Below are 72,089 nucleotides of genomic sequence, written 5' to 3' on the forward strand. Positions count from 1 at the left end.
GTAGCGGATGCAGGTGGAAAGAATGTTTGCCACGGCTGCACACCAGTGAGATATAGTTGTGATCTTCCATGCCCTGCAGATCCTCGTCATGGCATTGCCACCACAAGGCCTGGCGCGGATGGATGCTGGTGCTACTACTACATCCACATCTCCTCCCCCTGAAGAGTCAGTGCCACACAGTGCGGCAGAATTTCCACCTCCGTCCCCTGATGTGTCACTGCTACACAGTGATTGGTTGCCAATGACATAGCAATCACACTGCCTACTGTAGTCTTCCACTCCCTATGAACTTGTCCATTCCGAAAGGACTCTGGCTGGCCCTCGACGGGCAGCAATGTAAAGTGGGGTTTGCATGGCCCTGTACTGATCCAGCTTCAACACTCCACTGAATGTGAATAAAACATTCCAATTTACACAAATGTGTCATGGCCGTGATCAATCAAGAATGAAAGTATGGATGAATGTAGGGACGGTGATTCCACAAAAAGGTACTCCCCGGGTAATGCTATCAATGCGCATGTATGGCCGTGACCCAGATAGGCATTGAGACACACATTGTCATGCAAATTAACACTCATAACAGTTGAATACAAGTGAAGGTGCGTAGACTTTATTAGCATGTACGTGTCAGTACGGGCAAGATAAGTGCCACAACATGCAGACTAATGTAGCATTATGGCAGAATGAGGAACGCTGCCAAGCCCCGCTGTCCACTCTGGGGGAGTGCCTTACCTTTCACGTGTGTGTGAAGCCGCTTTGTTGTCCGCTCATGTATTCTGAGTCCAGGCAAATGCAGCCATGTCCACTGTTGGACATGTGACCAGATCTCCAAGATGCAACAAGGTGTTGGGACATGTGCAGCGAAGGGGTTAAAGCACTGAAAATAATACGTGAAATGCTGCTGTGCATTACTTTGCGTCAAGGGGCGTTACATGGGTGGTACATAGACGTTCCCAAGCAACCATCCATGCTTTTTGATGCAAAGCCCTATCTAATAGCATTAGTAGACAGTGTTTAGCACCAAAAATTAACGCTGCTGGAAAGCAGGCGTTAAAAGGAGAAATGTTTTTATTTCTCCTTTTTTTTCAAATTTTAATGCATACTGCACTGTACAGCACACATACAAAGTAGGAAAAGCCTTGAAGTGTGTCTAGCCATAGTATTTTGTAAATAAAGGGTAACCTTCTTGTTTAAAAACCTATATAGGTGCTAGATAGAGGAGAGAGGACATCTCTGTAGCTATGGGTGCTCCCAGTCACGTAAGACAACGCAGCCTCTTTGGGGGCTGTGCTGCGTTCCGTGACGGTTTTCAGAATCTGGGCCTTCATTGCCAGTAATTTGCACCCATGCACCCTCACGGCATCTCCAGCTCGTGTGACAGTCCAGTAAGTGGACCATATTTCTGCGGTGCCTTCTATGATTCACGTTGTTTAGGCCCACATCAGCGGGAGGCAAAGCCACAGGGGCAGGCACGAGACTAAGGACGAATCTGTGCCCTGAAACGTTGATGCTTTATTTAACCAAAACCCGCACCACATCCTTCACTGAGCTTTATAACTGAGGGCACCTGCCGCCCCGAGGCAGGGCAAAAGAGAGGTCTGGAAGAATGCGTCTTTCAGTCAGCCTTGCTGCTTCTGCGGCCCTTGTATTTCTGCTCCTTCCTGGAGGTGAGTATTTCTTGAATACACACAAGAATGCATTAACTCAGTCTGCCACACGCTCGTGCATGTGTACCCATGCACACTCACAATGGGCACTGATGCACAGAGTTTGATTGGGATAAAATATCGCCCCGGGCACGCATAAAACATTGGCCCACATTTGCGTATTGCCTTTCCGCAAAACACTGCTTTAGCGAAGTTTTATGAAAAGAAAGGGGGGAGGGGGATACGTTTTCTTAACTTCACTTAGATAAAAAAAAATGCACAGATTAGTTTACACTGGTGATCCACACATGAATGCAAGTGAAGGCACTTCTGCTCAGGCCCCCTGCCCTCGCTCAATCAGCATAAATTAATGGGCCGGCCCAGCGAGAGAAAGGGAGTGACACCTCTGCCCATCTGCCTCTAGAAAGGCACTCAGGTATCCACTGGGCCGCTGGCGGCATTCTAACAGCCCAGACAGCCCCCAGGCTGCCCAAAAAAGCAGCACACAGCTGGAACTCGGCAACCGGACCTTCGGCCATTTCTCGAGTGCAGAGACGTTTTAATGCATGGGCAAAGTGGGCTCTGGCCCAGGGCCCCAGCCTTTCAGGGGGCCCCCTGACAGTCAGCTCCGTTCTCCAGTGTTTTGCCTAATGACCTTGAATATTTCTTAAACAGATTGTTTTAAATACTGTTTTCCTTTCATTTATTTTTTATGTACCTGACGTGTGAGTCTAGTACAGCCATTTTGCAGAGAAATGTTGTGTTTATGTTTCATGCAATATACATAAAAAAAGTTTCTTTTAGATCAAAACATGGCCTAACATATAAGAAATGAGAGGGCGTTACAGAGATTATTTGCAGTAATATTGGTGAGCTCCTGCTGTGTTACAATATTGAAAACACACATACCTATCCCTGAATATTAGATGTAAACACATTTAGGGCCTTATTTATGAGAAGTGATGCATCGCTATTTGAAAACAGGGATGCGTCACTTCTTAGTGCGCCCTTCTTGCGACATGATGGATGCGTCATATTTACTGTATGACGCATCATGTCGCAAGGAGTTACAGATACGTCAGTATTTCTGACGTATCTGTAGGTGCAAAAGTGATGCATTGCTGGGGTGGGTCTGAAAACAGACGCAACTCCAGCAATGTGTCCTTTCACATGGGGCTGAGACAGGTGTAAGATATTGACGCAATGGCGTCCTAGAAGTGGTGCACTGAGTTCTCATAGATTTCAATGCACCAGTTCTATGAGGCTTTTTGAAGGGGAACACCCACCCTGCATACAATATACCTGGCGCTGGTATAATGTGGTGCAGGGGTTTATAAAGTGATGCATCGGCCTAGATGCGTCACTTTGTAAGTAGGGCTCAACATGGCACATTTTTTACGCTGCCAGTACGTCACAAAAAGTGACGCACCGGCGGCATAAAAGTAAAGCAAAGCCTCATAAATAAGGCACTTAGAATTTGGACGAGTGTTCCTTTGCACTGTCAGGGACCTAATGAAATGAAATAGTATATTTAATAAAGCATGCAGCTACTCAGACTAGAGTATCCTGGCGAGTGACAGCAGGAGGAAACCGTGCATAAAAGACCCATCAGTTATTAAAAAGCCAGGTTTTTAAGTTCTTCCTGAAAGAGAGTAGGTCTGTGGTTAGTCTCAGAAACTCAGGGAGTCTATTCCACAATTTCGCACCTAGAAAGCCGAGGGATCTGCCTCCAGTGCGGGCACGGCATATTTTAGGCATTTTGGCCAGGTTGGCATTGGAAGATCTTAGGGGTCTAGATGTTGTGTAGCGATTAACGCACTTATTTAGGTAGCCGGCTCCTAAGCCGTGGAAAGCTTTAAAGAAGATGGTCATCGCTTTGAATCGATCCATTCTTGTATGGAGGGCCAGTTTAGAGACTTAAGAATAGAGGTCATACTAGATCTGTGTTTAGGTCTCAGGATGGCTTTGGCTGCCGCATTTTGTACCACTTGTAGATGCTGTGTAAGGGATTTGGGAAGACCGAGGTACAAGCTGTTGAGATAGTCAAGCTTTGATGTCACCAGGGCTTGCACCACGATCGTTCTGCTCCCAAGCGGTAACAGTGGCAGGATTTTTTTTTAGCATCCGGAGTATGCCTAAGCAAGCGCCAGTAAGATTTTGGATTTGAAAGTGCATGGAGATGTCTTGTCTATGACAATTCCTACGTTTTTTACTTTCTCCTTTTCCGCGGGTGGGGGCGGCAGATCTTTTGGCCACCAAGAGCTCCAGTCAGGCGGTTCTGGATTACCAAAGAAAACAACTTCAGTTTTGTCAGGTTTGTACTTCAGCTGATTGATTTTAAGCCAGTTAAAAACCTTTGTGAGGAAAGACCTAATCATTGGCCCGTCGAAGTCGGTTCCTTTTTCTCATGTAAAAATCAGCTGAGTGTCATCAGCATAGGAAACTATTTTGGCGCCCTCTTCCTCTATCAGAAATGCAAGGGGGATAGATATATATTTAAAGGGTAGGACTGAGAATGGAGCCCTGAGGGACACCTACATTCATGTCCAGAAATGGGGACGAGAAAGGGGGAAGCCAGATGTCCTGAAATCTATTTGCCAAGAAGGATGACATCCACATTAAGGCGGTCCCCCCCGCCCCTCCCCCCGGCCGATGTTAGCAAGTCTTTCCAGCAGCCTCTCATGTGGGACCGTACCGAAAGCCGCCAACAGATCGAGCGGTATCAGAACAACCATGCCTCCCTGGTCCAGCTTACCCTTGAGAAATTCAGTCACTTCCAGCAGAGCGTACTCTGTACTGTAGTTAGCCCTAAAACCGGATTGGGACTCATGAATGAGCTTCCCAACTTCACTGTGTTTTTGGAGGACCTTGTTTACATGCTTCTCTGATACTTTGGAGAGGGTCGGAAGAAGGGAGATTGGCCTGTAGGTGACAGGGTCTGTCGGTTTGGCGTTAGCCTTTTCTATCAGTGGAAGAATCTTAGCATTCTTCCATAATTTCGGCATGTTGCCTGAGGAGAGGGAAACATTAATGAGCTGGTTTACCATGGGGTTTATGGTGGGAGCTAATAGGTTCAGGATATTTGCTGGATATGGGTCAGTAGGAGAGCCAGACTTAATGCTTTGGAGAAGGGTCAGTGACTCTTCAAGCTGAAACTCAGGGAAAGCTAGTAAAGATGGAGGATCCAAGAGGTGAAATTTGCTAGAAGAACTAAGGTAGAAGGTCAGTTCTTCCTCTGAGATGTTAGTGAAGGCTTGTTGGATCACAGAGATCTTTTTGTGGAAGAATTGGGCTATTTGATTATACCATTCTTCCGTGCATGGCCCTTCCTTTGCGCTGGCTTTCGGGGTGGTAATGGTAAAGGATTTAACTATGCTAAAGATTTCCTTACTCTTATTTTGGGCATTTTCTATCTTGGTTTAAAAGAAGTTTTTCCTGGCTGCCTTCACGAGAATGTAATGATCTTTTAAGGTGTCTTTATACACCTTCTTGTCCTCAGGTAGATAGGATTTACACAATTTCCATTCCATTTTTCTACAATTTGTTTTGCTAGATCTGAGGGAATCGTTTAATCATGTAGCTGGTGGGGCCGACCTCTTTGAGGAGCGGGAAACAACCAGTACCTCTGCACCAATGTTGGTTCAGAGCCAGGACTCTATTGATAGGGCGTCCGAGTCGGGGCAGCCAGACAGCTCCGTTGAGGAACAACCAAGGGCATCTGCTAACATCGGGATGGATATTTTATGGAACTTTCTGTAATTAGGGACCCTCTGCCCTGCGTTAGCCTGAGGGGCTGTGGCAGAGTTGGGAATGAAACATTTTAATATGAGGTCGTCAGACCAGGTAATGGTAAGAGGTAGGCTTCCAGATATGTCAAAGTTGTGAAAGATTTGGTCTCGGGTATGGCCCTTCTCATGGGTGGCTGAAGAAATAGATGGAAACATGTTGCAGGCTTGCAGCGGCTCCAACAAGGAAATTGTTTGAGCGTCTTTTCCATTGTCCATATGTATATTGAAATCTCCCAGAATAAGGCAGTTGTTGTATTTTAAGGCCAGGGAGGTGGTGGCTGTATTAAGCGTAGTAATACATTTTCCAATTGCACCTGGAGGTCTGTAAATCAGAAAAACAGCTATGCTATGATGGGGACTAAGGTACAGCGGACGCCTAAGGACTCTGCCCCCTCGATGTTTTCCATCGGGATGGGAGAGCAGTCTAGTTTTTTATTGTAAATTATGGCGACACCGCCCCCCTTACCACTCGGTCGGTCCCTCCTAAGGATTTCATAACCCGTAGGGATGGCCGAGGTGATAGTAGGGTTGGAGGCTTCAGACAGCCAGGTCTCAGTGAGAAGTAAAAGATCAGGCTGTTCGTCTAAAAGTAGGTGACATGTGTGGTTCATGCTTTTGCATAGAGCGACAAATCAAAAGGGTGGCCTTGAAGTCCTCTGTTTTCTTATCGTTTTTACACTTATTGTTGCGTGGAAAGATCTTGGGTGCGAGTTTCCTGGGCTGGAGGAGAGACCAGTTTCACTTATTGCATCGAAAGTCTACCTCCAGGCTCGGATCAGCCGCTGTACACTGACGTAATGGTAGCCGCCTAAGGCTAAGCAGTTTTTCCCTATTGTAATAAAGTGGAAGAAACTCACCGGAGGAGAACTGGGTAGCATAGCCGGTGCCAGACGCCTCCGGGATGCTGACGGGCACAGCCGGGCCTGACTTTGGGGCACCAGCAGCGTGCCCGCTGCACGTAATCGTTTGCATCTGGAATATATAGGCTAATGCCTATGATGCAAACTGGATCGCTAACGCACCTGAGGAAGCAGAAACTGCGTGGGTGGAAGTGAGGAGCCTGATAATAACCCCAGCCCTCCACACAATCGGCGTATCAGCCACGGCGGACCTGGACTGGAGGAAAAGCGAGATGCGAATCGGAGCAGCTAAGGAAGTATAGGCAAGCAGAATCAAGTAAAGTGCAAGTGCGCGTAGGTAGGAGAAATTGTTGAAAAGCACAGAGTAATTCAGCCACACATATACAATTTTAAAAGTATTAAAAACCTAGTAGCTGGGCAGAAAACACTAAATCCTACTGCTGCCAGCTGCATGCGCCCGTTTACATCGGGAATATATAGGGTAATGCCTATGATGCAAACTGGATCGCTAACGCAGCTGAGGAAGCTGAAACTGCGTGGGAAACAGGGGCTCAAATTGGATCATAAATTCAAAGCTGTTCTGAACAGGGGCCCCCAAAATATGTTTGGCCCAGGGCCCCCAGAATCCTTAAGATGTCCCTGCTCGAGTGCCTGCGGTACCAATCCGACGCTGGTCATGCGCACTCATGCACACTCACAAACTAGTACACAAACGCACAAACACAACCATGGTCACCCACACCCACTCTCTCTCACTCGTGTGTACTCATACATACTGATGCACATACATAAACACGAGTACACAGACCTACTCACGCACACTCTCCCACACTCTGCTATACTATAACACCACTGAGCAAAAACATATTTTTAAATTAAATTCTCGCAAAGTTTGTTTTAAGAGTGTGACACACTGATACATGCAGTACTATCACTCTACACGGAGTAAATCTTAAAGCGTTTACTCTGTGTACAGGGAAGACTTGCATATTTATTTATGAAACTATAAAAAATACCATAAAATCATTTTTCGTTGTGTACTGGTGAGCATTCTGAATTTGTTACTAATTTTATATAGGCACCTGTGTGCTTTTCTCAGTATGGTATACGCTTTCATCAAAAAAATATTTACTTCTATTTTAAAACCTATGAGTTATATATTTAAGTGTTGCGGTTTGTACCCATGTTATCCTCAATACCAGCTGACTGAGTTATGTAGTGCTCAGTGAACAGTCCAGAGAGGTACAGTCTGAATATGACTCTTTACACATTTTATTTAGTAGAGGGACTGTTCATACACTATTGAACTGTCTTGTATATAATTATTTAATAGGCTGTACAATTTGTACATGATCAGTTAACGCCTGTAAATGTAATACTGTGCTGTTAATGCTACAAGTGTGCATTTAGGGGCATATTATCAAGACAGGCGATAAAATTATCGCCGATTTAGCGGCAGAAAACTGCCGCTAAAACGGCGATAATGGGCTTGATAGTTTGCCCTATGGAATTCCAATTGAAGCTCAGGTTAGATGTCCTTCACATCCAACATGGGCTTCAGTTGGAATTCCATAGAGCATATTATCAAGCCCATTATCGCCGTTTTAGCAGCAGTTTTCTGCCGCTAAAGCGGCGATTATTTTATCGCCTGTCTTGATAATATGCCCCTTAGTTCTGTCAATGTACATTCATTGATATAAATTATTTTCTTTGCTGCAATTGTCATTTCCAAGTAATATTGGGACATATTATCAAGGACGGCGTTAAAAATTATCGCCGGTTTAGCGGCAGAAAACTGCTGCTAAACCGGCGATAATGGGCTTGATAATATGCCCTTGTGAATTCCCATAGAAGCCCATGTTCCGGTGTGAACATGGGCTTCTATGGGAATTCTCCAGGGCATATTATCAAGCCCATTATCGCCGGTTTAGCGGCAGTTTTCTGCCGCTAAACCGGCGATAATTTTGACTCCGTCCTTGACATTGTGCCCCAATGTACTTTGGGGCTTATTAGCAAGGGCTGGCGATATAATTATCGCCGCTTTAGCGTCCGTTTTTGGGCGAAAAGCGGCGATAATTATATCGCAATATCATCAAGGACACACTAGCGCGTGTTTCCTTGAAGCAGAGCTCGTTTTTTCACAGCCTCGCATCGCTAATGAGATGCAAAAGAGGCGTGGCTGTGAAAACAACACATCTTAATATCATGAAGGCAGCTTCGCTATAATAACAAGGAGGTGCAGCGATAAAAAAAATCGCGCTACCTCAGCCTTAACTCAGGAATTTAACACCTGTTAAATTCCTGACTAAGGCATACTTTTAATGGGATATGGATTATGCTGATAGGACCACAGGGTCCTATCAGCAATGTTATCGCTGTTTTCAATGGAACATCGCTGGAAAACCAGCGATGTTCCATTGAAAACACCGCTATCGCTGAAATATTATCGCCATAGCGCTATGCGTTGTAAATATAGCGTTATCATGGCGATAATATTCAGCGATAGCTGGCGATAATTTTTCTATCGCTATGAACGGCCAGCGATAATTATCGCTGGCCATTGATAATATGCCCCCAAGATGTTTAAAGTGTACATTGCTTAGACACCATCTACACTTATTTGTGCCCTAATCTTTAGAGCAAGGTCAATGTGTTCCAGAGAGTTAATTAAGTGGGCTTTGTACCAGCTTCTTTATTTAACGCCAAACCAAACCTGCAAAACATGAGCTGGCGAATTTAATGAAATTTGTGGCTATTAAATACCCGAGCAATGTGCAGCAAACTGAACCAGTAAGAAAATGAACACCCTATGAAGCTGTTCAAAATTGGTGAGAGATTCCAAATGTTAGAACCACAAGGCATTTTGAAAAACTTATGGAAAGTGTACCGTAACCTTAGCTACTGCACTGTAATAATAATTTCTAGGATTCTTGGTCGTTGGCATCCATTATTTATAGGGATAATATTTCTGCAAGTTATGGGGAATAAATAATTCATTAGTATTACATCTTTCGTTTGAAATTTGATTTGGGATTTGAAACCACTGGTGAAAAATATGAGTCAAAACCTGATTTTGGTGCTAGGCAGTCATGATTTTGTTTTATACCAAGGCACACTCTAAGGGGAATATTTAGGAAATGGCAGAGCGCAGCGCTATGGCTAAATTCGTAGCGCTGCATTCCGCCATTTCCAAAACACAGGGATGCGCCGTATTTACAACAATAAAGCGCACCCCTGTGTTTTCCCTAGTGCTGGTGCTAAAAATAGCTGCCTAGCGCTAACACAGACACCCTTGTGCCATAGTGCAACAGTGCCTGCGTTGCAGGGAATGATGGGTTATGTGCAGGAATGTGTCCCTTTCTGCTCATAAACAATCAATATTGGTGATGTGTTACTTCTATGTGTGCTGCATTCTGCAGGGACACCTTCCTGCACATAAACAATCATTAATGGCATTTTGCTCTTTCTATGTGTGCTGCAGAATGCAGCACACATAGAAAAAAGCAAATAACAAGGAGAATAGTTATTGCTCCTCGTTGCGCCATTCTAATACCTGTAATTGCATGGCATTAGTTTTTGGCGCTGCCTAAGATTTACAGATCTTTGTAAATCTGGGGCAGCCTCAAAAAGCAATGGGTGTTGGGGTGGAACGGCTACAGCAACAACCATTGCACGCCCCTTTGACACAGATACCTGTGTGAAAGGGTACCATATTTACAAAGCAGCCTTAAGCCACAAAAAGTGGCTTAATGCCACTTTGTAAATATGGTGCAGGGCATTGCGCCACCGGAACGTCTGTAAAAGTGATGTTCCGGTGGCACAATCCCCTTGTAAAAATGCCCCTAAGTTACTAATCATGCAGTTCAGAAATGGCTTGTGTGTGATACCCCTGCCAACAGTAATTGCTGAACATGACCATGCCGCTTTGGCACTGGCCACTGGGCAAAGGGCATTAGTTGCACCCTTGTCTAGTGCCCGGTGATCCTCTTCTCAGTACTTGCTGGGCATGGCCTGAAGACATGCCCAGTAGGTAGGGTCTGAATCCATGGACTTGCTTGGAACACTTTCTTAGAGCACCCTCTGGGCACAGGTATTTCAAGAGGACAAGCCATTTCTCAGAGCCCCTCTATGGCGCAGTTAGCATATAAAGATGTGTATCAACATAAACATGCCCACAGAGAATATGTATTCATCAAAACTAACTTCGCCAAAGGTACATAATTTGAATTTTTAGACATGCCAAATTTGGATCAAATTTCTTGATTTTTAAAACAGTAGACATTTTCTGTCCCCCAGGCCTCCTCATGGCCCACCCCGTGGTCCCTCAGAATCCAAGAGTCAGACCCACAAAATAAAGACCACCACCTGTTTATTGGCTGCATACAATGGTATCTGCTAATCAGGTGATCTCACTGCATAATGGTTTTCATGTTATGCTGGTTGTTGCCAACTAACTAACAGCACCTAAACACATGGGGTCAAGTCTATTAGGTGAGTCTCCTTGCATATGTGTTCAAGTGAGCACTAAGAACAATATCTATAGGGAGGTTGTACAAATATCAGAAAGTCTCCAAACTGAACGGAGGGCTGCATTCGGCCGTAGTCGAGGCCTTGTTCCCACCATTCACCCCGACTCTGCACACATGCCTTTCCCACGAGTTGACAATTCCATTGCAGCAGCTTGTAAAATACTGGGCTTGGTAGAGCATGTTTGTGAACATTGCTGCTGATGTTTAACCATGCTTTACTGGGTTGTGCTTTCTACAGATCAATGCATGGAAATCATTGGTGGGACTGAAGTGGTTCCACATTCCAGACCTTACATGGCTCTGATAAAGGACAGAGGGTTCCTCATTTGTGGAGGGACATTGATCAAAGATGAATGGGTCTTAACAGCTGCGCACTGCGATATGTAAGTACTTTAATTACAAAGCGGCAATATGTTTCAGCAGAGTGGGGAGATATGAAAGCAAAAAGTGTACTTCGGAGTTTGTCTGCAAAAGGTTGAGGGGGTCTGTCCAGGCTTATATCGTGTAGTGAGTGCCTTGCACCTCAGTGGAACCAGCATCTTCACATGAGAGGGTCATACACATACAGGCAGCAAGTAGGCTCTAAAAGTAGGTTCTAACCTAAGAAGGTGACCTCCTTACTCTGCCCAGGTGGATTGGGGGTAAAACTCAGCAGTATGTCAGTCACACCAGGGAACTGAATTGTTCTGGTAGTCCTGTCAGGTGCCTGTCAGTGAAGCATTAAACTTGCTCTAAACCCAGTGAGGCCACCCAAGGACAGGCACACAGACTCCTGGTTCATGAAAGCAGTCATTTTGCTTAGGCTCACATTACTAACTCACTTAAATAAATCACAGGATCTGTATTACTTATAAACATCAAAGTTCCTCACAAGGCACTTTAGGGTTGGGGTGGGAGAGAGTGTGTTCGGGATTAGCAAAAACAGTTGAAACCGAGGTACTGACAAACATGTTTTTGGTTTTTCACATTGTTGAACACACCTGAAGCTACTCCACCACCAGGCATTACCACATGTGCTTCCAGTGTGTCAAAGGGAAGAGAGAACCTACCAATTTCATGGGGTGCAGGGGAAGAAGTTCTCCACACTTAAGGATATTTTCCTTGTGAAGAAACATAGGGGCATATCTCCAAGGACGGCGATAAATAAACGCAAAGCGCGCCTAGCGCTTTGTTATTTATCGCCGTCTATCTCTGGAATTTCTCAGCCTGGTAATGCGTTATTAACAACGCGTTACTCCAGGGCAATAAAAATCCCAGATATAGCGGGGAAATCGCCGTTTTGCAGGGAACATCGCTGGTTTTCCAGCGATGTTCCCTGCAAAACGGCGATAACCTTGCTGATACGACCCACAGGGTCGTATCACCATAATCCACCCCAATGTCAGGGATAGGTAAGTCTGCATTTTAGCCGACGTTAGTTTATGGAGAAACAGCTGTTTTCTCCAAAAACCAACAAGTGCTAAAATCCTGTGGGCTGCCTTGTAAATATCGCGATGTGAACATTAGCGATATTTGCAAGGTAGTCCATCCGGGGTACGCCCAGTGACGCCCACTTTGCATCTCATTAGAGATGCAAAGGGAGGCGTTGGGAAAAAGGGTGCTAACATGCGATTAGGCATGTTAGCACCATCTTGTAAATAGGGTGATAGTTTTATCTCCGCTTTTTAGATAAAGCCCTTGTAAATATGCCCCATAGTTTGGGGGATACTCAAACCCTCTGCCCTCTGGTTTGTCCGCAGGAGCAGTACAAGCAGTAAATCATTAGTGGTCTCAAGACTAGAATATGGTTCTGCAACTCTTTCAGGTCTTCCCAGAACAAGAACGGCTGCACTCAAAGCGACCCTTGAGGCAGCAACTAGACTGTTAACTGGCACTAGACGCTTTGACCACATCGTCCCTTCACTCAGGTCTCTCAACTGGCTCCCTCTCGAGGCCAGAACTCAACTGAAAACTGCTTGCCACATGCATAATTGTAATGAACCAAGGTACCTGGCAGAAAAGATTCAAATCTCAGGAGACAACCGCTAACTCTGAAGTGCAAGCTCTCTCAGGCTAGAAACTTCCACCTCCCCCCACCCCAGATTCAGGAAACAAACAACATACACACGCTCCTTTTCTGGATCAGCTCCAAGGATTTGGAACTCCCTAGCACCCAACGATCGGTCAGACCCAGCGACCCATGTCTTCAAAATAGAGGTGAAAAAGATCCTAATGAATGGATTCCTCTCTTAAAAGTCCCAATGTGCCCTGGGTCCATTGGCTGCTACAATGACTGTAATACCAATACAGGGCTAAAGCACACCAATGCCCAGTAGAACCCACACAAACATTGTCCCCTGAGTTCCTGAAACGGAACCGACGCAGAGCAGAATCATGGAAATCTACCCTGGAGAACCTACTCCAACGACGCACAAGGAATGGAGATCGTCTGTTAATAACTCCGTTACTACATACCATATCTTACTGAAGTTCTTAAGAGTTGATATTTTTTATTAGAATTTCTTTTTATGTGTCAGATCTTTGTTTATGTTTATCTATCATATGTAAAGCGCTCTGATACCCTTGAGTCTTGTTTGCATGAGTGGGGGAGGAGCACAAAAGGAAATCTACAATTTGTATAGATTTCTGTGCATTCGAATGACTCTATAATAGCTTGGGGTAGCACGTCAACCCATTGTTCTTTTGCTAACCATGCCACTTTGTTTGGAATAGGCATGCGCAAATTAATCTTAACCATGTTGCTCATGGAAACAGTTCACGCCGAACTGCCAAACCAGGTCCTCCCTGAACCAGAACACAAGCACCCCAGGACCGGTTTTGCCCTAATTATAGGCTCATCATCCGGGTGCAGCTTGTTTCCCATTGAAATAGTGAGCACAGGACCCACTTCTGGTCTCACCATACCTCATACCCATGCCACTAAGGCGGGTACATGAAACATGGACACAGTGAACCTACAATAAGTCTATCCACTAGCAATAGGTTGTTGTAGCACGCCAACCCTTCATTCTTTTGCTCACAATGCCACCTCAGTTTGGACTCAGCCATGTGCAAAACTGCCTTGACTCTGCTCTTCATGGGAACTGTCCAGTCAGAACTGCTAAGCCAGGTCCTTCCTGAGATGGAACACAAGCAACCCAGGACCTCTTTTACCCTAGATATGGGCTCACAGGTCGGGTGCAGCTTGGTCCTGTGACATAGTGAGCACAGGATCCACGTCTGGGCATGCAACTTAGGGCAGTACAATGGATTGGGATGCGTCCCCAAATGATTACCAGTGGCTGGGATTAATTCAAGCATTGCCTGCATCTCTGTTTTGTATACTTGTTTTGTTTTGTATACTTGCTTTTAAGGCAGACCATGTTTCCAGAAATAGCTTTATCAAGTTTGCATGCAAAAATGTATATAATTCACGCTATGGACTGTGTACAAGGGAAACAACCTTTACAATGCAGTCATTACAATGCACTACCTTTACAACGCAGTCATTACAACACAACATCCTTTACATCGCATGCCATTAGAACACAGCCATTACAACACGTCACTGCAACGCATGTCATTACAACGCATGTCACTACAACGCATGCCATTCCAACGCATTATAAGGTAAGTAATGGGTGAATAGTAATTTTTATTCCAACACTTACCCTACTGTTGCACTCACTGGAGTGGGAATAGTAATTTTTACCCCTACACTATCCAACACTTACCCTACTGTTGCACTCACTGGAGTGGGAATAGTCATTTTTACCCCTACACTATCCAATACCTACCCTACTGTTGCTCTAAAATTAATATGCATTGTAATGGGATGCGTTGTAGTGGTATGCGTTGTAATGGAATGCTTTGTAAGTCTAGTTTCTAAAAATGCGTTGTGATCACATGCGTTGTAAAATCATGCGTTGTAATGGATGTTGCAATGTAAAAACTGTGTTGTAAAGGCATGTGTTGTAAATGTTCGCGTTGTAACATCATACAACCGTGTACAACGACAAGTAATAAAAAAAAGAAATGCAATCTTTGCACCTCACTTTATCTGAAAATAGATACTGAAGAGCGTTACGTATAAAATTGTGACATTCGATAAGAAATATTTTCTGGAAAATTGTGCTCTCCACTGGCATGCTCAACTCTGCAGGAGATGGGAGTGCACATCTCTTTCATCAAGGGAGATTCGTCAACCTCTTGAGTACTGGTTGGTGGAAACTATTCTAGTTATAGTGGTCAGAGTTTTACCTCTAACCCCTAGTGGGTAGAATGCCTACCAGCCCTGTGTGGAACAATTCACATCCAGCTCTGCCATGATTGGGATCAGTCATCCCACCACCCCTGTGGGTGATATGTATGTGGTCAGATAGCTATACTCACCACAGTCAAGAGACTGGCCTGCAATTAGGTTTGAGAATGGGCACTGGGAACTTCATTTCTTAGTATAGCATAACATTGATTTGATGTTTACCCAGAAACATTTCAAAAATCATTTCCACGTGCACAATATCGGGAACCTCCACCATTTCAATATATTCATTTTAAACATTTTTTCAATCTTTCGTTCGCATTAACAAAGTACCTTTTCCGAGAGGCCTTTTGGGTTCTAAGATCTGTTAGCATTTATGGCCGAAGTTGAAATATTTTTTGTGCCTGCCCCTGTCTGCTTCATTAATGCCACATATAGCACAGCAGCTATGGCACTATGTATGACCCACTGCTTCAGGTACCATATATACTCTATACTAGAAACCACAGCCTCCTATGTGTCTGGACTGGAAGACTTTAATCCATCCGGGGTAGTTGTTGATTCAGCTAGGGGTGGTGGAGGGGATCTTCTGCTAACATACTGATAAATACATTTTTATGTTTAATACAGCTTGATTGACACCTTGGGTCAGCTCTACTCTACGCACCGTTTTGTAGCCTTTATATCTAGGGGCATATGTACAAGGGGATATCGCCACCAGAACATCACTTTTAGCGGCTTTCTGGTGGCGAGATCGTCTACTCCGTATTTACAAAGCGGTGTTAAGCCACTTAACGTGTCTTAATGCCACCTTGTAAATAAGTCCCTTTTCACGCTTCACTGAGTGTGAAAGGGGCATGCAATGGGTGTTGCAGTGGACGTTCCGCCGCATCACCCATTGTTTTTTTTTACTCTGCCCCATATGTACAAGCCTGGGGGGGCGCCAAAAACAAAGACCAGGGAATACTTGGTCTTAGACTGGTAATACGAGGTGAAATTAATTTCTCCTTGTATTTTTCTCTTTCCATGTGTGCTGCATTCTGCAGCACACATGGAAAGAGCAAATCGCCTTTCAAGATTTTATATGTGCACCTTCCTGCACATAAACAATCACCCCTGCAGCTCAGGCACCCTTGCAACTTGGCACAAGTGGGCCTGCACTGGTGCTAGGCAGCTTTATTAGCACCAGCACTAGGGAAAACACAGGGGTGCCCCGTATTTATATTGAATCAACTATTTATTTATATGACGATTGCCACTTATTCATGCAATGGCAGCCAGATAAAGATAGTTTATCTTTATTAAAAGATAGTTTCTTATCTTTATTATTATTGCTATTATATTTATTATTTGAAGTAGGTTCGGTATAAAAAGTAGCAGTGGTAATTGGAGTGTTGGTAACAGAAGTACCAGTAGTAGGTGTATAAAACAAATATTATAAAAGACATAATTACATACAGCCATTCTTTTTATAATGGATGAAACAGGATCAGGTTGTACCTGGAGGAGTTTGTCCCAGGATAAAGGCTTGGAATGAGGTAATGCATGTAGAAATGGGTGGTATCCCACTGATGTCTACATATTTATCTCAGTAGAGGCCCATTGAGGGATTACTTGTAACATGCGGTAATAGCACAACTGGGAACTGCACTAGAAAGGAAGGGGACTTGGCATTTTTGTGGCTGGACACGCACACACATCACACTGTTGTTACTGTATAATCCCACTCTGTACCCGGTGTCCATGCGGAGAGAACCCAGTATAAAAGCTATTTTTTATTTCCAATTGTAAAAGCAATGGCTTGAGCACCTATCAGAGCAATATTAATACAAATCCATTTCTTTTCAGATCAATAAAAACAACGACGGTTGTTCTTGGAGTTCACTTCCAGTTTGAGAAAGAAGCAGAGCAGCAGACATTCAAAATCAAACAATCTATTCCACATCCACGTTATAAATCGGACGCCCGTGACAATGACATCATGCTTCTCCAGGTACACTTAATGTCCTTTTGTTTAATAAATGTTTAATCCCGGTACCCAGTTTCCTCTAGACCTGATCTTGTCGCCCTGATCCTTAACAGGCAAGGTGAACATTGTTGTCATCCTGGAACACCATAGTTTTGTGGCAAGGGGAATAACATGAGATGGACACAGGAGTATCCCCTGGGTGCTCCACTCAACCATAAATCACCCAATACAGGTGCAACACCGGCATTCACAGTCATTGAAAGGTGATTCTTACCATGTGTAGACATTCCAAAGTCTGCTCATCAAGGTCTGTCTTGTTATAAACCCTAACCTATTACCCTACATGTGCCCAACTTCAAGGCCTGCACATTCACCACTAGGCTACATGCAGCATGGCAGGGACACAGGCCTCTGATGACCTCAACCCCAGTTCCACGGCTGGAGGAGCCCAGCACATCTCAAGGCACATTCCAAAGGGTTATCCTGAGAATCTTAACATCTGCCAGTATATTTATCTAAATCCCTGCCAAAGGTAATAAGTGTGCACTGCATGTGGGCTGTTGCAACAGTGCCCTGTTGCTTGATGTGCCTGCCATTTCTAAACCAGTGAAAAGTTTAAATAAATATGTTTAGTTGCAATGTGGATTGGTGAGGGTGCAGAATCCAGAGCTGTGTAGCCCACTGACAGACACTTTCAGAAGTGTGTCACACCTACTGTTCGACCTGTCAGCCTTAGGTTGGTCTTCTCCCAAACCTTTTGCCTTACTCTCCTGTTTTTGCTGAGTTTGCTTTTGTGGGCCTTAGGATTCTGTGTACTTTACCACTGCGAAGCGGTGCTAACATCCTCTCTTTTAAACATGATAAAATCATATCCCTGCCGCGCAGTTTCCTCATCAATAATTTAATTGCAAATGTTGCAGTGAAATTATTAATGATGTCATGGCCTGAGTGAATTAATATACGAGGTAATTAGCAGTGCATGGTAACGGCACAAGCTAAAGTAACCTTAGGGTACTAGTTTGAGGGGCATATTTACTAGTAAAGCGGGGAAGCCTGTTGTTAAGCCAAGAAGGCTAACTACACTCTTGGTCTCTTTAGAAACGCAGGTTTGCACCATATTTACATAAAATGGGGCAGCCCTGTGTTTCCCCCTTCGCTGCCCCTAAATTTAGCTTCCTAGCGCCAATGCAGGCACCCTTGCACAATAGTGTATGGTACCTGCGTTCCAGGGGAAGATTGTTTATGTGCAGGAAGGTGTCCCTGCCTGTACATAAACAATCTATAAATGGTGTTGTATAACTTCTATATGAGCTGCTCAATGCAGCACACATAGAATTTGCAAAACGTAATTTTTCTTAAATGATTGTTTATGTGCAGGAAGGGACACCTTCCTGCACATAAATCATAAACAATCATTGGCGTTTGCCGTTCCATGTGTGCTGCACAACACAGCACACATGGAAACAGCAAAAACTAGGAGAAATTAAAAAGATTTCCTCATTTTGCCAGGGTAAGACGAGGTTTTGCCTGGTCTTAATTTTGGCGCTGCTCCATATTTACGCCACCCTTGTAAATATGGGGCAGCATCAAAAATCAATGGGTGTAGCGATGGAAAGCCCACAACAGCACTCATTGCCCTCCCCTTTCACACTAAGTATAGCATTAAAACACGCTAAGTGGGTTTACGCTGCTTTGTAAATAAGGGAAAGCCCCTATCGCCACCACAACATCCTGAAAAGTGACATTGTGATGGCGATAGGGGCTTGTAAATATAACCCATAGTTACTTGAGATAACTATAACTGGTGAATTTCGGTGATTTTGTATGTTTTTGGAGTAAACTTGACCCAAAGGAAAAAGAGCACTTTACATGAGCACCGGTTGCACAGACGGACACATCCATTTTGTTAGGCACAGAGAGATTAAGGGGCATGTTAACTACAAACGGCGATAAACATCACAAAGCTTAGCGCTATTACATTTATGGCCGTCTATCGCTGGAATTTATCGCCCGGTTAGCGCGTTATTAACAGCGCGTTTCTCCAAGGCGATAAATATTCCAGCAATAGCTGCGAAATGCATGAATATCGCAGAAAATCTAGCGATATTCCTGCAGCGAAAGGGAAAACCTTGCTGATAGGGAGATGTGGATTCAGCCATAGAATCCACCTCCCATTATATGAATAGCTAAGTCTGGATTTTTTTAGACGTTAGCTTACGGCGATATCCGCGGTTAGCGCAGATTTTCATGTCGGTATTGGTATCCTGGGCCAGCTTCATAATAGGGAGAAGTGCAGATGGCGATGATTGCCGTGTTGTTTTGGGAGGAAACGCCTACTTTGCATCTCATTAGAGATGTGAAACGAGGCATCGGGAAAACGGCTGCTAACATGCTCTAATGAATGTTAGCACCGCCTTGTAACTAGGGCGAAAATGTTATCTCTGCTTTTTTGGCTTTTAAAGCCAAAAAAGCGGATATAAGGCCCTTGATGATATGCCCCCAAGTTATTTGCCCAGAATCAGAGGATGCTGAGAGACCCGGCCGAGACTCAAACCCAGTTCCCCAGCTTCGAGGTTGACCGCTCTAGCTGTTAGGCCACATCTGTTGTATGTTTAAAATGTTACATTGTCACTGAAATTGTCACCTAACTATAGCTTTACTTTAACTTTTGTTGTTTTCAGTGAATTTCTAGTTTTTTTGTAACGTAAATTAATATTTTGTTATCACATATAAAGACAACCCCACACAGTGAATGGCCTTCAACCGCGCATGGCAGTGAATTGCATCCAACCCATTATCGCACCCCCACCACAAGGCACTTCAGACCCTAGGGACCCCATCCAGAGGCCTTTTTTTATTAAAGGGAAGGGGGCGTGCAGCCCCCCGAGCTGTTTTAGGCTCCAGTGATAGAGTGAGAATGAGGGTGTAAGAGTGTGGAGAAGGAGGCAAAGAAGAGGAATGGGGAAACAGAAGGTAGAAGCAGAGAGTTCGGGCGGAAAGCCGAACAAATTGGCAGATTGAAAGCGAGAGCATAGAATTAGTGGCCCTCTACAGGCATTCAAGTAACTGATTTTCCTATGTTCTGACATTGATGGCCTAACAGCCTGCTGCCTAGTAACTGGGTAAATAGACATAATTTCGAAAAAAAAATATCGAGTGGACAGAATATCGAGTTTTAAATATAGAATGGACAGAATATCGAATTGCCAAAATATAGTGGTGAAGAATATCGAAAAACAGGTAAGAAATATCAATTGCAATAATATAGAAGTAAGTAATATTGACAGTCATAATATAGTTGTTAAAAATATCGAATTTTTTATAGTGTTTTAAGTGTTAGTATATGTGTTAAAAGTATGTATTAATATTGTAATGTATGTTAGTATATTTTTAAAGTAATGAATTTTATGTTATTTTATTTTTGTGTAATTTAATTCCGTAGCGGGTTGTGGGTTTATAGGGGAGTAGGGTGGGAAGTAATTTAATTATAGTACATTAAATAATAATTTATAGGAATTATTAATTATTTTTAATTTAATTTTGCGTTTTACTTCTGTAGTGGGTTGTGGGTTTATAGGGGAATAGGGTGGGAAGTAATTTAATTGTTATTAGTTCATTATTAATTGGTATTGAAAATTAATTGGTTGTTGATTAATTATTAATTGGTAAATAATTTGTATTAATTGGTAATTAATTTGTATTAATTGTTTAATTGATAATTATGTTAATTGTATTCATTTAATATTTGTAGCAGGTAGTGTGTTTATAGGGGAATATGGTGGGAAGTAATATAATTGTAAATAATTAATTATTTAATTGTTGTGTGTATATTGTTAATTAATATATCTTTAATTTAATTTAGCGTTTTACTTCTGTAGCGGGTTGTGGGTTTATAGGGGAATAGGGTGGGAAGTAATTTAATTGTTATTAGTTAATTATTAATTGGTATTGAAAATTAATTGGTTGTTGATTAATTATTAATTGGTAAATAATTTGTATTAATTGGTAATTAATTTGTATTAATTGTTTAATTGATAATTATGTTAATTGTATTCATTTAATATTTGTAGCGGGTAGTGTGTTTATAGGGGAATATGGTGGGAAGTAATATAATTGTAAAAAATTAATTATTTAAATAATTTGTGTATATCGTTAATCAATATATTATTAATTAATGATTAATTGGTATTATTAGCATTTATTAATGTTTGTTATTGAAAAACAATTGGTTGTTAATTAATTATTAATAGGTAATTAATTAAACAAAAATATATTGGTATTTATAAATAATCCATTCATTCATTCATTCATTAGTCTTTATTATCGATGTATTACATCATAAAAGACAATTACAATACATAGAGAAATACATAATTATAAAAATACATGATTAAAAAGAGAAACATATACAGAATACATAAAAGATATTTCAATATCCTAATGCCTCTTGTTCCTAATAAACCAAACCCAAGCCAGAAATTTAGCAACAGCAATAGCAACAAGTTCACTAGGCTCAAATCTCAACATTTCAAGTGCTTCTGACCCTTGTCTAGTGCCCAGAGTTCGACATAATGGTTTGAGCCATTTGGCTCGAGGTGCAGCATAAATGGGACAAACAAAAAAGATATGGCCAACAGAATCTATACAATCAAAACAACTTTTACAGGAGTCACTGGACGTCCCCTTCCATTTTTTGGTGAAAGAGTTAGTCGGAAGTGTGCCTACCCTAAATTGATGGTAAAGTTTCCTGTCACAAGGTCTGGTGATGGTGTCCCAGTATGCTTCGAGGAGTGGAATTCTTTTATGGGCTAGGAACCTTCCTGACAAGGACTCTGCAGTGACTGAGTTGAAATGCTTCTGCTGCACCGTTGACCAATAGAGGATCTTAAAATCTTTCTTAGAGGGAAAGGGGTTATTGACTGGATCGGACCATAAATTACCCAACCCCATAGATTCCAGGAGTTGTTTAGTCTGTTTGAACCAGGGAATATTGCCAGCCCCCAGGATGGAACGCACATCAAGAAAAGCCTTAGCATAGAGGTCCAGCTCGGGGACTGTCCATAAACGCCTCCAAAAGGCCAATGGCTTAAACCTTGCAATGTCTTCAAACGAGTGACAGCCGAGGTCCAACAGGAGGGGTTTGATGGGGGTAGAACATGGAAGGCCCGTGAGCAATCTGAGGAATTTATATTGTGCCTTAACCAGAAGAGAAAGATCGGCGAAACCCCAAAGTTCAGCGCCATAAAGGATCGCTGAATTAATCCTCACATTATAGATTTTGATGGGGGGGCCTATCATTCTCGACTGGGATTGCTTATGTTCTTTAACTAGGCAACCAGAGAGTTGAGCAAATTTTAGAGATAGAACATCAATTTGCGGCCTCCAATCCAACTTATTTTCAAAGACTACCCCTAGATAGGTCATAACATCAGTACGTTCAAGCAAGGCTTTGTCCATGAAGACATGGCCCTTTATACCTCTCCCTTTGTTAAAAACCATGTATTTGGTTTTGGACACATTGACAGACAAGTCAAAATCAGAGCAGAAATTCGTGAAGACATTGAGTGCCACCTGTAGTCCAGACAGAGTCTGGGAGAGAAGTAGGGTGTCATCGGCGAACATAAGGAGTGGAATCTTAGTACCTCCCAACGTGGGGGCGTCCGTCGATGTGTTGGAGTAATACTTGACAACACTGTTAATAAACAATAAAAACAAGGTGGGAGCAAGGACGCACCCCTGCCTGACACCCCGATTGACCCTAAACCGATCAGTTACCTGGCCCTGTTTCCCCCAGCGAACTTGAGCAAAGTTATTATCATGGAGCCTAATGATGATATTCAAGAGATCGGGAGGAAGCCCTAGCTCTGCCAGTACGCTCCAAAGTTTTGTCCTATTGACTAGGTCAAATGCTGACCGAAGGTCAACAAAGGCAGCGTATAAAGTACCGCCACACTAAATCTTGTGTGATTGGTAATTAATTGTAATACTTGTTTTGGTATTAATAATTAATTAATTTTTAACAAAATATTAATTTATTATTTTCCCTACTTTTGCACTTACTTGAGTGGGAATAGTAATTTTTACCCCTACGCTATCCAATGCTTTCCCTATTATTGCACTCTCTGGAGTGGGAATAGTGATTTTTACCCTACCGCTATCCAACGCTTTCCCTACTGTTGCACTCTCTGGAGTGGGAATAGTAATTTTTACCCAACCGCTATCCAACGCTTTCCCTACTGTTGCACTCTCTAGAGTGGGAATAGTAATTTTTATCCCTACGCTATCCAATGCTTTCCCTACTGTTGCACTCTCTGGAGTGGGAATAGTAATTTTTACCCCTACGCTATCCAACGCTTTCCCTACTGTTGCACTCACTGGAGTGGGAAAAGTAAATTTTACCCTCCCGCTATCCAACGCTTTCCCTACTGTTGCACTCTCTGGAGTGGGAATAGTAATTTTTATCCCTACGCTATCCAACGCTTTCCCTACTGTTGCACTCTTTGGAGTGGGAATAGTAATTTTTACCCCTACGCCATTAGACGTTTTCTCTACTGTTGTAATCACTGGAGTGGGAATAGTAAATTTTGAACTCCCGCTATCCAACGCTTTCCCTACTGTTGCACTCTCTGGAGTGGGAATAGTAATTTTTATCCCTACGCTATCCAACGCTTTCCCTACTGTTGCACTCTCTGGAGTGGGAATAGTAATTTTTACCCCTGCACTATCCAACGCTTTCCCTACTGTTGCACTCACTGGAGTGGGAATAGTAAATTTTACTCTCCCGCTATCCAAGACTTTCCCTACTGTTGCACTCTCTGGAGCGGGAATAGTAATTTTTACCCCTACGCTATCCAATACTTTCCCTATTATTGCACTCTCTGGAGTGGGAATAGTAATTTTTTCCCTCCCGCTATCCAAAGCTTTCCGTACTGTTGCATTCTCTGGAGTGAGAATAGTCATTTTTACCCTCCCGCTATCCAACGCTTTCCCTACTGTTGCATTCTCTGGAGTGGGAATAGTACATTTTTACCCTACCGCTATCCAACGCTTTCCCTACTGTTGCACTCACTGGAGTGGGAATAGTAAATTTGACACTCCCGCTATCCAACGCTTTCCCTACTGTTGCACTCACTGGAGTGGGAATAGTAAATTTTACCCTCCCGCTATCCAACGCTTTCCCTACTGTTGCACTCTCTGGAGTGGGAATAGTAATTTTTACCCTCCCGCTATCCAACGCTTTCCCTACTATTGCACTTACTGGAGTGGTAATAGTAAATTTTACCTGCCCACTATCCTACGCAGAAAATATTGAATATTTGTAATAAATATTACGTTAATATATATGTATTAAATGTTTTTTTTACTTACATTAATTATTTATTAATTTTAATGTTATTTAAGTATTTTTAAGTATGTGTCAGTTAATTATATGTAGTATTTCATTAATTTTACATTACTTTTAAAACATTTAAAAAATTCGATATTTTGACTAACTATATTATTTACAACGATATTTTGGATTCTATATTTTTGTACTTTCCTGTTTGGAGATAGGGAGTCGATATTTTGGTATTCTATATTTTGGCATCGATATTTTTGTAAGTCTATATTTTTGTAGTCGATATTATGTCAGTGATCCTAGTAACTGATGTCTAGGCATCAAATGACCCAGTACTTGATTGGTGGGTATTATGGGCCGAGTAGCTTATGGCAAGTAACGCATTACTCTGCCTTATATGACCCAGAAGCAGATGGCCAGCCACCCCGCGGCCCAGTAGCTTATGGTCAGGTATCATATGGTCTATTAACTTAAAGGCATGCATTATATGGCCAAGTGACTGGAGGGCATGCATCTCATGGCTCACTGACTGATAGGAATGCTTTATATTGTCATTCCCAGATGACCAGACATAATAAAACATGGACTGATGGGCAGGCGGCTTTATGTTGCCAATAACTGCAAAGGGTATTTCTTCCATTTTAAAGCTGATGAATCGGGAATTGCATTGAGAGGAGTCTCTTCTCTTTTGCTATTACGTAGTCTGTTTGTACTGGTATTTCGCCAGCTTAAAACTAATGTGTATAGATGGACATAAGAAACCTGCTACAGAAATTTTTTGAGATTATTCATATCTCTTGTCGGTATATATATATATATATATATGTATATATATATATATATATATATATATATATATACAATAAAAGAAGAACTTTTCCCATATTGTGGTCCGTACCTGCTTTTTCGATCGGAAGTGGGATCGCTTCAGGATTGTGCTTGTCATATATATATATATATATATATATACACACACACAACCACACACACACATGTATATGTTTTTCTTTCTCAAAGGATATAAGTTCTGATGGTATATATTGGGCTGTGGCATGTTATTTCAGTTTGGCATGGTTTCTGGGTTTCTGCCTTTCAATCTTATTATTTTTTAAGTTTCACCTGCACAGCGCTTGCGCTGTGATTGAGAAATCTATTGTTTTCAATACACACTCAAAAGGCACTTATATCCTGCCTCCTCTCTTTCTTGGTTTCTCATTAGTTCCTGTGGGTGCCACTTACCTTTCCTCCATTTCTATTGGCAGTAGCATATGTTCCTGCATTTACCAATGCATGTTCTTCGTCTGCTTCTCTTATCAGTTTCCTACCACTGAAATACTGTTAACATCCACTTTGGCGGAACTATATTTTCATAACGTTTTGGCTTTTACTCTTGCAGTACACTTATATAACAATTTATCACCCGGAAAGATTAAGTGACTTGCATAGAATCACAGGGTGTTGCGTGGCGCTGCAGAGACTCGAACAGGGATCCCCAGCTCTCCGGTCAGCAGCTCTAGTCACTGCACCGCATCCTCTCCATTCCCGTGTTTTCTGTCAGGGAGCTGCCGAATGATTATTGATGAAAACAGCTCTTTACTTATTGCATAGGTGAAACCAAAGCATTAGCAATGCTTGTTTCACTTGTATAGCACTATAGACCAGTCAGTTGTACCAAAATATCTTGTGTCTGACAGCGGTATGTAGCTCTATACTAGTGAATAACAACTAATGACTCAGAAGAGGTCATTAAGTAATGTTTTTGTGTACCTGGTTTAAAAGACCTAAAATTGCATGGCCTCATTTACAAAATGTTGCCATAGGGCAGGTCCACAAGCCTCCTTGGTGTGCTGCCCACCAGCAAAAGAAAAGGGAAGGAACGTGCCATATCTATCACATACGATGCATTTCTGTTCTTTTCCCCTGCATTGGTGCAGAATGGGTTGCTATGCGCCAAAGCATGCTCCCGTGCACCATGGTGCAACGGTGTCTGAATTGCAGGGATTATTGTTTTTGTGCAGGAAGGAATACCTTCCTGCAGAAAAATAATAATGTGAGGCTTTTTCCTCTTCCTATGTGTGCTGCAGAATGCAGCACACATAGAAAAAGGAAAAACGAGGAGAAATAAAGGTTCCCTTGGAGAGGCGTAAGCTTTTGATGCATGTGCCATATGCCATGGGTGTTATGTGGGAACATCCACCGTACTGCCCATGGCAAGCCTCCCTATCGCAGATTGAGGCAATGCAGTGACTTGCAATGCGATGCCTCAGTCTATATCTACTTGACTACTTGTAGATAGGGCCCTACAGTGTGTGCTGACGGACGGGCTGCTCACAGGGCATTGTAAATGAGGCCCACATTGTGCAACTCAGCTCTCTTGAATTTAACAATTTTTATTGAAAGCTAATGTAACGGGAAAATGTGGCTAAAATTAACAATGTGGCTTATTAAAGAAAAATAAATTTGGGTTGATGAGAGGAAGAGCTTCACCTCTATCCCTTCGTATAATTAGTAGTTAGTTCTCTTGCATGCATACCCAGCCGAAAAATGGATGCACATTCTAATGCTGCACATGGGAAAAATGATTAAAGGGAAGGTTGGCCATGACAGAGTATCAGATGCCTCTGGCCCTAGATGCAGGAAACAGTGTAACTTGTGACCCAGAGGACCTAATTGGCACCTGATTAGCATCACATAATTGAGCACATTTTAGCACTAGGGCTAGTAATCAACAACTGACACGTCTTCTCCAGCAAACATATATGAGTCGCCAGCTGATTACTCCAGCAGCTGCTGCGAGGGATGCGCATCTTTCAGAAGGTTGTTGGCAATTCTCTTACTGCAAAAACTGACTCTAACCTCTTAAGAGGTTCAATCCAGAGCTACAAAGAATCTGTAGGATGACTCCAATAAACCTTGGGGTTGTAGCTTTGCAAGAAACGCAGGGGCATATTAGCAAGGGCCTGCGATAATTATCGCTCAGCGCTCTTAGCGAAAGGATAATTATCGCAGGCCCTGGATTCTATCGCGAAGATAGCGTACTATCAGCAACGCTTATCTCCCAAGCGACAGAAATCCATGTGTTAGCCACAAAACAGTGCGATTATCGCTGGAAATCCAGCGATAATCGCATTGCGACCGGCGATACCTTGCTGATAGGGCAGGGTAGAGTTAGCCATGTAATCCACCTCTCATTGGATTACATGGCTAAGTCAGAATAAAAGCAGGCGTAAGGAAAGTAGCGGTAACCGCGGTTAGCGCTACTTTTCTTATCGCTCTGCATGTTAGCGTACACCTTGATAATTGGAGAAATGTGGGTTAGCGACATTTCTCCAGTTATTTTGGGGAGGAACATCCACTTTGCATCTCATTAGAGATGCAAGGCTGGGCATTCAGGAAACAGGCGCTAAGGCATGGATTCACGCGTTAGCGTGTCCATGCTGATAAGGTGATAAAATTATTGCCGCTTTTTGTCAGAAAACGGACGCTAAAACAGCGACAATTTTATCGCATCGCCTTGCTGATATGCCCCTCAGTTCTCTACCCCTTAAAAGAATATTACGTTAAAAGTACACAGTCCATATAATGTAAATTATTCTATAAATTGAAATCAGAGAAATACATGTTTTTCATAACCATATTTGAATTTTATGGGTTTTCATTACAGCTGAATACGAAAGTGAAGCGCAGTAATGCTGTATCTCCATTGCCACCACCGAGGAAAGGTGCTGATGTCAAGGAAGGGACCGTGTGCGAGGCAGCAGGATGGGGATGGAAAAAAAATAATTATAGAAAGGCTTCGAACGCGTTAATGGCAGTCAATGTCACCGTCGTGAGCAGAACCACCTGCAATGACCAGAAACACTACAATTCGGATCCGAAAATAACAATGAACATGCTGTGTGCTGGTGACAAGAACAGTGAGAAAGGCACTTGCAATGTAAGTAATTTAATTCAATGTTATGTCACCGTAAAACAATCAAATAAAACACTTCAAATCAGTGGCAGACAGTAACTTTAGCAGGGAGGAGGCGGGAGGCCACACACGCACATATACACACTCACTCACAGCCATACATTCACACACATGCACACACATACCCATTCACAACACTGCCTCAAATACACATGCTTATATTCATAAATACACACACGCACCAAACATCCAAAAACAAAACTTATATTCACTGCTGCTCGGGAGGGAATCCTCAGAGGTCCCAGGAGGGCTGGGACTGCTGCCTTTCCTCATTGGCTGACCTAAGCCAATGAGGGAAAGCAGCAGTCCCTCACTCATCACAGAGTGGGATGGGATCAGTGAGACAGCTGATCCCACCCTACACTGTGATGAGGCCCTGGGCACTTCAGGGCTTAAAATTGAAGTGCCCAGGTCCGAGGCAATTGGTGACGCTGCCCTTTATCATGTGAGGGAGGACCTCAAGGTGCTTTGCCAGGCTGAGGAGGAGGCCAGGAGCTGTGACATCTTCATCACGGCAAAGTTCAGCTCAGACAGGCAGGAGCCCGCAGATTTAGGAGCAGATTTACAAGAAGTGAGACATCTGTAAAGATGCGTCACTTTCCCTGCGCCACCATGCAAAACTCTTGCATCACCATTGAGGCGCCGTATTTACAATACGGCGCACCATTGGCGCAAGAATTGACAGATTCGTCAGAAATTCTGACGCATCTGTTGATCCAAAAGTGACGCATTGCTGTAGTTGCTCATGAAAATAACGCAACCCCAGCAATGCATCACAACATAGAGGTGATTTCCATCTAAAAAGCCTTGCGTCATTCCTTATGCCTGGTCTGAGCAGGCGTAGGGATTTTGACGCAGTGAAGGCGTAGAGTGTTGAAGTGAAATTTTGTAAATGTTACTGTCAGTTCTACATTTCTTTTTGCGTGGCAACGCCCACCCTGCATACATTATACCTGATGCAGGGCTTTGCAACGTGACACATCTCCCTAGATGCGTCACTTTGTAAATGGGCTGCAATGTTTACACCGCCGCTGTGTCACAAAAGTGACACAACGGCAGCGCAAAAGTGACGCATGGGGCATGTAAATCTGCCCCTTAGTGCCTCTCTAGCTTCTGGATGAGTAACCTGAATAAGAAGAGTGTCTATCAGGTGTACCTTTGTTCAGCCTAACAGGCCCTCTCCTTTTCGGGAAAAGGGTGGGGGCGTAACCCCTCATCACATATAAGCGTGCCACGGCTGCTTCAAAGGAAAATGCATTGCGCTGTTATATTTTTTATATGATATTAGCGAGAAACAAAAGACAGCAGTTGTCATGCTGTACAGTAGCAGGAAAAGTGGGGCCAATGGGATATGATATCTGAAAAAGAACCAAGAAAAATGTGTGTGAAATGCTTAATAAACAAAGTGATAGTGGGTAGGGAAGATGGAGTAAGTTGAAGGCCTGAAAGGTGGGATGGGCTTTTTGAAAATTCATTTGCATAAAAAAGTGTAAAACATCAATCTATTGTAGCACCGATATTTTTGCCTTTGTTAAACGATGGAGAATGAAAATAGTAATGCTTTCCTTGACTGATTAAAAATAGAGGTGTGAAGAAAAACAGAAATTTAAGAATAATTAGAACTGAACTCTGAGTCGTTGTGTGGATATATGTTGATATGCATCAGTAACCTATGGTGCATAATGATGCTCAGCTGGAACACAAGAGGCTAGATTTATTAAAGGGCTTGCATTGCCCTTGCATCACGCAAGGCAATGCAAGTCCTTTACTGGGATTTACTAAGCCATGCAAAGACACCTTGTGGGGCTCTGTGCAGATTAGTAAATCCAAGGTAAAGCAAAGCAGCACAGTTCACTGCCTTCAATTACCTTGCAGCAGGGAGGTGATTCTTGGTTGTAGTGTGGGCATTCACCCTACGGATTTTGGCGAATTCCCATTTTTACAAATTGTGGTAAACCTGGGAATGCATTCAAATGGTACGCCTCTCAGACCCAGGCTAACAAGGAGAAATACGTTTATCTCTCCTTACTACTTCCTTTATAGGTCGAGCCTAAACAGCGCTTGCGCTGTAGGCGATCTGTTGTATTACTTTGTGGAGTGATGGAGTATTGGCTCGGGCACGAGAAGGGGCGCGCACGTGCGTGCTTGACTTTATCTTGTTTTTGTACTGGTCTCTTTTATAGTCCCTTTGCTGCACAAGCTCACAGCATGCAAGCCACCCACGTGCAGATGAATCCAACATCGAGGGCAGGCAACACTAAAATAATCGGATCACTGACAAAATATCGAAGGTCAAAAAATCGACCTACAAAAATATCGGAGCTAAAATATAGATGTCAAGAATATCGACATCCTATCTACAACATGCTAAGTACAAAAATATCAAAAATAAAATATCGAATGTCAAAAATATCGTTTTTAAAAATATAGGGTATTTTTTAGTTAAAAAAGAAATATGTTAAATAAACCAAATAATACATATAAATAAAATGAACATAATCAAATATATTTTACAATGTTGTTTAAAATTAATAATTAATATATATAATTTAAAAAAACGTTAATTAAACATATACATATAATATATAATATATATACTTACTTAATCAGTTTTAATAACTTATAAATTATTAAAACTTATTATAAATTACAAATTTATCATACACATAAAACAATAACATGAATAAAAATTAAATAATTATATATAACACATTTAAAAAATTACATTTAATTTGAACATTGTTAAAATTAATTATATATTACATTAGCTAAAATAATACAAAAAATATTAAATAGCACAGACAATAAAACTACTACTCCAGCTCCCAAAAAAACTACAGTAAGGAAAATGTTGGATAGGGTAGGGGGAAAAATTACTATTCCAACTCCAGAGAGTGCAACAGTAGAGAAAGTGTTGAATAGCGTAGGGGTAAAAATTACTATTCCCACTCCAGAGAGTGCAACATTAGGGAAAGTGCTGGATAGCGTAGGGGTAAAAATTACTATTCCAACTCCAGAGAGTGCAACAGTAGGGAAAGTGTTGGATAGCATAGGGGTAAAAATTACCATTCCCACTCGAGAGAGTGCAACAGTAGGGAAAGTGTTGGATAGCGTAGGGGTAAAAATTACAATTCTCACTACAGACAGTGCAACAATAGGGAAAGTGTTGGATAGCGTAGGGGTAAAAATTACTATTCCAACTCCAGAGAGTGCAACAGTAGAGAAAGTGTTGGATAGCGTAGGGGTAAACATTACTATTCCCACTACAGAGAGTGCAACATTAGGGAAAGTGTTGGATAGCGTAGGGGTAAAAATTACTATTCCAACTCCAGAGAGTGCAACAGTAGGGAAAGTGTTGGATAGCGTAGGGATAAAAATTACTATTCCCACTCCAGAGAGTGCAACAGTAGGGAAAGTGTTGGATAGCGTAGGGGTAAAAATTACTATTCCAACTCCAGAGAGTGCAACAGTAGGGAAAGTGCTGGATAGCGAAGGGGTAAAAATTACTATTCCCACTCCAGAGAGTGCAACAGTAGGGAAAGTGTTGGATAGCGTAGGGGTAAAAATTACTATTCCAACTCCGCAGAGTGTAACAGTAGGGAAAGTGCTGGATAGCGTAAGGGTCAAAATTACTATTCCAACTCCAGAGAGTGCAACAGTACAGAAAGTGCTGGATAGCGTAGGGATAAAAATTACTATTCCAACTCCAGGGAGTGCAACAGTAGGGAAAGTGTTGGATAGCGTAGAAGTTAAAAATAACATACTTATAAATAACATAATTATTTAAAATAATTAATGATTTAATTATTAAATACTCAAAATTATTTACAAATACCAATAAATTATGATTACAAACATAACAACAAATTAATAATTAATTGACAATAAATTAATAATAAATACCAATAAAAAATAAAAAATAAATATTAATTACCCAATAATAAATATTAAACAATAAAATATTTTTCATAACCACAAGCATATGAATTATTAAAAAGTAATTACCAATTAAAAAATATTGAACAATTAACAAAAATTATACCACAAAATAATAATGAAAGATTAATTACCAATTAATAATTACTTATTCATATATTAATTAGAAATATCAATACAGTGGTGCCGATTACGATCCGGTAAAAAAATTCCCCGTACGACTCGTATCCGGTCTTTTTACCGTACGAATCGTACAAGTGCCGTACAAACTGCCAATTACGATTCGCATGGGAAAAAGACCATACGAATCGCATTGGGAAGAATTCCCCACACGTCCTCGGGTCGGAAAATGTGTCCAACACATCCACGGACGATTTACCGTACAAACGTGAAAAGTGAAGTCCGACCGCGGAATCACGATCCATCCCGTGCGTCCGATGTTACAACCGTATGGAAAAAACACCGTCCGCACCGAACTCCCATAGCAACCATGGAGACATGTGCCCGCATACGCGCCCAACACCCCCCCAGCCCTCATATGTACGAGTCGAATCCCCACCCGTGTATGTACACCCCTGTACGTGTCGTACTCCCCCGTGTATGTACACCCCTGTACGTGTCGAACCCCCACCCGTGTATGTACACCCCTGTACGTGTCGTACTCCCCCGTGTACAGGGTACAGGGGTGTACATACACGGGTGGGGGTATGACTCGAACGTACGGGGGCTGGGGGGGGTCGGCGCGTACATACGGGGGCTGGGGGGGGTCGGCGCGTACATACGGGGGCTGGGGGGGTCAGCGCGTACATACGGGGGCTGGGGGGGTTGGCGCGTACATACGGGGGCTGGGGGGGGTCAGCGCGTACATACGGGGGCTGGGGGGGTCGGCACGTACATATGGGGGCTGGGGGGGGCTCGGCACGTACATACGGGGGCTGGGGGGTCGGCGCGTACATACGGGGGCTGGGGGGGGGGTACAGCGCATACCGGGCCACCTACTCTGGTCGTTTCGCGCTGTACTTCGCTTTTCCGGCACTTTTTGGGTGCCGTGAAAATATTGCCGTCCGGACTGCTGTCGGTTCGAATCGTACTTCCTGGGTCGTGAAACGCTGCCTGAAAATGCCCCGACGCCACGTCGCAGCATTCCCGGATCACATTCGTATGTATATTTTCGTCGGTCGGTGTTTTTTACGATTCGTACGGAAATGGTGTTTCCGTGCGAATCGTAATTCCATGTTTGTAAAGTTTTATGACCGGGTACGAGTCGGACAGAGATAACGCTCCGTTCGACGGTTCGTACCCGGTTTTTACCGGATCGTAATCGGCACTTAATATTTAATCATATTTAATTCACAATTAATGATTGATCAACAACAAATTATTTTTCATAACCAAAATTTTATAATTTAAAATATTTACCAATTAATAATTAATGTCCAATTAATTAATTATCAACACCCAACAACAAATTTAATAATTACTTAATAAGATTTCAATTACTTCCAAGACTATTCCCCTATAAACGCACAACACACTCCAATAATAAAATAATACACTTAACATAATTATCAATTAATCAATTAATAAAAACGAATTACCAATTAATAAAAATTAATTACCAATTAATACTTAATTAACACTAATATAATTATCAATACCAATAAATGAAAATACATTATTACTTAATTACAATTAAATTACTTCCCACCCTATTCCCCTATAAACCCACAACCCGCAACAGAACTTAAACGCAAAAATTAATTAAAATTAATTTATAATTCCTAAAAATGTATAATTAATTTCATATAATTAAATTACTTCCCACCCTATTCCCTATAAACCCACAACCCGCTACAGTACTAAAACACAAAATTGACTTAAAAAAACATTATTAACATATACAAATTGTATACATATATTTTAAAACCAGTAAAACACTTAACCAAAAACATATAACACATGCATATTAAATACATAATAAAATACATAACAATAATATAAATATCGATATTAGTAACATCAATATTAGTAACATCGATATATTTGATATCGATATTACTTACTTCGATATTACTAACATCGATATACAAATACTTACCTTAGGGTCGATGTTCTGTCCATAGATATTATTGACATCGATATTCTGTCCCTTCAATATTTAAAACTCGATATTAGTGTAGGTCGAAATTTTATTTTCGATATTTTGACTGTTTACCAAAATAATCTTGACAAATGCCATGGTAATGTATGTCTTCGCAGAAGCCCCCTCCACTCGACTCACAAAGGAGGAACGTTGTGCTTACAAAAAGAAGCCCTGCTCTTTGTTGCAGTTCAACCCTCGAACGCAATTACACTCCCGCCCCACCGGCCGAAAGCATCATGGCGCGTGCACTTGGGGTCGCGCCTACGGGGGGGGGAGGGGCAACTTTAGATGAAAAGTCACAAGCAAATGCAGGACTTGGAAAGTGGGTCGGGGCTCCGAACAGCCTCACGCCTCTCAAATCCATTCTCATAAAGAACAAGCATTGGCATAGCCAGTAGGTCTCGCCTTTGGGACCTTATAAGTTTTTAGCCATGCAACAGTTGATGTTATTGCACCAAGGATATTGTGCTGCATAACTAAATACTTATAAGGTCCCAAAAGTGAGACCTATTGGCTATGCCAATGCTTGTTTCATTTAATAGTGTGCGCATATGGTAGCCATATCTACTTCGTAATTTGTTTTCTCTTTCTTTCTTCTGGCATATGCTTTCAATAAGTAAATAACCACAGCAGCACCCTGTCCTGGCCAGGCAGTTTGGCTTTGCCAATGCTTGTTAATTCATCTTGAACGTCGCTTGCTGTTTTCCGATTCTCTGCAGACCTCTGATGGCATGTGGTATTTTATAACCTGTTTGTGCAGTGGGCATTCCTGCACGGCGGGGGGGCCTTGTCGTGGAAGCTGTGGTTACTGTGGTCGCCCGCTCAGCACTCCCTGGCTCTTCCATCCGAGCATAGCGCCTTGGGTGAGAGCCTGGCTCTTGGATAAGTTGGCGCTGCGCTGAGGAGCACAATCGAGTCATTTACAATCACCTGTCAAAGGGCTCGTTACCCGCACAAGAGTGTCTGTGGACTTCCATTGGAGTGCTTGTGCCTGGGCTTTTCATCACTAGTGTTTTGTTTTTTATTTTTATGCGGTTGTTCTGCTTTGAACTTTGTCTTTTTTGGTTTTAATTGTAATTTACAAATATTCCAACTGCCGCCGCGGAGCATTTTTGGAGGTGATTTAAATGGAATTGCTCTTGTATAAAAATCCAACTGTCCTTGTGATGGATAATTGTGATGCATATTCCGCCGCACCTAGAGATGTACTTATCAGCTCAGAATCACACAATTTGAAGTCAAATGAAGCGCCACAGCCGGGATTGGAACCCAAGTCCACCCGTTTCAGATTCCACTGAGTCCTTCACCTCTGACCTCAACGAGGTCAAGACAGCAGTTGGTGGCAGTCTAGTGCTCGTTCTGACATTGGCCCTTCACGCTTCCAGTTTGTGTGATGGACGCACAGTTGAGGGGGCCACACATGTTCATTGACCCACGACATGCGTGCATCCACTCGCATCCTTTGGACCAAGCCCTAGTGGTCCGAGTGAGCTTGGCATCAGCAGGCCGGTAGCAGGGTTCAAAGATGCCAGCTGCCTGCCTGGCGTTTCCAAGAAGCGGGTCTCTGGTGCAAGACCCCTGGTGGTAACGAGGAGTGGGCGCAGTCGTGAGGTCGCTATTTTGAAGCAACTTTTTAAATCAAAAACTTGATAAATATTGCCTGTCTGTGGAATTAAAACCTGAGAAAATCAGGTGACACAAACCGGAGAAAGTTGGGTTCGAGGAACGAAAGTACTCCGGTAAATTGCACTTTGTGAGTATTTATTATTTATTTATTTAAAACATTTATATAGCGCAACTGTCACCTGGCAGGTATCCTGGCGCTGAGAGATTACTCCTAAGATGAAAAGAGAATGAAAAGAGACGGGAGACTGGGGATGGGTTGTGAGGGATTTAGGGGAAGAGCCAAGTTTTAATCCGCTTTCTGAATGGAAGGAGTTGTGAAATTTGGCGGATGTCGACCGGCAAACTATTCCAGAGTTTAGCGGCGGCCACTCTGAAGGATCTTCCCCCAGTCCTTACCTTGTTGAATCTGGGTACCCTCACAAGGCAGGCTGAGGCGGATCGGAGAGTTCTGGTGGGGATGTACCAGGAAAACATTTTTTGTAGGGATCCGGGGCCAGTTCCGTGTAGTGCTTTGAAGACAAGGCAGAGTGCTTTAAAGGCTATTCGCTGCTTCAAAGGGAGCCAATGTAGCTCGGCTAAGGCTGCTGTGGCCGAGGATCTCCTGGTCCATCCGAGGGCTAGTTTGGCTGCGGCCGACTGGACTCTTTGGAGTCTGTCCAGTAGCACAGCTGGGGACTCGAGCAGAAGTGCATTGCAATAGTCAAGGCGACTAAGGATAGTGCACCTGACTATTAGTGCTCGAGCCTGTGCGGGGAGTAGTGGCATGATTTTGCGTAAAGAACGCAGTAGGGCCGAGCAGGTGGAAACTGTTTTGGTTACCTGCGTTTCCATGCTGAGTTTGCTGTTTAGCATAACACCCAGATTGCGGACACTAGTGACCGGCTGTGGTTTTTCTGGGGTTTCCGGGGGCCAGAATTCCGTGGGGAATAGGCGAGGAATCCGGCTCCCAGTGCAGAACAGTACCTCGGTCTTGGAGGAATTGAATTGCAGGGAATTATTGTGCAGCCAGCCGGCTGTGTCTCTTAAGCAGTCGTGGAACGATTCCATGGGAATTGAGTCTTCCCCCTCCCAGGAGAGGATAAGCTGGGTGTCGTCCGCGTAGTTTATAGATTTCAGTCTGTGGGATTTAATCAGGGTGATTAGTGGTTTCAGATAAACGTTAAAAAGGATCGGGCTGATGGACGAACCCTGGGGCACCCCGTGAGGTACTGGGGAAAAGGCGGACTGAAAAGGGGGGAGGGACACCGCCTGTTCCCTATCTCGCAGGTATGAGTGGAACCAGAGCAAGGAGGTGCCGTCGACCCCTGCCTCTCTGAGCCTCTTTAGCAGAATTACATGGTTGACCGTATCAAATGCGGCAGACAGGTCCAATAAGATCAAGGCCACTGCGTGGCCCCTGTCTGCACGCATACGAAGTTCTTCCATGGCTGTAAGCACAGCCGTTTCGGTACCATGGGCTGGGCGAAATCCGAATTGGAAGTCGTCCAGAATGTGATTCTGCTCTAGATGTGTCGATAGACAGGAGCTAACCCAGCGTTCCACAACTTTCGCCGGAAAGGGTAGGAGCGATATAGGCCGAAAGTTAGATAGACACTCGGGGTTCAATGAGGGTTTCTTTAGCAGCGGGGTGATGAGTGCTTGCTTCCAGGGGGTAGGGACAAATCCACAGCACAGGGATTGGTTGCAGATCCTACGGAGGGTGCGGAAGAGTTCAGTTCCACACGCTTTCCATATTTTTGGTGGCAACGGGTCGAGGGGGGACCCAGAGGTGATTCCGTGTGCCATTCTCTCAAAGTCTGCTTCCGAGATAGGGGGGAGAGTCTGCAGACATTCCCTGGGTAAGAGTCCTGGGCTCAACGGATCGAGGTAAGTCGTGGCTGCCCCGGGGGAGTTGAGATTATCTTGCAAAGGGGGAATGGCAAGATTGTGGATGATGGTCTCAATTTTGTCCTTAAAGAACTGTGCGAGATTATCACAGAGGGTCTGTGTGGGGGGGATGGTTTTTTTGACACAGTCGGGGTGGATAAGGTTGTCGAGGATCTGGAAGATGCTTTTGGAGCTATTTGCGGCATTGACTATGGTGGAGCAGTAGTGGGTGGATTTGCTCTCAGCGATGGCAGATTTATATTCCAGGAGCTTGTTTTTCCAGATAATTTTGTTTGTGTCGCCATAGCCTTGTCTCCACTTCCTCTCAGCCTGTTTACAGGCTAATTTGAGGGTTTTCGGGGAGTCATTATACCATGGGGCAGGTGCTCTGCCTTTAGGTTTGTAACTTTTTAATGGAGCTATGGAGTCCGTAGTGGATAATATCCTCGTGCAGAAGGCTCTGTAGTTGTCTTCAACCGAGTTGATAGGGGAGAAGCTATCTTCCACGTTAAAAACGGCGGTGGTAGAACTCAGTTTTTCCAGAGCTTTCCAGTCTCTGTACATAAATTCTGGTAGGGCGCTGTGATTCGGCGTTCTAGTTTTTGTGCTGGTAATGTAGAATTCAATAAGAGCGTGATCTGTCCAGCTCATGGGCAGAATGTCGTTCAGATGTGTTAGTTTAGAACTGGAAAAGATGAGGTCAAGTCGATGACCTGCTGAGTGGGTAGGTTGCTTAACCAGTTGGTAGAGTCCCACGCTTTCGCAAGAGAGCAGGAGGTTTTCTAGACTAGTGTCTAGACTACCGTTTGGCCAGAGCTTGAAGTCCCCTAGGATGATTAGTTTATTGTGAGAGGTTGCCATGTTCGTAAAGGTGGTGAGTAGCGCTTGCTGTTGTTGGGAGGTGAAAGTCCCTGGAGGACGGTAGCAGATAATTGCCGTAAAAATACCTCCGGAGTGGCAATTTATGGAGAGGCCGAGGATCTCGGTCCCGGGGACTGAGTCCATGTCTATGGTGTTAATGTGCCAGGAGGCTCTGTAGATAATACCTACTCCACCACCACGGCCTTTGGGTCTGGGAAGGTGCAACATTTTAAAGTCCTGAGGGCATGCCCATGCTAATTCAATGTCACAATCTGCGTGAGTCCATGTTTCGGTTAAGAAAAGGACATCCAGGTGATGAGATTCGATGAGGAGATGAATTTCGTTAGCATGCTTTGGCAGTGATCTGACATTCAGAAGGCCTCCCAGGAGCAGACCCTTATATGCGAAGTCATGCAGTGGAAAGGCGGAGTCAGCAAAGATGGGCTGACCTTCGTGTGCGAATTCTCGCAGGTTGAGCAGGGTTTCACGAGTATAGCGTGGGGTTTGCGAGCAGATTTGAGCAGAGTTGTCTGCGCTAGTCACGTCCTCGTCGCTGACGAGCGCAGACGAGCTTGCCTTAAGCGCGCCTTCGGCGCGCCATCGTCGCGCCCGCTGCGCTCGTCCGCTGCGCTTCCGGCATGGATTCATGCTTTATAGTAGGTGCTCTGGGCGTCAGAGGGGGGGTGTGGCCAACAGAGGTGGGCGTGGCTCGTGGCTCCCTCGAGCAGGCAATGGCGGCAGAAGCGAGCGTTTTGGCCGGAAAACAGCGATTAGATCTACTGCTCGGCGTGGTTTGAGGTAGGTGCCAGGGGTTGGTGCAATAGTGCAGCAGTTTTTAAAATCACAATGTACAATGTTAAAACAAAGATTTTCTATAGCGCGGCTCCCGGCTTTTCGCCTCAGGAGTGTCTCAGTAAGTAGTGGCTTCGTGTTTGAAGGTGGAGGTTGTCATGCAGTGAAGACTTTCATTTGCGGTTCCCCTTTCAGATGAAACAAGCAGCATGCGCTGCCCACCCCTCGAGCACACCGGCCGGCTTTTTGTTTGTCTTGCGCATGCGCCACTGCCATGTTCAGGTCAGGCAGCGATGTGCATGACAAACAAAAAGTCTGAACAGTGCGCACTAAAACTGTAGTTGGTGGCCGCTGCTTCCGGACTACACAGAAGTCAGTTGGGCCACTGAAAAACAAGGTAAGAAACAGTACGCCAACACTAAGCCAATGGCAAGCAGCAGGAAAAACTACCGGCTGCTCGCCAACATATAGAGATTACTTTAGGTCTCGCTGAGACAGTGCATGCAGTGCATGCTCTGCCAAGGCAAGACCTAAAAAGTTCACATCCGTGACAACCTTCAGCTCGCCTTCCCGCCCACGGTGTAAATAATACACACTACCGGTTGGAAACATTTACAGCGGGTAACTGTGAAAAGGGCTTGCAGGGACATTTATGACTGCTGTCACACGAAGCAGTATGCCGTGTATATTTTTATCTCAGGGCTATCACAAAGTACATTAGGGACTGAAAGTCGAATCGATAGGAGGTGACAGAAACAGGCCCGTGAACACGCCCGCATTAACAGCTGTCACCCTCTTTTTACTTCTGTTCATATACAACCACACCACAGGCACAGACGGTCACACCACGCATACCCAACACTCAACCCACCCACACACACCACCCAGAAGACTGACACCTAGGCGCACTCAGCAACGCACATCCTACACACTTCCAACCAACAAACCCACCAGTCCCAGGAATCCCTCACATGATGTGATAGCAAGCTGCATGCACAACAACTCTTTGTGCCTCATGAACAAAAACAGGCTAAACACAGCAGACACCTGTGGGGGTGAGGACAAGATATAATTGGTCCTCGTGTGATTGAAGATACAGATGACTAAAGAGCTTTTACTGTAAAAAGTGTCTGCAAAGCGATAGCACAGCAGTGGTGTGACCTCATGTTGATTAAGAAACTCACATGGGGGCATATCAACAAGGGCTTTATCTCTGCTTTTTTGGCTTTAAAAGCCAAAAAAGCAGAGATAAACTAGCACCCTATCAACAACAGGGTGCTAACATGCAAATTTGCATGTTAGCACCCATTTACTCTACGCTTCCCCTTGCATCTCTAATGAGATGCAAAGGGGGCGTTCCAGAGTAAAATAATAGGAGAAATGTCGCTAAGCGACATTTCTCCTATTATCAAGAATGTCGCTAACCCTGTTAGAGACAAAAAAAGCAGCGCTAACCGCGGTTAACGCTGCTTTTTTACGTCTGGTATTTTTCAGACTTAGCCATGATATCCTATGGAAGAAGGATATCATGGCTAAGTTTGCCTGTCCCTATCAACAAGGTAACGTGAGATTATCGCTGGGTTTCCAGCGAAAATCTCACGTTAGCCTGTTAGCGTGAGGATTTTTATCGCTATTGAGATAAGCGTTGCTAATAGCACGCTATCTCAGCGATAAAAATTCACGCTAGCCGGCGATAATTATCCTAGCGCTAAGTGCGCTTAGAGATAATTATCGCCGGTTGTTGTTGATATGCCCCTTAGTTCTATGAATCCCACCCTGCGACTACAGCTTAATAGGAGGTGTATTAAGAGGTGTACTCAGTGCCTAATTTATAATAAAAACAAGCATTTGCAATGCAATAGGTCTCGCATTTACGCGAGTTTAAGCTATTAGCATTGTAAATGAAAATGCCTTTTATTTAGGTTTTGAAAACGAAAAAAATAAAAGCCACTGTTATTTACAATGTCAATAGCTCAAACTCGCGTAAATACGAGACCTATTGCATTGCAAATGCTTGTTCTATGTGTGATGCATTCCACATCACACATTGAAAAAGGAAAATGCCTTTAAGGATTGTTTTTGTGCAGGAAGGTGTTCCTTCCTGCACAAAATTAATCTTGCTCATAACGAAGGCACCTTTGCACTATGGTGCAATGGTGTTTGCATTGGCACTAGGCAGCACACAGTGTGCCAACTCAAGAAAGCAGCAAAAAAGTGTCATATCTTCAAAATTTGGCACTTTTCTGATGTCTCCCTTTCACGCAATGCAGCACAGCAAGTTGCCTTGCTGCTCTGCATCGTGTGAAATGTTCGTGAATCTGCGCCAGGCTATTTTTCTTCTTACAGCATTATCCAAAAATGTGAGACAAACTAGGGACTTCAGTTAGGGTTTGGCGGAGTGGGTGGAACACAGTAATTCATATGTACTACTGACCCGCCAAACCCATGATTTTCCCATTCTATTTACATTTGGGGAACTGCTGGGTTACTGTTGATGAAGACTCCGCTGGCTGTGCAGTAACTCCTCACTCAGTAGTCTGTCCATCACAAGACAGCTGTGTAATAATGGTGATGGTCCCATTCTATTCTCATTTCCCTTACCCACATTTTTTATGTGAGGTATAACATATCTGGGCAGGTAAAATGAAGAATGGATCCCAAGCACAGGGACAAAACTGCACATTTAGCCCATTTCTTTTTGGGAGAAAACAAACTCCCAAATAGGGTGTTTGTTTTTTCTGAGCAAAACACTTTGCAGAGCAGGTACTTTAAATGTGGTACCTGCTCCCCAAACCTTCAGGGATGTAGATAACCACCATGGTAGTGGCTTCCTTTACCACACAGAGATCCTCGCCACCAGATTGGATGGTCCTCAGTCACAGGGACAAAGTGCATTACATCTGGCTTCCTGCTAGAAAGACAACCCATCTACCATGGTGTAAATAAGGCTGCTTGTTTTTCTGTTTGCAAATACTGAAATTTCTCCCGGTTCCATTCATACACTTATCAGTATGATAGCAGTCTAAAGAAACCTAGGGCACAAAGTTAAACTTTCACTTTTGTGTCAGTTTACTCTCTTTTAATATTCACAAAAAATGATTTAATAGTAATTTTACGACTGTGGAGACTACACATTTGGGGCAGAGAATTATGTTCATAAAAAGATAGGTCTGCCTTTGTGTGGGTGCCCTTAAAAGATTGAGATATACATTAGAGCCAACTCTTCTTTAATTTGCGATTTCTAGTTTGTGGTGCCCTGGACTCCCTGCAAGTCTGGTTTCAAAAATCCATTGACTGTCAGTCCAAAGCTTGCTCTTTGTTGTTGGTATGAACCTGCTAATCAATTTAGGACAGATGCACCAACGCTGAATTGGATTAGGTGTAAAGGCAATTTTGGAGTGTGTGTTGTCCATGCAAGATAATTGATGGATTTCCAAACTTTTTGGGTGGTTTTAGCAACTAACTAGTTAGGTAGGTTGAGTAATTTCCCCCGTCAAGCAATTCTAAATGTTGACCAATGATTTGCTTAAAGAAAAGCCAGTCTTTTTTTTTAATGTTACTAAGTGTTTCAACATTCTTCAGAACTTTACATTTTTCTTCATAGGGAGACTCCGGCGGCCCATTGATCTGCAATAGAAAACTCCAAGGCATCACCTCATTTGGCCCTATAAGGTGTGGCTTTGGGTTGCCCGCTGTGTACGCACTTCTCACAGATGACTATCTGAACTGGATAAGAAAAATGACGGGAGGAGATTTTTAATGTTAATTTTTTGTTTGTTCTGCACTAGTACTAAGGTGAAAAATAAGTAGTGGGCATCTAAGGGTATATCAATAACTCCAAATCATGTAGATAATTTCTAAAATTGAAAAACTGAATTTTTGGTGAATATATGGGATAAGATACACTATACTCTAATATATAAGGATATTACAAGTGTCTGAGGAGTTCTCAGATAATATAGATGAGCAAGATCAAAGGCAAATGTCCTTTTTAAGGTAGTGGAACTCTGATGTGACTTACAAATTCATTTTTAAGTATTTTATTCCTTATAGTACATGCTAGCCCACACCATTACCTTCCCCAAATCTGTCATTAAAATATTTGGTGTCATACTTCTCCTTATTTAAGACATAATTTAGCTGTTCGTATGTTGAAAATAAAATAAAACAAACTGCAATTTGTAACTTGTTGCAGACACATGTAAAGTATTCTAATGTAAGACACAAACAGATATAGGTTAGCATATGTAGTAACGTATAGATACATTCTTGCTTTATGTTCAATAAAGAAACATACTGTCATAAATACTTTCTCAATGGTTAATGGAAGTGAGTTTCTAAGCAAAAACTTAAAAAGAACAAGATGTGAAAATCAGAATTTTTTATTTGTTTGTATAAGAAGAAGTTGTAATTTAGCTGAGGAGCCTGTTTTTTTCTCTGTCTGATGGCATGTGCCATTGTAAGATCACAACACATTTATAATTGGTTAAGTGGCTTAACGCTTCCTTGTATCCCTATCACCATCACAACGTCACTGAAAGTGACGTTGTGGTGGCGATAGGGGCTTGTAAATATGCCCCCTAGTCTGTTTGCTCAAGTGTTGATGTTTTAACCTTATGCATTAGTAAGAAGTTCAATAGAAGAATATAACAATGAGTGGCACCCAGATGCCTGTGCCCGTACCATCAAGGCAATCAATGGAGTCAATTTACAACCTGGGGGAATAGTGTGAGAAAGAGAATGACATTATGGACAGAAATTGCCCCAATTCAAGAAATTGGGCTGGACTTTCACCCAAACCACAAAGAAGTTTGTCATAGTTTCAAAACAATTGGTGGCCTGGCGCTACAACCAGTCACCGTTTAGGACAGATAGCTTCTCAGTTTACTGTCCTTTCCTGCCCCCTTACTTCGATCCTTGTAAACTACTCTATCACTTGATGTAGATTATATTGTTCTCCTCTAATGATCGAATTATAAAATATTGGATAATATCCTTTTATTTTTTGCAAATATTTTTTAACGTATCTAAATAACTGGTGTGTGCTTGCTTGATGTTAGGATCAGATGCTTAGAAGAGAAGTTTTTACACATTAAGGGCTTCACAAATGTACAAAACATACATGAAGATTCAAATTTACATGTGCAGATAGTATATCTTATTTGCAAAGTTCAGACTTTTCAGCATGAATAATGCATTACAAAGAAATTAGAGACAATTTTGTATACACAGATTGCATAATCTTATGTATTATATATTGCTAATACTAGGTCAAAGGAAAAAGTAAGATATCACAAGGCTCTTCATTCTTCCTCCCCATCCTATTTAGCTATGAAACTGATCGTTTCAGGAAGTTAGAACAAAATTAAAAGTGCAGACGCACTCCTACAGAAAATCCTGTAACCACAATTCTCAGTCACTAAAGCAATCTTTCTCAGATTGTGCTCTCAGGATCTGTATCCATCCCCATGACAATGAAGACATTAACTTCTTATGAAACTCTTAAAAAAAATTAACGGTTTGCTGTTTCCAGGACACTGGACACTCTAAAGGACGTATACCAATGCCAACTACCTACAATATTTGGAGAGGTGCTACACCATACAATTGACTGATATATACCTGCATTATTTATATTTTCCTATTATACACAATATTTTATACCATATCTTGTTTTTACATCCCAGAGTAGACATATAGCCCGCATAGGTAGAGCGTTGATTGCTATTTTACCCTCATTATCTTTGTAATTTAACTCTCATAATTAATATTGTATGTTCATGGGTGAATTTCTTTATATTTAAATGTTTTACACATATAACAATATTAACCTGCAGCATGCAAATATATCAACAGTGCATTTTTCACATTTCACTTAGCCTATTTAGGGGCATATTAACAACAACCTGCGATAATTATCTCTAAGCGCATTTAGCGCTAGGATAATTATCGCCGGCTAGCGTGAATTTTTATCGCTGAGATAGCGTGCTATTAGCAACGCTTATCTCAATAGCGATAAAAATCCTCACGCTAACAGGCTAACGTGATATTATCGCTGGAAACCCAGCGATAATCTCACGTTACCTTGTTGATAGGGACAGGCAAACTTAGCCATGATATCCTCCTTCCACAGGATATCATGGCTAAGTCAGAAAAATACCAGACGTAAAAAAGCAGCGTTAACCGCGGTTAGCGCTGCTTTTTTTGTCTCTAACATGGTTAGCGACATTCTTGATAATAGGAGAAATGTCGCTTAGCGACATTTCTCCTATTATTTTACTCTGGAACGCCCCCTTTGCATCTCATTAGAGATGCAAGGGGAAGCGTAGAGTAAAAGGGTGCTAACATGCAAATTTGCATGTTAGCACCCTGTTGTTGATAGGGCGCTAGTTTTATCTCTCCTTTTTTGCCTTTTAAAGCCAAAAAAGCAGAGATAAAGCCCTTGTTGATATGCCCCTTAATATGGGCCGCATATTAAAATGGCCAACATTAGGTTCCACATCTTCCTGTCATGTATCTTTTTTTATTTCAGGGGAAAAGCTGTACCCTCAACTTTGAATGTTGTGTCAATTGTTGATGTTTTCATATGTGAATGTTTAGTTTTAAGCAAACCTCAAAGTATCTGCTAACAAGTTGCTGGGGAGAGAACATCCTGGAATGAGAGTATCTTCTAATGTTCCAGATACTGCAGTTGAAGGACGCTTAGTATAACTTTTATTGTACTTTAGTTTGTGAAAAAATTAGGCTACCTTGTCAGAATGTAACTTAAACTGATTGGTTCCCTTGAAGGGAATCATGTATATCAGTAGTTAACTGATGAAAATTGTATTTTTGAAATCATGCAATGTAGACTTGCACTTATATGCCTTTCCAGTTTCCTTTAGAACAGACTCTTTCCTCTCTTGCCCAAAGGAATTAGATTCTTGGGCAGACAACTTCAACGCTTGCTAGACATATTTTTATTTGCTGCATTGATACTGCCTTTCAGAGGCTTTTCATGCTGAAACTTGTGTCTGACTTCTCCCCAACTTTCTGAAGCTTAGTCGAGTGGGGTTTTCCCTTCCAGGGAACTTAGTCAGGTTTCTGTTATTTGTGACAACTTTATAATAATTTGCCTTTGCATTTAAATTTTGAATTGCTGTGAAATATATTGATTAATGCATTTATGAATTGAGTACTGATTTACAGCAAATTTGATGGTTTGAGTTTGTAACTTTGCTCATCTTTTAATAAACATTCATGGTTTGCAAAACTAATGTTCCCTGTCATACTTGTGAGGCCTAATGTGCTTCACGTTATTGAAATATATTGACTGTCGTGTCCAACTCGGTCAGAAATTAAGGTCTATCTACTTGAGTGCAGTCTGTACTTCAGTTTGCACCAACAACTCATCAAATGGCCTCATGTGAAGCGCTCTCACTTTGAGTTGTGTCTATGCAGCAGGAACTGCTCAAAAAATAAAGAACTAGCAGATATGAACACACTGAAGAACCCATTCTAGTTCTTAAAAAACACACACCGGCTGCACTGGGTTGTTTGGAGAGGCTTACCATCCACATTCATAAAGGCAAAGAGTATTTTCATAACTTCAATGAGTAATTAAGAAGGTCTATCATTTTATGGATACACATTAATAGTTTAGCATGGGAAATATACAATCTAGAACCAGCCTTCCTTTTATTTAAGTGATAGGTATGGCATCCTCAGCTGACAAAAGTTTGAACATTGGGGAGAGTACAATGGCTTTTTCAGTAAGTAAATTTAATGGTGCTTGCATGGTAGCAATTGAGATGAAATCTAACTACTGCTGCAGCGAAATGTAGTTGAGATTCAATAGTATTTACAATTCATATTTAAATTACTCTCATGTCCAGCAAATTTGTTTTCACACATATTTGCATTGGTCTTGAGTGTAGATGATATCCCTGTGACTGAGGAGAAATGTTTGTGTAAATTCATGCTTCCCTATGTCCCTGGAGGAAATGAAACAATGACTTGGATTTAACACATAAGGTAGTACTTGATACCAAATATAAACTTCATTGTTTTAAAATGATCTACACACTTGTTCCATAATAAGTTATACTGCTAGAATTATTAGACAAGTGCACTCTGTCCCCATGGATGATATCCATGTTTGCCTCTTCTCCCACCATCTCACATTATTGCAGGTATATCTAACCTCAATTTTATTTATTTATTTTTATTTAAAAGGTTTTATATAGCGCTGGCTAGACCCGGAGGTATCAGAGCGCTTTACATGAGTATCAGACAATAATTGCAGGTTACATCTTTACAAAGGTTACACAGTTATTAGAGCATGGCAACATAGTGACAAATAAGGTTGAGACAAACAAAAAGGAACATATAGGTAAGGGAAAAAGCAGGCAAGGGGAGAGATTCCGGGGGGTGGAGGGGTAAGAGCAGGGAAAGTAGACAGAGAATGGAGGAGGGAAAGAGGAGGGGAGGGTGAGAGAGACACCATGGCAAGAGGAGGGGGAGGGTGATGGGGACACACACGGGTAGACGAGTCAAAGCTGCGCCCAAAGACCAGCAAGCTGTGATCGCAGGGGGAGTGGTATAATTTCCCCATCTCTATTGCGAGAGGCTCCCTAAACGCCGTGGACTCTCTCACAGGGGTCTCTGAGACTCCAAGACCTACTTACTGGATCCTTCCCCAAAAAGGGGAGAGGGAGTGCTTTGGCAAGGGGTGCCATACCATACCTTAATTGTGAGTGGCTCCCTTGGCGCTGTGGACTCTCTCAGCGGCTACGCTGAGACTCCAGCGTATATATCTTGGATCTTTCCCCAACAAGGGGAGAAGGAGTGCTTAGTCAAAGGGCACAAAAGGACAGGAGGCTAAGCGGTGTAGCGGGCAAGGGGAAAGATTCAGGTAAGAGAGTATAGGAGCAAAGGAAGTTGACAAAGAGCGAAAGAATGCTGAATGGAAACAGATAGATATATAGGAGACAAGGAAAAAGCAGAGTAACAGAAATACGATGGGGGGTGGGCGAGACAGGGAGACGGGGAGAAAAACTGTGCCCAAAGTACGGCTGGGTAGGTGACGGTCAGGGAATGGTAGATGGGGGTAGGGAATGCAGGTAGGAAAACACAAGGGGGAGGCAAGGAAAACGATGTCCAATGTCTGACTGGGTAGGTGCCGGCTGAGGGGTGAACCAGAGCAAAACTCCTCTATAGCTGCATATGACAGCTCCACCGGGCATCAGCCAAAGTAGCTTGGGGACTGCGGTATCATTTGCAAAGTGGGATATAGCGCTGGCTAGACCCGGAGGTATCAGAGTGCTTTACATGCGGCTTGGTTGTTCGTGTGAGAATAATGGGCCTCCTTCCAAGAACAAGAAACCAATAATCTTTTAGAATTCTTGAGGAGAAGTATGGACTTTCCTTTCTAATAATGTTTAAGAAAATGAAAATGTAAGAAATGGATGTTAAAATGTACATTTCAGAATATAGGCTTTAAAGATCATTCAATCAAAAGCTTCATGAGAACTAAGATTGCATACTCCTCCCACCAATCCCCGGACCATAAGACTGTAGAAACCTTCCAGAGTTACCTGTCCAAATATTGAAGATTCAGAGACTAGTCCTGTGACCTGTCTATCCACACAGCTGGTTAGGTCAGCCAGAAGCAAACTGATGTTCACCCTGCTATCTACCCTCCTCCCCAAAATACAGTGGAAGCCCTCCAGCACCACTAAACTGATTGCTGGAGCACTGGTTACAGTTTATATGACCATATTGTGGCAAGGTGGAAGTATTATGTGATATGGCAGGGGTGCCTTACCATGTAATACTAACACAATACACAAAGATGGTCCCTGGATGCTCTCTCAGTATACCTTCTCTCAGTCATGGTAGAGTGGAAAGAGCTGACAGACTACTTTGAGGAACATGTGTTCATTTCATATCAACATGGACCATAAGTAATTGACACGACTCGGTAGCAATCCGACACCAATTTTTAAAAATAGATCAGATTTTTATATATTTTAAGACACCAAAATCAAATCAATACATACAGTATAACCAGAGTTATCAATTTTCAAGCAATAAATAAATCAATACTTTGCAATGCGAAAAATATTAACTTTGCGGTCAATGGGAAAAACACATATATGCAGTCGATACTGTTATGAATCACAATGTACCCCAATATAGGCTTGGGTAGTCTCATAACCTGTTACCTACATTAACCCTGCCATTGTACTACATAACGGTTTTTGGTGCTGACCTTTTACCTACTAAGGTGCTGCATAAATGTTGTGTGGTTTTCCCTGAAAACTAACCTTATTTATTATGTATGAGGATTCTCAGAATCACAGCAGGATTATCATCTTCTGCATAATAACTGTGTATAAGGTTCATCACCATTGTCATCCTTGGCCGACATGACACAGCAATGTAGTACCCCTGAGGGTACATATGGGTATATAAGCACTATGGGACAGATTTACAAGGACTGGCGCATCCCTGCATATCAGAAGGGATGCACCAGGTAAGATGTGTCACGCAAGTTTACCCTTGCGCCACCACACATGCGCCGCATATACAATGCGGTGCATCTTGGAGCAAGGATAAACAGATGCGTGACGCATCTGATGGCGTAAGGGCGGCACATTGCTGGAGTCGTGTCGCAAGCGTGATGCAACTCCAGCAATACTCAGGGGCTGCCCATACCTAACATGCTGCGTCACGCCTTACGCCTGCTCCAGGCAGGCGCAGGGTTTTGACGCAGCAGCGTCAGAAAAGTGACTCCGTGAAATCTTGTAGATTTCACTGCGTCACTTTTCCGAGGCTTTTTCCGATGGAACGCCCACCCTGCATACATTAAACCTGACGCAGGTTTAATGTAGCGCAGGGCTTTACAACGTGATGCATTTCCCTAGATACGTCACGTAGTAAATAAGGCGCAACATGGCGCATGGTTTACGCCGCCGCTGCGTCACAGAAGTGACGCAAGGGGCTTGTAAATCTGCCCCTATATCTTTGCTGGGGCAGGCAAAGGAGAAAGACTTCCATGCTGACACGCTGACATGAGACGCTGAGGTTCCTGCATGCAGACACTGCAGCACGCAGTGGTCTGGCATCCCTTGCAGGGTGTCCATCTCTAGACCAAGACGGGGTCCTTTGCTCTCCCACATCAGGTAATGGGGTTGGATCTATCCTAAGGGGATTCTTGGCTATACACCTACATACATGCTATGTACATTTAGGGACATCTGGTTAGAGTTAGCATCATAGGGGCACACACTCTTACTGTCATGTATTTATATGCCTGCATATATCCATTGTTTTAGCATTTTGGTAAAACGTTACCATCTTTTTACTCTGTTGGTGCTTTTACCAGTATACATCTGTTTCTGTCATATGGTTGTTGCAGCACATGTATTTTACACCAGAATGATGCTGGTTCAATAAATGCTTATTGAAAACGTCCCTACCGTTTATACTGTGTATCTCTCTGAGACAAAGTGAGCACGAGTGACATAGCGAAAAGTACTGTACTGTTTCCACGATCCCCAAGTGGACTGGGTTGTGTTACATCCTTTCTTTTAATTCCTATGTATTATTGTCTTGCTCCCTTCCCTCAGCCTGGAACATAGAACACAGTACCTGCGTTGTACGTTTGGTGTTCTGTGTTCCAGGGTCGACAGTTGAGACAGTGGATCTTTGGTTTATTTCGGGCTGTGCCTCTCCATTACTCTACCAATAAATGATTTCTACATCATTTGCAACGTATTTCTTAACAAATTTGGCGACGAGCGGAAGAAGACTCCAACACCACATTCCTTGAGGCACAGGTCTAGTGGAGTTTTCTGGATCATATTTTCAAAGATGTGAACATCTTTGTTAAATGTTTTCAAGATGATATACTCATCTTCTCTAAAAATGTGGATGAAGACTTTCTTCATTTAAAAGAGGTGTGTTCTAGATTGAGTATATCTGGTTTAACACTTAAAGCTTCTAAATGCAATTTTTTTTGCAAATCTGTGGAATATCTGGGTCATACTCTTTCAGGTGAAGGTGTTGTACCGAAAAAAGCGCTGGTTGATGCAATCATAAATGCTCCAGCTCCTGATAATAAGGAAAAATTCCTTTCTTTTGCTGGTTTATGCGAATATTACAGCAAGTTCATACAGAACTTTGCTACTAAAATGGAGCCTCTTAGAGAGTTAACTAGGAAATCGTCTGAATTTATTTGGACTGAGGTTCAAGAAAAGGCTTTCAGTGAGATCAAAAGAGAGATTGTGAATGCACCCACACTTAAATCTTTTTGTCTTAATAAGAAGTGCATTATCACGGTGGATGCCAGTTTGTATGGACTGGGTGGGGTTCTTAGCCAAAGCTCTGGGAGAGATGAGTGGTGTGTAGCTTTTGCTTCCAGAACTCTTTCTGCAACGGAAAGGAGATATGCTGTAATCGAGAGGGAAGTACTAGCATGCATCTGGGCCATTGAACATTTTCATAATTATGTCTGGGGTAGTAGATTTATACTCAGGACTAAGCCTCTGGTTGGAATTTTATCTCCTGGGGGTGGTTGGAATTCTACTGCCCACATAGCCCGCCTCACGTCCCGTTTACTAGAATATAACTTTGAGGTGGTATATGTTCCGGACAGGAACAATATCACAGCTGACTTTCTCTCTAGATTTCCATGCTCTGATGAGTGTGTGTCCACACTTGCACAAGATGGGGACATTATTGCCACTTTAAAAGATTTTGTTTCTCATGAGTGTGCGAGCCTGTCTGAAAGTGAGTGGTCTAAGGAAGTGAATAATGATGTTTTGTGTCAACAAATGTTGGAGTACATAAAAAAAGGATGGCCCAAGGAGAGATTTGTGTCCGCTGAAATTGCTCCGTATTGTCGTATATCCTCTGAGATTGAAGGAATTGGTGGCTTACTTTTCAAAGGGGGGAAAATTATTCCTCCTGTTAAGTTGCAAAAGAAGATTATGTCTCTTTCTCACCAAGGACATTTGGGTGTGTCATCAATGAAACAACTTATTAGGGCTAATTTTTGGTGGCCGGGTCTTGACAAGATGGTAGACAAAACTGTCAGGGAATGTCCAGAATGTATTAGTAGTGACAAAATGCTCCAAGTTTCTTCGGCCCCTCTCAATCCGGTCACTTGGCCTGTTTATCCTTGGCAGAAAGTGGCTTTTGATATATCTGGGCCTTTCAAACAATTGCCTGTAAATGCTTGTTTTGCCTTAGTTATTATGGATTATCACTCTAAATGGCCTGAGGTTAAATTTGTAGCAAGTATTTAATCTCAGGTGATTATCAATTTTTTTAAAGAAGTATTTGCCCGTGAAGGGGCACCAGAGATGATTGTAACGGACAATGGAGTTCAACTCATTTCACAAGAAATGAAAGATTTTCTTTTACAGTGCAACATTAAACACCATACCTCGTCACTTTATGAACCAAGAGAAAACGGTCAGGTAGAACGTTTCAATCGGGTTCTTAAAGATAGTATTCAGTCAGCTAATGGATCTTCTGAACCATGGATGAATATAGTGAGGAGAAAGTTATGGATGTATCGTATCACTCCACACTCTGTAACTGGTGTAAGTCCTTTCAGACTATTGAAGGGTAGAGAACCCCCTTCTGACATTTGTCCATGGTGGATAAAGAAAATGAATACTAATAATGAGACTCTTGATATTAACATTGTTGCCACACGTGTGGAAGAGAAACAAAACAAAATGAAAGTAGCATTTGATGCAAGAATGAAAGTCAAACCTCATGAATTTGCGATAGGAGAGTGGGTCAGAATCAAAAAAGCGGGTTTTTTGATAAAAGGTTATTCCAAATTCTATCATCCCATTAAGATTGTGAAAGTTTGTAAGAGTAGTGTTGTTACCCAAGATGGTTGGGTTTGGAATATGAGAAGGGTTGCTAAATGTAAAATGTTAAAAAATGCTGATTCATCTCTATTACACAATTCCGATAATGTTTCTGCTGATACTTTGGTGCACACACAATCAGTAGCGTCAAGAGTTAAAGAAAATGTCCGTCCAAGAATTATACCTGGTAGATATTTAACTTGATGGTTACCTTTTGTTTTGTTTTGTGTTAAGAAATAAGATGTGTTCCAGGGTCGACAGTTGAGACAGTGGATCTTTGGTTTACTTTGTGCTGTGCCTCTCAATTACTCTACCAATAAATCTACATTGATTTCTACATCATTTCATTTCATTTATTCCATTTGTAGCGCGCTCGGCTACTCAGGAGTGTCCCGGCGCGAACCAAAGGGGGGGAAAGAGACATTCATACAAAAAGGAATGTTTTAAGCTTTTTCTTGAAAGATGCGAGCTCCTGAGTGTGGCGAAGATCAAGAGGAAGGGCATTCCAGGCCCTACTAGCTCTGACCACCAGAGAGCTGCCTCCCATCCTCTGAAGCCTGAATCGCGGGACGACAGCCAGGCGGAGAGCCGACGAGCGCATGACCCTTGCAGGCACATAAAAGGCAAAGCGTCTTTGAAGATAGAGTGGGCCCTGCCCATGAAGAGCACGATGTGCCAGGACCAAAGATTTAAATTTGATCCTGGCCGAGATCGGCAGCCAGTGAAGAGATTTTAGGTGCGTGGTGACGTTCGACCTAGATGGAAAACCTAAGACCAGCCTAGCCGCCGTGTTCTGGACCACCTGCAGCTTCTTGACCAAATAACCAGGTGCTCCAATGAACAAGGAATTGGCATAGTCTAGCCGAGAGAGAATAAGCGCGTAGGTCACGGTTACTCTGGCTGCCTGCGGGATCAGAGGGAAGAAGCTCCTGAGTGTTTTAATCAGGCCAAAGCAACATCCGGCAGTTTTCTTAATGTGTGTGGAGAAGGACAGGTTCAACGTATTTGCAACGTATTTCTTAACAGTTGTCATGTTCGATAGTTGCCAGAAACTATTCGCTCCTCGGTAAAAGAAGTTCAAGTGGCACTGTGAGCTAGCTGGTATACAGGCGAACATATCCAATGGGGGTGTCTGGAATCAGTCTTGACACCAATCCCACAGTTTATGTTGTCTAAACGTGCAGATCCTATATAGATTTATTGGAACTACACAACATTGCGCCGCCATTGTTGGTTTGGTTCTTATTTAACGGTCAAATCTGAGTAGTTCAGTTGTGCTTTCTCAGAGACCCCTACTCACAACAACCCAGAGACGTCTGTAGTGAGAAAGGAAAAATCCACCACAGCTGAGTGGGCATATCCTATGTATTGGCTTAAGGTTTGTTCAAGCTTGAAGGATTATAGTTCCCTACATTGTGCATAAAACCTTATCTCACTTTCCTTGACACTCTTTCAACAATATGTGACATTACATGAGAATGCAGTGTGGATGGGGAGCAGGAAGGTGCTATAAAGATTTCAGAAAATGTCAGAAATGCACTTACTTTAAAACTAGCAGAGTTTGGAGTTTCAGCATTAGGTGGGACTGGAGCATCTGTGATTGAGGCACACAAATCATTTAGGATGGAGGTATTCTATTCATGGGTTAAATTCCCACCTGCAGATACACACAATAATACATTTCATTCTTACACTTCAGATGAAATACCAGAAGAATACTGTCCGTATGGGGAGATTAAATTTCCGCTCAGTTACCATGAGCATATAAACTGGTTTAAAGGCGCCCTCCCACACACCACAGAAAAAGTGAGACTCGGTCAGCTCAGCAGAGACGGAGCGACTTGGCTGGTCCTAGCGGTTTACACACCACATCCAAACATTGACACATTGCCAATAGCAGACCTATGCCCACTTAACAAAGAAATAATACATCATTACAGAAATCTGACACAGTTCATTATGAGAAAACTCATACTTCAATCTACCAGGGTTACACCATCAGGTCAACTACAAGGAACTGCAACTAAAATTACCCCACAACTACTGAACGCAGTCATTGGAAGAATGCCCACTAAACATGAGCAAATGCCATTCTGGATAGCACAGAAAATAGCACAGTTAGAGGCAGTTTTTCCACACACAGGCCCACAAGCAAAAACACAGACTACTGACAATATGCTTGCCAACAGGGATAACTCCCCGATAGAGGATTGTACATCCTGGGGTATAGTCTTCGCTGCCATCTATACCAGAACTCAGAGGGGCATATTTACAATAACTGGCGCATCCCTGCATATCAGCAGGGGTGCGCCAGTTATTGTGCGCTACAGCTCCGCCACCATGGATGCGCCGCATTTACAATGCGGCGCACCATGGGGCAAAAAAGGTACAGATGCGTGACTCATCTGTGCCGTAAAAGTGGCGCATTGCTGGAGTTGCGTCGCAAGCGCGACACAGCTCCAGCAATGCTCTGGGGGTCCCTATCTTGTTAATGATGCGTCAATCCTTACGCCTGCTTCAGGCAGGTGCAGGGTTTTGACGCAGCATTGGGCCTAAAAGTGACTGAGTGAAATCCTTTAGATTTCACTCAGCCACTTTTAGGAGGCGTTCCTGCGCCGGAATGCCCCCCCCCCCCTGTGCAGGTACGCCTACATGTGGCGCTGGGCTTTACAACGTGACGCATCTCCCAGATGCGTCACGTTGTAAGTACCCCGCACCATGCCGCAGTATTTGCGCCACCGCTGTGTCACACAAGCGACGCAACGGCGGCATAAATGAGGCGCAAGGGGCTTGTAAATCTGCCCCATAGTATCCCTTCAATAGCAGTGATAACAGAAGTAATAAGACAAATACAGAATGAGTATGGAGCAGAACCCACTCTTAACTTGGGGATGAAATTATTAGTCAGTTTTTCCCAAGTATCCAAGATTATGTTAGCAAACATAAAAGGGAAGGCAGCAGCAGTGGCTATACGCCAACGCTTGAGGGAATGCACTCCTTCACAACAGGAGCAAGAATCAAAGATACATACGCCGAATTAGGTTGAGATAATTTGGGATCTACAGCTACAAAACCACAAGTAATGGGTAGTCCTGAAAAGGATAACACCAAGCATACACCTAATCCTTCAAAAAAGAAATGGGATAATAAAAAAAATAGAGAGAATAGAACACAATCTAGAGGTGGGTCTCCTGAACAGGAGCCCTCCGAAAGGAGGTATAACCTTAGATGCATGATAACATTGAAAAACCTGACAGGTATCAGTATACAGATACACGTTCCTCTCGTTCCTTTCATGGTTCATAAAAAAACTCCGATAGAGAAGGACGGTCAGAACACAGATCATAAGAGCGAACAAAGTCAAGAGACACGCATCGTAGTTCAGACTTTAATATCAAAAAAGAAGATAAACATAAATTGAAAACTCAATTTAAGAAGAAGAAGGTAACAGGACTTAAAGTAAGAAATGCCCAGGCTACTGAGGACTCAGCTTCTGAACAGGGAATGGGCTCTGATGATGCTAGACAATGCAGCATAAGTAACAATAGCTCGCCAGAACCTGATGGAATTGCTGGGGACAGTGGTGTTGAATGAACATATCACGGTGGAAACACCTGATACTGGGTAAGTGTCACACACCAGTTATATGAAGAAGCACTCCACATTGAGGGGGACATACACAGGAAAGTAAAAAGTCTCTTTTGGGAGAACCTGACTTTTGGATACAACATTCTTTTAGCAGAAAAAGATTGGCTGCCTGAGTTTGTTATGGTTTGCCCAAAAGGAGAAACAGTAATTTTACCAGCCTTCTCTGACCTCGTTCCAGAAACACTTAAACATTCATACACGCAGGAGTGGGTGGAAGCATTACCTCCTGCATTATACCGCAATCATGTAGAGTGGGATGCTGAGTCACCTCACCATGTAATCCCAATGAAACCTACTCCAACTCCACAAACCTGATCCCAGACCTGAGGCGGAAGCCGGGCTCTGGCGGTACACGCTAATTTTAATACTTTGATATTGTGTTTTTACTTGTGTTGTGTGGATTAAATCACTTGCCAAACACCTGACATAGTCATCCTACCTCTTTGCCACGCAGCCGATTAAGCGCTGTCGCGGTAATTGTTTTGCTTCTTGTTCAGCGACCGCCATCGCAGGCGTGCTCGCTAGCCACGCCCCCTTGAGGCCACGCCCCCTGCCCTACTTAAAGCGCCGCGCTGAAACTGACTCTTAGAACCTGATCCCAGACCTGAGGCGGAAGCCGGGCTCTGGCGGTACACGCTAATTTTAATACTTTGATATTGTGTTTTTACTTGTGTTGTGTGGATTAAATCACTTGCCAAACACCTGACAAAGTCATCCTACCTCTTTGCCACGCAGCCGATTAAGCGCTGTCGCGGTAATTGTTTTGCTTCTTGTTCAGCGACCGCCATCGCAGGCGTGCTCGCTAGCCACGCCCCCTTGAGGCCACGCCCCCTGCCCTACTTAAAGCGCCGCGCTGAAACTGACTCTTAGAACCTGATCCCAGACCTGAGGCGGAAGCCGGGCTCTGGCGGTACACGCTAATTTTAATACTTGATATTGTGTTTTTACTTGTGTTGTGTGGATTAAATCACTTGCCAAACACCTGACAAAGTCATCCTACCTCTTTGCCACGCAGCCGATTAAGCGCTGTCGCGGTAATTGTTTTGCTTCTTGTTCAGCGACCGCCATCGCAGGCGTGCTCGCTAGCCACGCCCCCTTGAGGCCACGCCCCCTGCCCTACTTAAAGCGCCGCGCTGAAACTGACTCTTAGAACCTGATCCCAGACCTGAGGCGGAAGCCGGGCTCTGGCGGTACACGCTAATTTTAATACTTTGATATTGTGTTTTTACTTGTGTTGTGTGGATTAAATCACTTGCCAAACACCTGACAAAGTCATCCTACCTCTTTGCCACGCAGCCGATTAAGCGCTGTCGCGGTAATTGTTTTGCTTCTTGTTCAGCGACCGCCATCGCAGGCGTGCTCGCTAGCCACGCCCCCTTGAGGCCACGCCCCCTGCCCTACTTAAAGCGCCGCGCTGAAACTGACTCTTAAAACCTGATCCCAGACCTGAGGCGGAAGCCGGGCTCTGGCGGTACACGCTAATTTTAATACTTGATATTGTGTTTTTACTTGTGTTGTGTGGATTAAATCACTTGCCAAACACCTGACAAAGTCATCCTACCTCTTTGCCACGCAGCCGATTAAGCGCTGTCGCGGTAATTGTTTTGCTTCTTGTTCAGCGACCGCCATCGCAGGCGTGCTCGCTAGCCACGCCCCCTTGAGGCCACGCCCCCTGCCCTACTTAAAGCGCCGCGCTGAAACTGACTCTTAGAACCTGATCCCAGACCTGAGGCGGAAGCTGGGCTCTGGCGGTACACGCTAATTTTAATACTTTGATATTGTGTTTTTACTTGTGTTGTGTGGATTAAATCACTTGCCAAACACCTGACAAAGTCATCCTACCTCTTTGCCACGCAGCCGATTAAGCGCTGTCGCGGTAATTGTTTTGCTTCTTGTTCAGCGACCGCCATCGCAGGCGTGCTCGCTAGCCACGCCCCCTTGAGGCCACGCCCCCTCCTTCCCCTGTATTATGTGCCAGGGCAGGAAGCGCAGCGGACGAGCGCAGCGGGAGCGCCGTTTGCGCGCCGAAGGCGCGCCTAAGGCAAGCCCGTCTGCGCCCGTCATCGCCAGACCATCGCCTCTCGCCAGTCCCCTTGGTTCGCCCAGGCCTTATCCACGCATTCGCTATGACGGTAAGGAACTCCTACACCTGAACCCCGACCAAAAATGCCCCAATGCCTCTGGCATTATTGGTCATACGCATCTCCATTGCAACCGTTGCCATTTCTCGACTCACTTACCCACTAGGGTGCGGAGTGACCCCTTAAATACTATAAACCCGACATTGACGATACTTCAACTTAACTGCAGATCCCTCGTTAAACACCACCCTGAGGTGAATACGCTTCTCCAGGAGGAAAACCCTGACGTACTGTTTCTATGCGAAACATGGCTCCAAGATGGCATAACCACCATCTCCAACTTAACGCTCCCAGATGAGTTCCACCTGGGCACCATCAACCGTGAATCTCGCGGCGGCGGCATCGCAATTATCTATAAAAAACATCTCACTTGCTCTTTCATAAAAGAACCTCTCCAAGACTGTGAATGCGCCCAATTTAAAATCAGTGTGACCCCCCAATTTACGCTATCTGGCCTTTACATTTATCGTCCTCCAGGCCAGGCCACTAGATTTATTAATGCCCTCCTCGAAACGACCACAGTGCTCATTACTAAATCCGCCAACTTCACCATCTTAGGCGACCTAAACTTGCACTTTGATGCAACTGGCGACCATACCATCACCAACCTCCTAGCGGACCTCTCGGCACTGCAACTTAACTCCTTAGTCCTCACTTCCACCCACATAGCTGGACATACCCTAGATCCGATCTTTTCTAATATACATGAGGCAGCTACAGATATCCCCACCCCCCTGGGATGGACGGACCACCATCTTGTTAAACTGAGTATTCCAGCACCTCAACGGCAGATCAGAACTGAATCCAGTCAGCGTCTAAAAAGACCCTGGCACAAACTCTCCCCCCTCGCCCTACAGGAAACCCTTGGAGAGTTCCAATACGATGCGAACCAGGAATTAAACGCGATCTATACCTCGTTCACCAACTGGATCAGCAACGGCCTTGACACTCTTATTCCGGCTAAGTTGACTAAAGGACGTAATACTCCTTCCAACCCGTGGTATGACGACACCCTTAGGGCAATGCGCAAGGAGTGTAAAAAAATCGAGCGCCTATGGAGGAAACACTACGATAACCAGGACAAGGCATTATACCTATCTAGGCTTAAGACCTACCATAAAGCTATCAGATCTGCCCGTGCTTCTTTTTATTCCAACAAAATCAACTCCAATACGAACCCATCTAAAACCATTTTTAAACTAGTGAAAGAGCTCCAAAACCCTAGGGCACCCCTACCTAAAATTTCTTCCCATGAGCATTGTGAGCAGCTCGCAACATACTTTGTTGAAAAAGTTCAGAAAATCTATGCGTCCTTCCCGCAGATCGCTCCTCTCTGTGGAGCTCCTAAGACCACAGATCTCGATCTCTTACCTCTGTCTCAAATTTCTGCCATCACCGCTGCAGACCTGATCAGACTAGGTAAGAAAGTAAAATCTGGCTCCCCAGCGGACCCCATGAGTCCCTCCCATTTCCTGGACTCGATGGACTCTTTCCTACCCCCCATGCTGAACATCCTCAACCTTTCCTTCTCTACAGGATCTGTACCCATAGCTTGGAAGCAAGCGTGGGTATCGCCGATAATTAAAAAATCTACCCTCGACCCTTCCAAACCGGAAAATTTCCGGCCGATATCCCTTCTCCCCTGGATTTCCAAAATAGCCGAAACCCATGCTAACAGCATCCTTTTGAAGCATGTGGAAAACCACGGTATCCTAGACCCCTCTCAGAACGGCTTCCGTGCAGGCCATAGTACGGAGTCTGCCCTACTGGCCACTACGGAACATCTCCGGACGATTTTGGATTCCGGTCATAGTGCTGCGCTGATCCTTCTTGACCTCAGCGCAGCCTTTGACACGGTATCCCATGACATCCTTCTAAAACGTCTGGAGCTGACCGGGGTGACTGGTTTTGCCCTCGCATGGTTTCAATCCTTTCTCAAGGATAGATCCTTTAAGGTGTCGGCTCCCCCATTTCTTTCTAAATCCCACCCTATCGCTCAAGGTGTCCCCCAGGGTTCAGCGTTGAGCCCCTCCCTCTTTAATCTATACGTCCAACCACTTACTGACGTGGCTAGAGAGTGGGGGCTCACGCTGGTCTCATATGCCGACGACACCCAGTTGGTTGTCACCCTTTCGGAAAGCCCGTCCCCCGTGGCATCCAAGTTTAAAGAGGGTATGACTGCTGTGGCCCGTTGGATGACGGACAATTACCTCCAACTCAACGCCGGTAAAACCGAGGTGCTCCTCCTAGGCCGTAACACCAGCCTATGGAACGAGCACTGGTGGCCGTCATCCCTAGGCGCCACCCCACTCCCCAAAAAATGCGTCAAAAATCTGGGAGTCTGGGTGGATGCCAACCTTGGCTACCAGACTCATACTAAAAAGGTGGCAGCCACCTGCATAGGCCTTCTAAGGAACCTCAGGCCCATACTCGGGCTCTTCGATTCTAAGGCCCGCCAGCTCATCGTCCAGGCCACCATTCTATCGCGCCTGGACTACGCTAACGTCCTCCTTTTGGGAGCTAACAAAGCGGAAACTGCTAGGTTCCAACGTATCCAAAATGCGTCAGCCAGAATGCTGATAGGCCTTCCACGCAGATGTTCAGCCAGAGCGACTATTCGCAAACTCCACTGGCTGCCCGTGGACCGTCGAATTCAATTCAAGGCCTTAGTTACGATCTTTAAGATCGTTAAACTAAGAAATCCCCCGCTGCTTCGTAACCTTGTCCAACCTTACGTTCCTGGCCGTGATTTGCATTCTTCCAACCAACTCCTCCTGTCTATCCCTAGGACCCGGCTCTGCCGAACTGGAGGCCGTTCCTTCAGCGTTCTTGGCCCCAAATTGTGGAACGATCTCCCCCTCAGTATTCGGTCCATCGACTCTTTCCCAGCATTCCGCAAAGCAATTAAGACTCATCTCTTCCCCGCTCCCTAGTCTTTCCTTTCCCCTCTCCCCTCAATCTGTGCATCTGTTCTTAGCGCCGGGACACCCCTTTGCCGGGGTAGCTGTTGCGCTTCATCAAATCTAGAAATAGAAAAAATAGAAACAATACCCAATAAAACACGACATCAAAAAACAAGTCAGGGAGATCTTGGATCAACTTGTAGAAAATTGCACCTCTTCCGTGAATAATCCTTTGTGTCCTGTAATGAAATCTGATAATTCATATCTTCTAGTTTTAGACTACAGGCATTTAAACACATGCACACAAACATTTGCAGTACAAAATGCACACAGTGCTGCATTGATGAATAACATAGTGTGGTAACAAATACAAAACAACACTAGATACCTCGAATGGATTCTTTTGCCAAAATATAGCACCCGAGAGCAGATATTTGATATAATTCTCAGCCCTAGGATCTCAGCGTCAATTTTGTAGACTACCCGAAGGGTATAAGAATAGCACTGGGCTGTTCTCAGCAATAGTAACAGAGTTGCTTCAAAATTTTGATGAAGAGGCATTGTCCCATGTAGATGATATTTAAGTGATGGATGATGAATTATTGGATCACTTGAACAGGGTGAACAACATAATTTTGGGGTTTGCCTCTGAGGGCTACAAATTTAATTTAAAAAAATGCCACCTCAATGTCCTATTTTTGGGATATGAGCTTTCAAGTAAAGCCCGGCAGCTAACTTTTTAGAAAAGTGTGCGGTGCACCAACCTCCAAGAAAATTTGCAAACCATTTTAGGATTTCTAAATTTTGCCAGAACATACATTTGGATTATGCAGAAAGATTAAAACCTTTCTACGACTTACTCAGACCTAATTTCTCATTTCAACACTGGACACAGGAACATACAGAAATACTACGTTCCTTACAAGCTGACATGATAGCTTTCAAACACTTACACACACATAAATACTACGAATTTGGTGATTCCATGTAATAGCAGGTCAATCCAGATACACTTACCTCACCTTCAATGAAGGCGAAACTGTACCAATTGCATACAAATCTCATTTATGCACAAATGCTGAGATGCATTTTGCATCAACTGGAAAGATTTTAACAGCAGTGCAGACTGCAGTAGTGTGAGAAAGAGCACTAGCTCAAGGGGAAATAAACAATTGTTGTAACCCTAGTACCAACCCTAGAGGCGGTTACAAAAGCTAGCATTCCAAATGCAAAAGCACTGCATCCACGATGGATACAATGGGCTAATTCTCTCACTGCAACAGATGTAGGCTGCAAATTGATTCTACTATAAAAACTCAAGCATTTCTGCACTACAAACAAGAATATCCTCTCCGAATGAAATAATGCCTCTAGATCAGTGGGAATACATTATTTACACGGAAGGATCTGCTCAGCATGCCGTAGGTAGTAAACAGCAATACAGCGCAACATGCGTGATTGTAAGGGTCGTATGCGGAATGGCAAGTTCCATCCTAGCAATATGCAGACGCAGTCTCTAGGAGATTGCACGGCTTAGCTGGCAGAACGCAAAGCCCTAATACTGGCACTAAAAAAAACGGATCGAGAATTCCCCACACTTATTGTGTGCAATTCATTTTATTGTGTTCAGTCATACAATAATAGCCTTCACTACTGACAATAAATGGAGGTATTGCTGTGAGGTCACGCAGAAGGTTTGACTGAACGGTAAACACAGATTAATACACTTCAAATACCTTAACAGAGTGGATTAGACTCTAGAGCGATTGCACAGATATAGTTTACATGAGTCGGACTGTTGTGAGCGCTGTGGCGAAAGCAGCACAGATTTTCTGCATGTTGCCTGATTGTGCCTTCAGATTGTGGCTTTTTTGGAAGCAAATAATTCATGAGTTGGGGGAAATTACAGGAACACCACTCTCTCCAGACCCTCAGACTGCGCTCTTGGGTTATACAAAACCCCTGCAAAAAGATATTAGAAAACTGATGGGACTGGGTTTGCTTCTTGCTAAGCGAAGAGTGGTGATGCGTAGGTTGCAAGGCCCTCCCCCTCTAAATCTGATTGGGAAATGGGTATGTTATTCTGCAATACGCAGTCTGAAACTTATAGTGTCCTGATTCCCCCACAGAGCGGGCTGAAAAGCTTCTTGGGTTTGTATAAACAATACATGGCTGTAAGAGAAATGGGTGAGTTGAGTGATGATTAATGTGGTGGTGCAGAGATGCAGCATAATGTTTGGAGTACTATGTGATGTGTTGCCAAGGTATTTAGTGCAAGTTCCGCAATGTCAATGTTTGTCGTAATGATAAATTGTTGCCGCAGCTGCTGGAAATGTCTATTGGCGCTATTTTTACTTAATAATGATGATTCTGTAATGCATCTTGCCTGTTTGATTTCAGCTCTAATTACTAAATGCTACTGCAAGTGAAGTATTGTATGTTTCTGTGAACTGTTCAATAAGATTCCCCCCCCAAAAAATAAATAAATAAATTATCTTCACTTCTGGGGTCAGAATGGTATTAAAGTCTCAAAAGGTTGCACAATAAAGCACAAGTTGCTTTGGGAACAAGTGGCAAATCTGAGAAAAAGGTTTGCCACGGGCTCACGTGATTCACACGCTGAGTGTTGGCGTGCACGTAGAAGGGAATTCATTGGCTGATGAAGCCGCCAAGGCAACAGTGCGAACTGCTGCCATAGCTGCAATCACTTGTTCAAAAACGAGGATAGACGGACAGATAATGGTTGCTGTCATCACTTAATGTAAAAATAGCACTGTTTTGCCAAAAGGCTTTCCACTCAAGTACTCCTACAAGTTAGATGCGCAAAATATTCCATATGCTCAAATTCCAAGAGTGGGGGATAGAGTAATACCAAACATGGATCGCAGATTAGGTTTAATTCTAGCTGCACACAAGGGTTCAGCACACACAGGGATTACTGCAACAGTTTTACTATTGAAACAACGCTAATGGTGGTGATGTTTAACAAAACAGACAAAAGCATTTGTCCTTAAGTGCGACATCTGTCAGCAGATGAATGGTTCCACTGTAGCACGTCCAACGCAAATACAATTACTGGTATCAGACAGACCTCTTGCTAGTGTCTATTTGGACCACTGCGGCCTCTTACAATCTGATGGGGCTTACAAGTATATCTTGGTGGCAGTGGATTCCTGCTCTAGATTCCTGTGGGTTTGGCCTCAGCGCTCAGCTGACGCCCCAACTGTTATAAAGGATTTGCGAGTCTTTATAGGGACATATGTAATTGGCACATTACATTCTGATCATGGCCCCGTGTTTAGCTCTCTGGCTTACCAGGAAACCATTAGAAGTTTGAGTGTTGCATTGCTGTACTCATCTCCGTATCATTCCGAGGGAAATTCGATTGTGGAGATGAAAAACTGGGATTTAAAGCAATCTTTAACAGCAAGGGTATTAGGCTCAGGTGGCAGTTGGGCCAATCACCTATATGCGGTCCAGAGGGCACTTAATAACATACCAAGAAGCTCCCTTGGAGGCAGTACTCCTTATGAAGTCCTGTTTGGGACAAGAATGTGGGCATCCGACCTCGATTGTGGCATCCCAGCGGCGGATGAAAAGGGATTTGATATAAATGATCATTTGCCTGTTTTACAGGAACTTAATGAATTCCGGGCACTACAAAGCAACGTCCAAGTAAACAGCACCACCACTGGGGAAGTAAAATCAGTTACGGGAAGACCTGCCTGGGTCCCAATGGTCGGGGATGTGGTTCGAGAAAAAATAGTGGACAAGAAGGAATTTGGGCCCTCTTACAGAACGCCTGTACCTGTCCTGGCTGTCGAAGGAACAAGAACGTTACTTCATCCGCCTCTCGTCGGAAAAAAAGAAAAGAGATTCATCTCCATTGATCTGATCAAACCACACCATGTGGCCAATACTGAATAGCAGGCCGCGTGGGCTCCTGGGTAGCCGCTGATCTCCTCTCGCTACCATACAGGAGGATCAGACAGAAAGACTAATAACATTTTAAGAATCTACTCTATGAAGTAATGGAGTTGCCAACAATGGAATGGAACTTATGCCTATTGAAAATGAACATTAAAGCACAAATGAAACACAGATCTCAATTCGACTAATAGCTACACCATTGGGAGCTAACTGTGAAAGTTGGGATATGTACACTGAAACTAATGTGAGAAGGATGTATTCTGTTTAGCCTCTATAAAATCATAGCTTCCATGTTACCTCATGTCCCAGCAGCCATTATCTTTCTTCAACAAAAGTGCATTCTTAGGCAAGTAGTTTTACTTTTCTTATCAATGGGATGGGCTGCTCAGTCTCAATGTGAAAGTGGTATTAGCTCAAAAGGAAGATCTACCTCCACATATCACACACACCCCTTATGGAAACATGCAAATATGTTTACAGTTTCACAGAAATACACTTGACATTATGCTTAATGCTGACCTTTCATTGTAAAAGGCATCTGAAGAGACTGAGATATCTCCTTGTTTCACCTCCCCTGGGGAGGCGTAAGGTTTTGGAGCACTCCCAGGTTTACATGGTTTTGTAAATCTGGGGAATCGTCAAAATCCGTGGGTGTTGCGTGGGAACACCCAATGCAACACCGATGGAGCGCCTCCCAAGCGCATTGTAAGGCAATGCAGCGATTTACAATGTCTTGCCTTACTCCATATACATGAGGACATGCAAAGCCAGTAGAGTGGCTTTGTGTGACCTCATAAATATGATTTTGTAGTTTGCACTGCCGTAGCGTCACAAAAAGTGATGCTACGGCGGCGCAAGGTGCACATAAATATGCCCCTTGGTGCCCAGAAAAGCCTGCAAGTGTATGGAACTGTCCCTGCCTGTCCCCAGCACCTTCTCGTGTCCACCAGAAGATTCTACATGTCCCTATGAACTGGGAATACACGAGTTTGCTTTTTGCCCAATTTGTATATTGTGGATGTTTATTTTAAATCCAATCGGAAATCAATATGTATTATTGAAGTATATATGTTTGTCTTGTCTAACTTATGAGTATGATGCTTGATTGAGTCGTCTATGTGTGTTTTTTGTGTGGGATCTTTTGTTCAGGTGTAAAAATTGTATTGCCTGTTATATTGTCTAGATTTTTTATGCACGTACTATCATCGTGATTATTCAAACTGAAATAAATCTTGACCTGTTATATCTTCTTCTCTAGTCTGTCTTGGCCCAGTGTTCCTTTTTATAAATTTGACCCATCTGTGGGCATACTGTAAATCAATTCAGTGTAGACAGCGGGTTGTGCTTTCTCCGGTTGACCCAGCACCAACTAAGCCTCACTGCAGTTTACTTTTCTTTCTCAGGCTGCAGTTTAATATCTGTCAGTTCTATAACCGCGATCTGCGTGGAGGTAAAAGGCATGGGTCATGCTGGCCTCAGGGAAGAGAGAGACGGCAGTTTGCAGTTGCAGACTCTCTGCGGAAGTGAACTCACCCAGTGAGATTACTCCAGCTGTAGGCTCCCAACACAATAACATGCACAGTAAATGCATGGTAATGTTTTACTTTTAGCAATATGCATTATTTAATATGCATCTCGCCCCCCACATAGCACAGTACATCCCTACTCCTTTCGAGCTGAGCTCTCCGATACCATCTTGCATCACCTCTTAGCGTTGCGCCACCACCAGCTGTAATCTTGGCAGCTCCAGCAGTAAACATTTTTGACATGTAAATCATGCAACAAACATCACATAAAAATATGATGAAAGTCTCTTCAAAATTCTAATTTTTTTAACATGTGGCAGCATTTCACCGTATTCAGATGACATCACTGCATCGAGAGCCACATATTAACAAGCATTTGCAATGCAATAGGTCTTGCATTTGCAAGAGTTTAAGCTATTGGCATTGTAAATGACAATGCCTTTTATTTTATGTTTTGATAATTAACACATAAATAAAAGACATTGTCATGTACAATGCCAATAGCTCAAACTCTTGTAAATGCGAGACCTGTTCAAAGAAGCGGCTGCTTAGAATGTGAAAGCTCGCATGGCACGCTGAATGTTGTAGGAAAACATGTCGTGACTGCAGTAGGTGAAACTAATTAAAGAAAATAGGTGCATATTTACAAGGCGGCGATAGAAAATTATCGCCGCTTTTGCGGCCGTTTATCGCCGAAAAGCGGCGATAATTTTATCGCCTAATTAGCAAGGTCACGCTAACGCGTGAAACCTTGCATTAGCGCACAAATTCTTAACGCCCAGCTTTGCATCTCTAATGAGATGCAAAGTGGGCATTCCTGACCTGACATGACAGGAGAAATGTCTCTAAGCGACATTTCTCCTATCATCAAGCCCCACGCTATAAAGCATAGCGGCAAGAAAAGTAGCGATAACCCCTGTTATTGCTACTTTCCTTACGCCTGCTTCAGGACTGACATAGCCATGATATCCTATGGAAGGTGGATATCATGGCTAAGTTTGTGGGGCCCTATCAACAAGCTAACGCCACATTTCGTGAGATTATCACTGGGTTTCCAACTATAATCTCACGTTAGGCAGTTAGCGCTTGGATTGTTATCGCTTTTGAGATAAGCGTTGCTAATAGCACGCTATCTCAGCGATAAAAATCCACGCTAGCCGGCGATAATTATCCTAGCGCTAAGTGTGCTTAGCGATAATTATCGCCGGTTGTTTCTGATATGCCCCTATGTGCTTAGAGACTAAAAAGACTTACCGTGTAACAACGTGTGTTACGGGGGTCCTGTGAGCCTATGACCTTGGTGATTGCTGCTAACTGCGTTATATGCACTCTGATATTTGTAGGTTTTTTTGTTTTTAATATTCATACCCTTTTAAAATCATCCTGCCTGAATCATTTAACTGTCTCACGCTGACCCGCGGTGCCCGCCTGTTAGAAAGGAGCCCGTCGTGCGCAGGGTCAGCGATCCAGTTCCTTCACCCTGGCTATAAAAACCACGCAGGCGCGACAGCGCAGCATGTGTTACGGGGGTCCTTTGAGCCCGTGACCTTGGTGATTGCTGCTAACTGCATTATTTGCACTCTCATATTTGTATGTTTTTCTGTTTTTAATATTTATACCATCGTTTAACTGTCTCACGCCAACCCGCAGTGCCTGCCTGTTAGAGCGAGCCCACCGTGCGCAGGGTCAGCGTTCCAGTTCCTTCACCCTGGCTATAAAAACCATGCAGGCGCGACCGCACCAAAGGCAAGCTCGTCTGCGCCCATCGCCGCCCGGAGCGCGCCCAGCGCCAGAACCCCTGGTCTTTTTGAGCCCGTAGCTTTACAAGAAAACAACTAATTGAGCTCAGGAGAGGTGAGAGCTGTGTCCAGGACGTTCTTTCTGCGTGGGAGAAGCATGGCGAATTTAAGTGTAACAGATGCGACTATTGGCTTAACCTGGCATTCGGCCTTGTTAATGGTGCTGAGGAAGCAGGGTGGGCGAGGTTGGGGACGAAGATGGGAAAGATTGAAACCCCCGTGACCGGTGCGAATGGCTCTCTGACTCCCACCGGTACTAACGGTCATTCGTGTGGAGATGTTAGGACGCGACCTGACCAGTCTCTTCAATGCATATTGCTAAATACGCGATCTGTAGTTAAACTCAAGTACCAGCTAGAATGCTTGTTGCAACTCTCTAACCCGGATACAGTTTTCCTAACCGAGACCTGGTCTAATGAGACCTCAGATCCTGAATGTCCTTCCCCCCGGTTATGTAATGACTATACGGGACAGGATTGGGAATAAAGGAGGTGAAATAGCCATAATATATCGAGAGCACCTAAAGGTTGCGAGTTGATGCAATATCACTGCTCCTTGCGGAGGTGATGCATTTCTCCATTAAGCTAAATAACATTTCTACTTTTCAAGGCCTACTCATCTACTGGCCACCTGGCCCAAGAGTGGCTTTCTTGCAAGCCCTCCAGATCCTAGTATATCATATCATATCATATCATATCATAGTCATGTGTAGACTTTCCCTCACTCACGATTCTGGGTGATTTTAATTATCATCTGGAGTTAAGAAACAATTCAGACACCACCAGACTCCTTGACAACCTAGCACCATACAGACTTACCCAAATAGTGTCGGAACCTACTCATTTAGCCGGCCACACCCTTGACAGCATATTCACCAACAACCCTAACATAAACCTGACCAAACTTTTACATTAAGATAATACGGCCCATTCACTATATCCCAAACAGACCATCCAGGGTAAAAACGTGTTTGTGGAGCAAGATACAAGGTAATGATTTAGAATAGGCTCTTAACATGTGCCCCCCTACATTGGTCATGGATAATGATGAATCAGTCCACCAGTTTGACAACTGGATTCGAACAGCAGTCAATCGTGTAGCACCAGAAAGAACTATTACGGTATAAAAAGGCTCAGCTACCTCGCCATGGTATGGACCAGACCTTAAACGCATAAAGGTTAAATGTAGGAAATGCGAGTGAACTTGGAGATCAGATTACAGTAAAGAGCACAAAGTGGCCTACAATTTAGTGTTAGTACAATACAAAGAGGCAATTATTGAAGCCAAACATGCTTACTTTGCTGCAAAAATTGAGGAGGCTAGCAATTCCCCTAAGGAACTTTGTAAATCTATCCAACTGTTAGCCAAACTGTCGCAGGCTAATCAGTTTAGCCCGGACCAAGCCTTCTGTAACGAACTGGCTATGTTTTTCCAAAATAAGGTGCAAGTGATCTACAATGATCTCCTAAATATGCATAGTGTCATAGATGGTTGTAAGAGGCCATCATCTGAGGAGAAAGTAGCTCACTACCAGCTAACCAACTTCCGGTCACTTTCCCAGGAGGATGTGAATAACCTCCTCCTATCTATAAAATTAGGCTCTCCAAACGGTCCCTGCCCTGCTGCCACTATGCACCTAGATTCTGGGAAGATTATCACACATCTAATCCAAGTCTTAGAGTCTGGTATCTATCCTTGTGCCTGGAAAAAAGCATGTTTTAGGCCAATCATTAAAAAAACGAATCTCGACCCCACGGAGACCAAACATTACCGAACCATTCCAGGGTTGCTGGTAGCAGACAAAATTCTTGAAAAAGCCGTTGATAAGGAGTTAACTCTATATCTCGACTCCAATAACCTGCTTGACTCTATTCAACATGGTTTTTGGTCTTGCCATTCCACTGAGACGGCCCTGATAATGGCAATGGAGGAGATTCGCAGAGTAATGGACGGGGGGGGAAGAGCTGTTCTTATCCTCCTAGACTAACGGCAGCATTTGACACCGTGAACCACACGGTGTTAGTGCGACGGCTGAAGGACTTGGGAATTGAGGATACAGCTCTGGCCCTTCTTTCCTCCTTTCTAGCAGTACGGGAGCAGAACATACATTGGGACAGTCTACGTACTGACACCTTTCATCTCCCGTGCGGAGTACCACAGGGCTCTGCCCTGTCCTCAACGCTTTTCAACATATATGTCACTCCTTTGGCTAGACTCATCAGAAAGCACGACTTCACCCTGGTCTCGTACGCTGACGATTCTCAGTTCGTAATATGGGTGTCCAAAAAACCAGAGGCCGTTGCCAGTAGCTTTCATGCCTGTCTGACAGAGATTATGAGCTGGATGAGTCGAAACTTCCTCAAGATAAACACTGATAAGAAGAAGGTACTGGAGTTTGGCAAGGGCCAATCACTGTGGAATCAAACCTTTTGGCCGACAGAGGTAGGCGAATTCCCCAGCCCTACTGCTAAGGTCAAGAAACTAGGAGTGATCTTTGATGATCAGCTCACTTTCGCGGCCCAGGTTAATCATCTGACTTCCTCCTGTTTCATCTTATTGAAGAGCCTAAGGAAGATCTTCCCTTTCATCTCACAGGGGCATCGGAAAAATGTAGTAGCAGCTCTTTTTCTTTCAAAATTAGACTAGTGCAATGCTCTTTTTATGGGCATTGACAAATCTCAGAGGATGAAATTGCAATCACTA

At 43.4% G+C, this 72,089-nt stretch overlaps 1 protein-coding gene across 1 annotated transcript; it reads left to right on the top strand.

The window, feature by feature from the left end:
- Positions 1-1,606: 1,606 nt before the first annotated feature.
- LOC146864200 (granzyme A-like) lies at positions 1,607-43,328 on the top strand. The gene is made up of 5 exons (XM_085639022.1): positions 1,607-1,667; positions 11,062-11,206; positions 16,912-17,056; positions 28,036-28,308; positions 43,173-43,328. The coding sequence occupies exons 1-5, from the start codon at positions 1,607-1,609 to the stop codon at positions 43,326-43,328; spliced, it is 780 nt and encodes a 259-aa protein (XP_085495148.1).
- The last annotated feature ends 28,761 nt before the right edge of the window (positions 43,329-72,089 follow it).

The sequence above is a fragment of the Triturus cristatus genome, chromosome 2_1 (assembly GCF_964204655.1).
Source record: "Triturus cristatus chromosome 2_1, aTriCri1.1, whole genome shotgun sequence".
NCBI lineage: Eukaryota > Metazoa > Chordata > Amphibia > Caudata > Salamandridae > Triturus > Triturus cristatus.

What these genes read in the sequence shown, in the direction of transcription:
- LOC146864200 (XM_085639022.1), top strand. Translation starts at nt 1,607, where the DNA reads ATGCGTCTTTCAGTCAGCCTTGCTGCTTCTGCGGCCCTTGTATTTCTG. An exon ending in ACAGCTGCGCACTGCGATAT is followed by an intron (nt 11,207 to 16,911) that starts GTAAGTACTTTA and finishes ATTTCTTTTCAG; the next exon opens with ATCAATAAAAACAACGACGG. An exon ending in ATGACATCATGCTTCTCCAG is followed by an intron (nt 17,057 to 28,035) that starts GTACACTTAATG and finishes TTTTCATTACAG; the next exon opens with CTGAATACGAAAGTGAAGCG.